Genomic DNA, 55287 nt, shown 5'->3' with positions numbered 1-55287 from the left:
ACTCAGGCCTCCTGGACTCAGGATGTACTGGTTCACACCTCACAGAGGAAGCTAATTGTGTGTGGGAGGCAAGTGAGGTACAAGATAGGGAGGTGGCTAAGACTGCAGCCCTGAAGATGAATCAGAGCCAACACCGGAGGCATCCTATGAGGTTGTTGAGAGCAAAGATCAGATGCAGACACCCCTGGCTGTGTGGTATCAGAAACAGTAAGAGACAGGGATTTGTGAAGCCTTCCTGGGAGAGGGGCAGGGGAAAAGCCATGATGAATGGGGAGATTGTGATATGTCTCTTTGCTGAGTGGATGAAGGAAAAAGGTGATCCCAGGACAGATTCTCACCCCATGGTAGGGACTTAGGTGTCCCCAGGTTCTGGGGGCTGAGGGGAGGCTCGACTTTCACTTTTCACTCCCAGTAGGCTGTGGAGTCAGGCAGCTACACCTCTGGCTCTGTGGCACCAGGCGAGTTGTTGAACCTCCCAGAACCTCGGTTTTCCTCATCTCTAAAATGGGTTGCTCTGAGGATTAAAGAGGGCAATGGGCATAAAAGTCCTCAACAGTGTGCCTATAGAATGCTGGATAGATGGGGCTTGTTGTAGATATTATTATTAGTTGTGCGGTAAACTCACTCTCAAACGCATTTGCTAATTTATATGCAATATTCAGTCATCAAATATTTATGGAACATTTTAAACATTAAGTGGCCTGGCAAAATGTCATGATGCACATAGGAAAGTCTAGAACCAAATCCCTGTCACCACGCTTTTGCGCTTGCTGTGCCCTCCACCTAGAGCATGGTGTCCCTTCTGCTCAGTTCCCCCTCATCTTCTGAGACTCAGGTGATGATGGGAACAGGGTAGGCTTCCCAGAGGAAAAGAGCCATAGAAACGCTCCTCTCCATCTCCCGCAGCCTTTTCCCATCTCTCCCACTCTGACCCCACTAGCATGAGGCCAGGAGTAAGGCTGGGTCCCCAGAGCCAGGAACAATGCCTGACATATAATGGGTGCTCAATGCTTGCTGAGTAAATATATGAATGAATTCACAAAGGAACAAGGTGGCACTTGCTGTTAGCAGCCTCAGAACTCTGCCAAGACTTAGCAAGTGGATTAAGGTGAGGGGGGGCAATGGGGCTCCACATAGATAAAGAAATGAGAGGTGGCAGAGGCAAGGTCTGTACAGAGTGGTCTCCCACGTGTTAGTGCAGCATATGCACACAAGAACTTGCATTTGTGTGTTCTTGAATGTGTATTTGCTCGTGTTACCAGTGCAGGCAAGTGAGTGTATATGGGTGTATGTGTGCATGTGTAGAGGGACATGTACTCATGTGCACCATCTGAGTGCAGGTGAGGGTCTGCACGTATGTGCTGGGGAGTGGGGTGTGACTGTATGTGGGACATGCTGGTTTGTGTGAGTTTAGGTACGTGCAGGTTTTTGAGTGATATGTTAGGTAGAAACACATGTTGGGGTGTGTGATATGCAGTTGTATAGCCTGTGTATTTTTGTTTACTTGCAAACATGTACACACTCATGTGTGCATCATTATTCACCTATTCAAAGTGACTGCTTTGAGTGTCCAGGCAAGTGTTATCACATGTGTACATATATGGCCTTGGCATTTGATCATGTGTATACATGTGTTTCTTGAGATTCAGGGCCCTAACAGGCATATATATATGTACATGCCTGAGGGGTAAGGCATGGGTAGATCTTTAGGCGACATGGCTATTATGAACATTAATCACACATATCCGTGTGTGTGCATGTGTGCAGACACACATGCCTGTATTGTGGGGACAATGTCTATGGCGCAGAGTGATGGTGTCCAGTATATATGTATGTGTGTGTGTTCAAATGGGCATGTGAACCTGTACATGTGTCCATGAATGTGCAGTCACAGACACGTGGTCTTCATAGAGACTTGGTGAATTCTGAGCATTTCTGTCCACCCAAGGCAAGTCCAGGTTTGAACGTACCAGTCCAAGTGTATGCAGATGTGGGCAATCATGGGTGGGCCCCTGGTTCGGGGGCAGGTATTTCCTCAACTCTAAGGATGAACTCAGATCCAAGAAAAGCCCTCTCAGCCTAGTTGCCTTGCTCCCTCTTCTTTCCCCCTCAGCCCTCAAGGCCTCCCACTCTGGGCATCTCCCCCACCCTTCTCAGCATTTCCCTCTCCGCACTTCTCCCAGTCTCCCGGCACCCAGCCTCTCCTAGCATCCACTGCTCCCTTTACACCTCAGGGCTCTACCTCCCACCTCATCCCAAGCCTTGCTCTTCCCAGCCACCCCCTCTACTCAGCTGGTGACTCCTTCTCTATAAGTTCCACAAAATCATCCAACACTCTTCTTCCCCTAGGCCTCCGATTTAGGAAGCCTCACCCCTCTTACTGCCTCCGCTTCACACCACCCCTGCAGCCAAGACTCCAGTGTGCATCAGAGTTAAGGGTGAGATTCTAGAGAAGCCCAGCTCCGAAGACGGGGGTGAGGGGCAGAGGAGAGCAAGCTTGGAGGAGTCAGCCAGCAACCCACATACCCCCTCCTCCAGTGCTATCCCCTCCCAAGAGTTAGGCAGCTCAGAGGATGGGGAGGGGCCAGGAGGGGGCGTTGGACGTTCACCTCCCCCTCCCCTTGGGCCTAGTCTGTGAGGGGTTCATGGGGGTCCACTCCACCTCCCGACTTCCCTAATTCCCTAGACTAGGGGCTGAATGAGTTGACTTTTGATCTTACTGGCCCTTCTCCCACCATCAGCCCCGACCGTTGGGAACGAGCTCAAGGAAAGGAGGCCCCTGTCCCTTTAAGAACACCCGCGTCCACGCCGGCCCAGCCCCGCGCGCGCAGCACACGGGAAGCCACCGCTGCGGGGAGCGGGCGGGCGGGGCTGGGTTTGTGAATGGAGAGGCATAGGAGGAGGGGGAGGGGGGAGGGGCAGTGGGGGAGGTTCCCGGCTCCTGGGCCTGCCCACCCGGGTCCAGGAGGAGGCTGGGGTTCATATCTCTCTCCCTCTATCTCTCTCTCGTTCATATCTCTCTCCCTCTATCTCTCTCTCTTTCTCTCTCTCTCTCTCTCCCAATTTTTCTCTCTCTCTTTCACACACACACACACACACACACACACACACACAGCACACTCCCGGCAGCCTAAGGTCTCCCTAAGCCTGCCATCTCAGGCTTGGCGGATACACCCCTTCTCCCACCCCAGGCCTTCTTGAAGGGAGTAGAGGCGAAAGGGGTGGACCCCAACCCTTAAAACCCAAGGTTGAGACCTCTATACGCCTTGAGCCCTGTTTCACCACCACCCCTACCGCCAAGGTTCCCTGCTGAGAACTCAGAATTACCCCAGACGCCTTGGTCCAGGTGGGCTGGCTTCTCCCCCACCCTGCCTCAGGGGTTGAGGGGGCAGTCATGCCCCTCCCGAGTCTCTTTCCCTCCACCCACCCCAACGCAGAAGGTGGGCCTGGGCGTGGGCCTCGATGCAGATGGCGTTCCGGCCCCAAAATAGCTCCACCCCACCTCTCCTTTCCTCCCTCCAGCTCAAAGTGGGTGAGGTGAGGATGGGTCGTGAGGGGTGCAGGGTGGTACTGCACTTCCAAAGGGTCGGCTCCCTGCGGAGAAGGCCGGATTTGCATGCGGAGGGGCCAGAGAGGGCGGGGAGGGGGAGGCCCTCGGGCGACTGCCCCAGCCTCCACTAGAGAAGGCAAAGAGTTAACCGGAAAAGTGCCCCCAGACCCCCAATCACAGCCCTCTCATAATGCTGGAAGAGGTCTCCCCCACCCCAGTCCTCTCCACTCCCAGGGTAAGGGATACCTAGAGCTCAGGGTAGTCCTAATGACCAAGCCCCTCTACCCAGATCTTACACGTTCAGGGCTTGGAGACCGCTCCCCCTGCACTCCTCTCCGAATTCCCAGCCCTGCCCGCAGCCCAGTTCACAGCCCAAGACTCCTTCCAAGCACCCTGCAGGATTCATTTGAACTACCCAGCCCGACTCCTTCCACACGAACCCGCTATTAACCTGTTCTACACAGACGACCCAGTCTAGACCGTTTCCAGATGGAGCCCCAGACCCCTGCCGGCGTCCACACGGGCCTCCGCGTTCAGCCGTGTCCACACGACCCCAGTAGCGGCAACCAGGACCCCCTGAGAGCCCAGCTGCATCTACACTGATCACCTTCTCAGGCGCCCTGACGCTTCTACAAGGGCTACCCCCTCAAAACCCAGCCGCGTGTACTCGGGTCACCCCCTCAGGAACCCAGCCGCATCCACACGGACCCCGAGCCCAGTCCTGGTCCACATCGGTTCCCCGCCCTGCAGCCTCGCCTCCTACCTCCAACGCATAGTAGAGACATGTCTCCAGAGTCGCCGGCGGGCCGGCTCTGTCAGGTCGGTCTTAGCTGCCGCTGGGTTGGGGCATGGCGGGGGCTGCAGCCCGCGCTCAGCTCACGCCGGGGCCCGGCCTCCGCCGCCTGCCATCTTGGTTCAGCACCGGGGGCGCGGACAGCTCCTGACGTAGTGCTGATGCGGGGCTGGCGGGCGGAGCCTGATGGGGCGCGGGTGCTGCAAGCTCAAGGGTGAGGGTGGGGTTTAAAGGGCCGGAGCCGGGTGGGAGCTGAGGGCAGCCATCAGGCAGGTTCCCTTCTGGTTCTGCGTGTTTTCGTCTCTCCTTTAGCTCTCAATCTTGAGTCGTTTGCTGTCTCTCTGCTCTCCCTGTGTATCTCTATTCCTCTGTCTCTATATCTCGTTCTCTTTGCCTCTGTTTCTCTGTCTCTCTCTCTGGGTCTCTCTATTCCCCTGACTCTTTGTCTCCTCGTCTCTCTCAGTCATGTGTCTCCCTGTGAACCTCTCTCTGTTCAATCTCTCTGTGTCTCTGCCACGTCTGTTTAGGTCTCTCTCTGTCCCTGTTTCTCTCAGCCTGTGGATCTTGGCACACACTCGGAATGGATTCCACCCTTCACTCCTCTGTGTAACTGGCAAACTCCTATTCATCCATCAATGCCCAGTTTGAATATACTCTTTTCCAGAAAGCCTTACCTAATTCCCCCAAACCAAGCACTTACTCCACATTTCTGGACTCCCCCAGACCCCAACCCTGACCCCAACACAGCTCTGCTCACCACCCCTCCCCACACATCTAACCAGGCAGTTCCGTGTGAGCCGGTGCCCTAACACACCTAATACAAAAACCTGTTCATTGTGTATCTCCAGTACCTAGAACAGTCCCAGAGGCTGAGGCCCACAGAGTCCCCAGCCCCCAGCACACATGACAGAGCTTCATAAACACAAGATGTATATGGAGTTAGTCACAAGGGAGGCATGTGTTCAAAACCCAACTCTGCCTCTAATCACTGGCATGACCTTGGGCAAGTCATGTGACCATTCTGCCTCAGTTTCCCTGCCTGTAAAACAGAGATAACAGGACCTACCTCACAGAGTTGCAGGAGTTATTATATAAGTTAACACCTGAAAGCACTTGGAATAGTAATGTATAATGTCAACCATTGTTGAGAATCTCATTGCTTTCAAAATTTTTATTACATATTGATTAACCATAGGTAAGGAGTAAGAAGCAGCAATGACAGGCTTGAATAAAGAACAATACCATCATAATGGTAGACCCCATGGGCCACTGTCCCTCCCCAATCGATTGTCCCTTCCCTCTGAAGGAAGAGCTACATCTAATTTTGTTTTTCATTCCCCTACTTTTCCTTAGAGTTTTACCACATATTTATCAGCAAACAGTACAGGGTTTAGTTTTGTGTGTTCTTGAACTGTCCATAACTAAAATAAAACATTCACATTGTTATAACTTGGTTTTTTTGCACAACATGATTTTACTGATATTCATCTGAGTTTCTTGTGGTTAGCTGTAATGCATGCATTTTTCACGCTGTATAGTGTTCCTTTGAATTAGTACATCTTTGATTATCTATTTTCCAGTTGGTGGACTTTTTAAAAAATAAATTTATTTTATTTATTTATTTTTGGCTGCATTGGGTCTTCATTGCCGCGCGCGGGCTTTCTCTAGTTGCAGCGAGTGGGGGCTTCTCTTCGTTGCAGTGCACGGGCTTCTCATTGTGGTGGCTTCTCTTGTTGTGGAGCATGGGCTCTAGGCCCGCGGGCTTCAGTAGTTGTGTCACGTGGGCTCAGTGGTTGTGGCACACGGGCTTAGTTGCTTCATGGCATGTGGGATCTTCCCTGACCAGGGCTCGAACCCATGTCCCCTGCATTGGCAGGTGGATTCTTAACCACTGCGCCACCAGGGAAGCCCCAGTTGGTGGACTTTAAGATTGTTTCCACTCTGGGATTATCACAAACAAAGCTTTTATAACCATTCTCAGAAATGTAGGCTGGTGCACAGGAGTAGTGATGGCTGGATCATAGGGCACCTATATGCTCAGCTTCATGAAATAACATTCAACTTGTTTTTGACGTGGCTTCAGCAATTTACATCACATCGGTACCATATAAGCATTCAGCTGCTCCACATCCTTGCCAACAGTTTGAATTGTCTGGGTTTTTGAATTGTTCCAAAATAAGAGGGTGAAGTGTGCCTCATTTTGGTTTTGATTAGCTTCCTGATTGCTCATGAGGTGGAACACTATGTGATTTTTTGGTTTCTTCTTAGGGTGAAATGCCTGTTGAAGTCTTTTATCTATTTTTTTTAATGTGACTGTCTTTTCCTATTGATTTATAGTTCTTTATCCATATTAGATATAAATCCTTTATTAGTTTCACGTGTTGTAAAAATCTCCAATTTTGTGGCTTGTTTTCATTCTATTCATGGTGTCATTTTCTGAACAGAAGCTCTTATTTTTTATCTTATTTTATTTTTTTAATTGGAGTATAGTTGTTTTACAATGTTATGTCAGTTTCTGCTGTACAGCAAAGGGAATCAGTTATACATAGCCACATATCCACTCTGTTTTAGATTTCCTTCCCATTTAGGTCACCGCAGAGCACTGAGTAGAGTTCCCTGTGCTATACAGTAGGTTCTCATTAGCTATCTATTTTATATATAGAAGTGTATATATTTCAATCCCAATCTCCCAATTCATCCCACCCCCCTTCCCTCCATGGTAACCATAAATTTGTTTTCTACATGTGTGACTCTATTTCTGCTTTGCAAAACTCTTAATTTTTAAAATAACTTTTTTATTTTGGAAAAATTTTAGATGTACCAAAAAAGCTGCAAAGGTACAGAGCTATAAAAGGCACAGAGCATTCCTGTATATCCTTCACCTGGTTTTCCCTAATGTTAACATCTTACATATGGTTATATGGTACATAGGTCAAAATAAGTGCCATTGGGCTTCCCTGGTGGCACAGTGGTTGAGAGTCCGCCTGCCGATGCAGGGGACATGGGTTCGTGCCCCGGTCCGGGAAGATCCCAAATGCCGTGGAGCGACTGGGCCCGTGAGCCATGGCCGCTGAGCCTGCGCATCCGGAGCCTGTGCTCCGCTAAGGGAGAGGCCACAACAGTGAGAGGCCCGCATACCGCAAAAAAAAAAAAAAAAAAAAAAAAAAAAGTGCCATTAACATTGGCACTTGTTATTAACTAAATTTCAGACTTTATATTTCACTTGTTCTTCCACTAATGTTCTCTATCTAGTCTAGGATCCAATCCAGGATCCTGCATTGCATTTAGTCATCTTATCTCCTTGGTCTCCTCCTCTCTGAGTTTCTTAGTCTTTCCTTATTTTTCATGACTTTGATACCTTTGAAGAGCGCTAGTCAGATATTTTGTAGAAAGTCCCTTGACTTGTGTTCATCTAACACAAGTTAGATGGAGTTTAAGGGGAAGATCACAGAGGTGGGGTTCCCTCCTTGTCACATCATACCAGAGGTCCCTGATGTCCACATGACATCACAGAGGATGTTAATTTTGATTACCTGGGTAAGGTGTTGTCTGCCAAGTTTATCCACTGTCAAGTTATCATTTTTCCCTTTCCCTGCTCTGTTGTTTGTAAGCAAAGCACTAAGCCCAGCCCATGCTCATAGGGAGGGAATTCACCTCCTGAGCGAAGTTTCTAGGAAGCTCTTAATTTTAAATTCCTTTTTCTTATTGCTGTAAAATACACATAACAGGAACTTCCCTGGCAGTCCAGTGGTTAAGACTTCATGCTCCCAGTGCAGGGGACACAGGTTCGATCCCTGGTTGGGGAACTAAGATCCCGTATGGCTCAGCCAAAAAAAAAAAAAATACACATAACAAAATTTACCATATATATATATATATATATATATATATATAAAATTTATTTATTTTTGGCTGCATTGGGTCTTCGTTGCTGCGCGCGGGCTTTCTCCAGTTGTGGCGAGAGGGGGCTTCTCTTCGTTGCGGTGCGCAGACTTCTCATTGCAGTGCCTTCTCTTGTGGCGGAGCACGGGCTCTGGATGCGTGGGCTTCAGTAGTTGTGGCACATGGGCTCAGTAGTTGTGGCTCGCGGGTTCTAGAGTGCAGGCTCAGTAATTGTGGCACATGGGCTTAGTTGCTCTGCGGCATGTGGGATCTTCCTGGACCAGAGTTCGAACCCGTGTCCCCTGCATCGGCAGGCAGATTCTTAACCACTGGGCCACCAGGAAAGTTCCACCATTTATATATTTTAAAGTGTACAATTCACCCCACGCCGCTTTCCCCCCTTGGTGTTCATACATTTGTTCTCTACATCTGTGTGTCAATTTCTTCCTTGCAAACCGGTTCATCACTACCATTTTTCTAGGTTCCACATATATGCGTTAATATACTATATTTGTTTTTCTCTTTCTGACTTACTTCACTATGTATGACAGTCTCTAGATCCATCCACTCTCTACAAATGACCCAGTTTCATTCCTTTTTATGGCTGAGTAATATTCCATTGTATATATATACCACATCTTCTTTATCCATTCATCTGTTGATGGGCATTTAGATTGCTTCCATGACCTGGCTATTGTATATAGTGCTGCAATGAACATTGGAGTGCATGTGTCCTTTGGAATTATGGTTTTCTTTGGGTATATGCCCAGTAGTGGGATTGCTGGGTCGTATGGTAGCTCTGTTTTTAGTTTTTTAAGGAACCTCCATACTGTTCTCCATAGTGGCTGTATCAATTTACATTCCCACCAACAGTGCAAGAGGGTTCCCTTTTCTCCACACCCTCTCCAGCATTTGTTGTTTGTAGATTTTCTGATGATGCCCATTCTAACCTGTGTGAGGTGACACCTCATTGTAGTTTTGATTTGCATTTCTCTAACAATTAGTGATGTTGAGCAGATTTTCATGTGCTTCTTGGCCATCTGTATGTCTTCTTTGGAGAAATGTCTATTTAGTTCTTCTGCCCATTTTTTAATTGGGTTGTTTGTTTTTTTAATACTGAGCTGCATAAGCTGTTTATATATTTGGGAGATTAATCCTCTGTCCTTTGTATTTGTTTGCAAATATTTTCCCCCATTCTAAGGGTTGTCTTTTCGTCTTGTTTATAGTTTCCTTTGCTGTGCAAAAGCTTTTAAGTTTCATTAGGTCCCATGTGTTTATTTTTGTTTTTATTTCCATTACTCTAGGAGGTGGGTTAAAAAATATCTTACTGTGATTTATGTCAAAGAGTGTTCTTCCTATGTTTTCCTCTAAGAGTTTTATAGTGTCTGGCCTTACATTTAGGTCTCTAATCCAGTTTGAGTTTATTTTTGTGTATGGAGTTAGGGACTTTTCTAATTTCATTCTTTTACATGTAGCTGTCCAGTTTGCCCAGCACCACTTATTGAAGAGACTGTCTTTTCTCCATTGTATATCCTTGCCTCCTTTGTCATAGATTAGTTGACTATAGGTGCATGGGTTTATCTCTGGGCTTTCTATCCTGTTCCATTGATCCATATTTCTGTTTTTGTGCCAGTACTATATTGTCTTGATGGCCGTAGCTTTGTAGTATAGTCTGAAGTCAAGGAGTGTGATTCCTCCAGCTCCGTTTTTTCCCCTCAAGGTTGTTTTGGCTATTTGGTATCTTTTGTATCTCCATACAAATTTTAAGACTTTTTGTTCTAGTTCTGTAAAAAATGCCATTGGTAATTTGATAGGGATTGCATTGAATCTGTAGAATGCTTTGTGTAGTATAGTCTTTTTTTTTTTTTCGGTATGCAGGCCTCTCACTGTTGCGGCCTCTCCCGTTGCGGAGCACAGGCTCCGGACGCGCAGGCTCAGCGGCCATAGCTCACGGGCCTAGCCGCTCCGCGGCATGTGGGATCTCCCCAGACCGGGGCACAAACCCATGTCCCCTGCTTCGGCAGGCGGACTCCCAGCCACTGCGCCACCAGGGAAGCCCTATAGTCATTTTCATAATGTTGATTCTTCCAATCCAAAAACATGGTATATCTCTCCATCTGTTTGTATCATCATTAATTTCTTTCATCAGTGTCTTGTAGTTTTCTGCATACAGGTCTTTTGTCTCCCTAGGTAGGTTTATTCCTAGGTATTTTATTCTCTTTGTTACAATGGTAAATGGGGGTGTTTCCTTAATTTCTTTTTCAGATTTTTTCATCATTAGTGTATAGGAATGCAAGAGATTTCTGTGCATTAATTTTGTATCCTGCAACTTTACCAAATTCATTGATTAGCTCTAGTAGTTTTCTGGTGGCATTTTTAGGATTATCTATGTATAGTATCATGTCGTCTGCAAACAGTGACAGTTTTACTTCTTCTTTTCCAATTTGTATTCCTTTTTCTTCTCTGATTGCCATGGCTAGGACTTCCAAAACTATGTTGAATAACAGTGGTGAGAGTGGACGTCCTTGTCTTCTTCCTGATCTTAGAGGAAATGCTTTCAGTTTTTCACCATTGAGAATGATGTTTGCTGTGGGTTTGTTGTATATGGCCTTTATTATGTTGAGGTAGGTTCCCTCTATGCCCACTTTCTGGAGAGTTTTTTATCATAAATGGCTGTTGAATTTTGTCAAAAGTTTTTTCTGCATCTATTGAGATGATCATATGGTTTTTATTCTTCAATTTGTTAATATGGTGTATCACATTGATTGATTTGTTTATATTGAAGAATCCTTGCATCCCTGGGATAAATCCCACTTGATCATGATGTATGATCCTTTTAATGTGTTGTTGGATTCTGTTTGCTAGTATTTTGTTGAGGATTTTTGCATCTATATTCATCAGTGATATTGGTCTGTGATTTTCTTTTTTTGTAGTATCTTTGTCTGGTTTTGGTATCAGGGTTATGGTGGCCTCATAGAATGAGTTTGGGAGTGTTCCTTCCTCTGCAATTTTTTGGAAGAGTTTGAGAAGGATGGGTGTTAGCTCTTCTCTAAATGTCTGTGAAGCCATCTGGTCCTCAACTTTTGTTTGTTGGAAGATTTTTAATCCCAGTTTCAATTTCATTACTTGTGATTAGTCTGTTCATATTTTCTATTTCTTCCTGGTTTAGTCTTGGAAGGTTTTACCTTTCTAAGAATTTGTCCATTTCTTCCAGGTTGTCCATTTTATTGGCATAGAGTTGCTTGTAGTAGTCTCTTAGGATGCTTTGTATTTCTGCAGTGTCTGTTGTAACTTCTCCTTTTTCATTTCTAACTTTATTGATTTGAGTCCTCTCCCTCTTTTTCTTGATGAGTCTGGCTAATGGTTTATCAATTTTGTTTATCTTCTCAAAGAACCAGCTTTTAGTTTTATTGATCTTTGCTTTTGTTTTCTTTGTTTCTTTTTCATTATTTCTGCTCTGATTTTTATGACTTCTTTCCTTCTACTAACTTTGGGTTTTGTTTGTTCTTCTCTCTCTGGCTTCTTTAGGTGTGAGGTTAGATTGTTTATTTGAGATTTTTCTTGTTTCTTGAGGTAGGCTTGTATTGCTATAAACTTCCCTCTTAGAACTGCTTTTGCTGCATCCCAAAGGTTTTGGATCATCATGATTTCATTGTCATTTGTCTCTAGGTATTTTTTGATTTCCTCTTTGATTTCTTCAGTGATCTCTTGGTTATTTAGTAATGTATTGTTTAGACTCCATGTGTTTGTGTTTTTTATGTTTTTTCCTCTGTAATTGATTTCTAATCTCATAGTGTTGTAGTCAGAAAAGATGCTTGATATGATTTCAATTTTCTTAAATTTACCGAGGCTTGATTTGTGGCCCAAGATGTGATCTATCCTGGAGAATGTTCCGTGTGCACTTGAGAAGAAAATTTAATCTGCTGTTTTTGGATGGAATGTCCTATAAATATCAATTAAATCTATCTGGTCTATTATGTCATTTAAAGCTTGTGTTTCCTTATTAATTTTCTGTTTGGATGATCTGTCCATTGGTGTAAGTGAGGTGTTAAAGTCCCCCACTATTATTGTGTTACTGTCAATTTCCTCTTTTATAGCTGTTAGCAGTTGCCTTATGTATTGAGGTGCTCCTATGTTGGGTGCATATATATTTATAGTTGTTATATCTTCTTCTTGGACTGATCCCTTGATCATTACGTAGTGTCCTTCCTTGTCTCTTGTAACATTCTTTATTTTAAAGTCTATTTTATCTGATATGAGTATTGCTAATCCAGCTTTCTTTTTTTTTTTTTTTTTTTTTTGCGGTACATGGGCCTCTCACTGTTGTGGCCTCTCCAGTTGTGGAGCACAGGCTCCGGACGCACAGGCTCAGTGGCCATGGCTCACGGGCCCAGCCGCTCCATAGCATGTGGGATCTTCCTGGACCGGGGCACGAACCCGTGTCCCCTGCAGCGGCAGGCAGACTCTCAACCACTGCGCCACCAGGGAAGCCCCCAACTTTCTTTTGATTTCCATTTGCATTGAATATCTTTTTCCATCCCCTCACTTTCAGTCTGTATGTGTCCCTAGGTCTGAAGTGGGTCTCTTGTAGACAGCATATATATGGGTCTTGTTTTGTATCCATTCAGCGAGCTTGTGTCTTTTGGTTGGAGCATTTAATCCATTCATGTTTAAGGTAATTATCGATATGTATGTTCCTATTATCATTTTCTTAATTGTTATGGGTTTGTTTTTGCAGGTCCTTTTCTTCTCTTGTTTCCCACTTAGAGAAGTTCCTTTAGCTTTTGTTGTAGAGCTGGTTTGGTGGTGCTGAATGCTTTTAGCTTTTGCTTGTCTGTAAAGCTTTTGACTTCTCCATCAAATCTGAACAAAAACCCTGCTGGGTAAAGTAATCTTGGTTGTAGGTTCTTCCCTTTCATCACTTTAAATATATCCTGCCACTCCTTTCTGGCTTGTAGAGTTTCTGCTGAGAAATCACCTGTTAACCTTATGGGAGTTCCCTTGTACGTTATTTGTTGTTTTTCCCTTGTTGCTTTCAATAATTCTTCTTTGTCTTTAATTTTTGTCAGTTTGATTACTATGTGTCTTGGCGTGTTTCTCCTTGGGTTTATCCTGTCTGGGACTCTCTGCACTTCCTGGACATGGGTGGCTATTTCCTTTCCCATGTTAGGGAAGTTTTCAACTATAATCTCTTCCAATATTCTCTCGGGTCCTTTCTCTCTCTCTTCACCTTCTGGACCCCTATAATGTGAATGTTGTTGCATTTAATGTTGTCCCAGAAGTCTCTTAGGCTGTCTTAATTTCTTTTCATTCTTTTTTCTTTATTTTGTTCCACAGCAGTGAATTCCACCATTCTGTCTTCCAGTCACTTATCCATTCTTCTGCCTCAGTTATTCTGCTATTGTTTCCTTCTAGTGTATTTTTCATTTCAATTATTGTATTGTTCATCTCTGTTTGTTTGTTCTTTAATTCTTCTAGGTCTTTGTTAAACATTTTTTGCATCTTCTCTATCTTTGACTCCATTCTTTTTCCGAGGTCTTGGATCTTCTTCACTATCATTATTCTGAATTCCTTTGCTGGAAGTTTTCTTATCTCCACTTCAGTTAGTGTTTTTCTGGGGTTTTATCTTGTTCCTTCATCTGGTACATAGCCCTCTGCCTTTTCATCTTGTCTATCTTTCTGTGAATGTGGTTTTTGTTCCACAGGCTGCAGGATTGTAGTTCTTCTTGCTTCTGCTGTCTGCCCTCTGGTGGATGAGGTTATCTCTTGTTCTCTCTCTCTTACCCACACCTCATCTCCCTCCTTCTGCCAAAGCCCCTGATAAACTGATCACTCATATCCAATTAATTTTTAAGTCCCAGTGTCCCATTTCACTCCCACCACCAACTCAGTTCAATCCAAAGTTACTTATTTGAGCTATCTCTTCCCTCCACTTAATTATGCCCAGCTGTTTTCTCTTGTCCTCTCTTCTCTGTTCTTCCCTCTTTCCTTAGTTCTCCTCACTGTGCATCTACATTCATGTCTTTTGCAAACTCAGACTGTCCATCCATATGTCTGTCTGTCTGTCTTTCCATCTCTCTTAGCTTCTGATGTCTCACTTTCTCTCCACCATCCCATGAAATCCACAGATAAAGATTATTGAAAGAGAGGTGATGGGAGATAGTGTACAGACTGGTGAAAAGTACAACACACACACACATACACACACACATGTGCGTGCAAAGAGACCCCCCTCCCACTCCATCAAATGCACACACACATCCCTCCCAGCCATCCAAGCTCCTGGCCATCCCCAGGGGCCCTGTTCTTATTAAAACTTGCCAATCCCCGGTGCCAAGAGAAGCTCTGGAGACATTTGGGCTTTGGATGAGAAAGTTCCTCCTCCACAGCATCTGCTGAGCTCAGCTCTTTACTGGGGAATGAGCGGATCTGCTTCCAGAGTCTCAACACAGGGCAACATTGCTTGGTCTTCAAATAAATTCCCAATCCTTGCTGAGTACATGCAAGGTTTATGGCACTGAGCAAAGCTCCATGGAGGAGACAGATATAAATCAGATGTCAGTCAATTTGTTCAGCAAATATTTGTCGGCACCATCTGGGTGCTGGGGACTACTCCTGTCAACAGGTTCCAACAAGTGACACGGTCCCTAGCACGAGAGTTGGAAACAAACAAATAAGCACGCACAGAGGAAATCAAGGAAAATTATGAGGAAAACAGGGAGGGTCCCACGATAGAGAGAAATGGTGGAGGAGAGGGTAACTGCCTCCTGGCAGAGGCAACACATGAGCTAAGACCCAAGGGAGGAGAAGGAGCCAGGCATGGGGAGAGTTGGGGGAGGGGGATTCAAGACAGAGGGCAGAGCAGATGTAAAGGCCCTGAGGTGGGACATGCTTGGTGTGTTGGAGGAATACCAAGGAGGCTGGTGTGGCTGGAGCAGAGTGAGAGATGGAGGAGATGGAGAGGCTGTGAGAAGCCTGGGGGATTTGGGGAGGGGTCTGAGATGCAGAGAGAGAAAGAGACTGAGAGAAGGAGACTAAGTGAGAGGGAGACAGGGGACTTCAGCCCTGTGGGGCAGAACATAGGCCCAGCAGGACCCTAGGCTCCATGGGCAACTTGTGGCCACTGAGGCCTCATCCTCACCCATGAACCCCTAACCCTAACCCTAAACTTAACCCCAGACCCCTCTCTGATGCCCCAACTGCACTGGCGGGTGGTGACTGTACTGTGTTGAGACCAGTCTCAGCACACAGTTGGCACTGCATAAAGATGAATGAATCAGTACTTGTCGGAGGGAGAGAGGAAGGGTTGGAGGGAGGGAGGAAGGGAGGAGGTAGTGAGCAGGAGTACAGTCCACGTGGGATCTCCTGGCCACAGGGAGGATTGTGGGTTTTCCTTGAAGGTCAATGGGTGGCCATGAGAGGGCTTTTAGCAGAGGAGGGACATGATCTGATTTATAATTTAAAAAATCTTTCTGAGGCTGCTCAGGGGAGAAGGGATGGTCAGGATGGGAAAGTAGGTGGCAGAAGGCCAGGACAGAATCCAGGCGGGAGATGGTGGGGCCCATGGGAGTGCAGGGAAGGTTTGGGTTCATTCTGGAGTCTGATCCTACACAACCAGCCAATGGACTGGACATGTGGGGTAAAGGAAAAGAAGTGACAAGGATGAGTCCAGGGTTTGGGACCTGGGCACATGTCTGATGGTGGAGCCATCATCTACCATGCTGATGGAGAAGCAGATCTCAGGGTGAGAAACTGGGACTGGTGCTTTGGACTTGCTGAATATGAGATACTTACAAGGCACCCAATGAGAATACCCAGTACTGTTGGATATTGGAGTCTGAAGCTCAGGGGAGCGGTTGAGCTGGTGATACAAATGGAAGAGGCATCAACCTGAGATAGAGTGTAGCCACTTGGGACCAGAGTGTAGACAGAGGGTAAAGGGCTTCCCGGCTTCTAGGACCAAAATCAAGACATCAAACCCAGGGGTCCACCCTCCACCTGTTTGTCTATCTCTGACTCCAGTCCCTGTTATCTGGGTAACAAGCAAAGGGATGTTTGGGAAACATGGAATTCAGAGCCCTTGGGACTGTCCTACGCTCTCATCTTCTTCCCCTGACAGTTCTGTTGTCATTGGCCTTGCCCTGGGGACTGCGGCAGGGTGGGGCGTGGGGGAGAACTGAAGTGGATGAAGCAGGACATGAGTTCCGAGTCCAAGGTTCTCATAATTGGAGAGGAGAAGAGTATTCATGCGGTTCCTGAAGGCCTACTGTGTGCTTGGCAATGTGCTGGGTGCCTGCCTGACATGTGTTATTTCCCTCAGTCCTCTGCAACCAGAGGTGGGTGCAATACGGTGCTCTTTTTATAGATAGGAAGACTGAGTTCCTGAGAGATTGGAGAGACAAGGCTGGGATATAAAGTGAGGCTGGACCAACTCTCAGAATAGGCTGTTTCTGCAGCACAGATATTCATGTAACCATTCATTCATTCATTCAACAAACGCAGCCTGGATCCATATACATGTCCATGCCACGTCCATGGTCGGGGTGGGGCTCTGGGTGAGGGTGCTGCCTAGAGCCTGGAAGGAGGATGTGGAGCAACAGAACCCAGTCTCTGAGGTCAGTGCTGGGACAAAGGAAGGAAGATGACTAAGGGGGATGGAGACTCTGATTGGGATGTTGGGAAAGGTGTCCTAGAAGAGAGGAAGCTGGAGAGTGGCAAGGTCTCACTAAGCACGGTGGAATTGGAGGAAGGCCATTCCTAGCAGAGAGCATGGAAAGTGCAAATGCTCTGAGGCTGGACCTTCTGATGGCCTTAGTTGTGGCTTTCAGGCCGGTGGTAACAAAGAGAAATCGATGAGGGCAATCTTCGTTTATCACCTATAAAATGGGAATAAAATAATTGGTTCCTAGAGGCCAATGGGACAAGGTCAGCGCTGATCCCTTGCAAATTCCCAGCCCTGAGCAGCGTCACTCTGGGGCGTGACTACCTCGAGGAAGTGAAGGGATTGGATTGGCCTGGAGAGTGCTGATAATAAAAGAGAGTGATTGGATTGATCAAGAGGATGAGGCCTCGAAGGGGGCAAAGAAATGGGACTGGTTCAGACAGGATGGCAGAAGGGGCCCTGGCCTCCAAGGCGGGGCTCAGCCCAAAGTCCCCAGAGTGGCCAGCAGGGGGCAGTATTGGGTCAATAGACGATCCCAAGGCTAGGGGTCACCTGGAGCCAGGGACCACCTCCAGGGGAGTTAACTTATTCAACAAGTGCCCTCAGTGTGCCAGGTGCTGCACAGAACTCTACAAATGTTCTCTCGTTTAATCCCCAAATTGATTTTACAGGCAGGGAAACTGAGAGCAAAATTGTTCAGTCTCATACCCAAGGTCACACAGCAGGGAAGTGACAGAGCTGGGGTGTGAACCCAGGGAATCCAGCTGGGACCCTTAACACCTACATTCTCAAATCCTCTAAAATGATAGTTTTGTTTTGTTTTGGGTTTTTTGGGGGGAGGGTGTTGGGGTTTTTTTGTTTTTTTTTTTTTGCAGTACACGGGCCTCTCACTGTTGTGGCCTCTCCCGTTGCGGAGCACAGGCTCCGGACGCGCAGGCTCAGTGGCCATGGCCCACGGGCGCAGCCGCTCCACGACATGTGGGATCTTCTCGGACTGGGGCACGAACCCGTGTCCCCTGCATCGGCAGGCGGACTCAACCACTGCGCCACCAGGGAAGCCCTGGTTTTGGTTTTGTTTGTTTGTTTTTTTGTTTGTTTTTTTTTTTTTTTTTTTTTTTGCATTACGCGGGCCTCTCACTGCTGTGGCCTCTCCCGCTGCGGAGCACAGGCTCCGGACGCGCAGGCCCAGCGGCCATGGCTCACGGGCCCAGCCGCTCCGCGGCATGTGGGATCCTCCCGGACAGGGGCACGAACCCGCGTCCCCTGCATCGGCAGGCGGACCCTCAACCACTGCGCCACCAGGGAAGCCCTGGTTTTGGTTTTGTTTGTTTGTTTTTTTAAAGTAAGGGCTCCCTCTCAACAATTATTGAGCTCTTCTTGTTTACCTTACCTATGTGCCATCTCTCCAGGTGTGTACAATCATTTCCATTTTCCAGGAAAACTGAGGCATAAAGGAGTGACTCTGGGAGTTGAGATGGATGTATGTCCAAAGTGAAAATCCCAAGAGCTTGTGAGGCTCATCTGCAGTTGGGCCTGGGTCCAGCTCAGGGTAGAAGCCAGCAGGAACCCCAAGCCTCTGCCCTCTCCAGCTTCCAGGCCCCTGCTGCCACCACTGCCCCAGCCAAGCTCCTCGACGTGCCCCAACTCAGAGCTGCACCCCCATTCATGCCACGCCTCCAAGTCCTGCTTCCCCACCCCAGACTGGCTGAGACCCAGTGGACTCCTGCCCAGCCTGGGGAGAGGGCTGAGGACACTCGACAAAGGGGCTTCAATGATGTCATCTTTGACAGGTGGGAAACTGATCAGAGATGCCAAAGCATTTGCCCAAGCTGCACAGATAGTATGAGGTACAGCTGGACCAGAAGCCATGCCTCTAGGATAAGGCTGTGTCAGTCCCCAGGTGCTCAGGGCTCCCAAGAATGCCAGAGTCCTTTGAAAAGGTTTGAGACCCAGAAGCATACACACTTGGGCTCTAGTGTGCAAAAGGGGAACTGCAAAGTCCAAATTAACTGATTTTTTTTTTTTTTTTTTTTTTGCAGTACGCAGGCCTCTCACTGTTGTGGCCTCTCCTGTTGTGGAGCGCAGGCGCCGGACGTGCAGGCTCAGCGGCCATGCTCACGGGCCCAGCCGCTCTACAGCATGTGGGATCTTCCCGGACCAGGGCACGAACCTGTGTCCCCTGCATCGGCAGGGGGACTCTCAACCACTGTGCCACCAGGGAAGCCCTTAACTGATGTTTAACCATGTTTAGGAACAGGATGTCAACTTTATTGGGGTTAAAATGGATGCATCTGGAAAGAGGCCTGGGTTTGGAATGCTCTCCCTGGGAAGACCCTAGGCAGATGGCCTCCAGCTGTCTAGAGAGCTACGTGTGGCCAGTCGATTTCCAAAGCAAAAAGATAACTTACAAGAATAACTAACTGGTGGACTTCCCTGGTGGTCCAGTGGTTAAGAATCCACCTTCCAACGCAGGGGACACGGGTTAGCTTCCTGGACAGGGAACTAAGATCCCACATGCCCGTGGGGCAACTAAGCCTGCGCAATCTGGAGCCCACGCTCCACAACTAGAGAGCCCGAGTGCTCTGGAGCCCGCGCGCTGCAACAAAGATCACGCATGCAGCAACTGGGATCCCATGCAGCCAAATAAATAAATTAATTAAAAAAAAAAAAAGAACTAACCGCATGAGCACTTAGCACATGCAGCATCTGGTTCTTGTTGGGTGTGTTTTAACTCCTTTAATCCCAACAGCGCCCCTACTGGGTGGGGCTGTTATGATACAGGTTCAGTTGATGGGGAAACTGAGGCACAGGGAGGTCAAAGAACTGGGGAGGGACACAGCTGGGATTTGAACCTCACCAGGCTTGGGGTCCGTACCCTTGATCCCTGTGCTGACTTCAAGCTTGTGTTTCACGGCGGCATTAATTTTAGGACAGGAGATGCAGATACAATGGTGACCGTTTGACTTGAATAGGGTCTGGATGTCAGGGCACTGCACCGCTTGGGGGTCCATATCTGGACGATGGTGGGAAACTGGGTCAGGACGCCTCTCAATCTCCTCCAGTCCCCGTCCTCCTCCCGGGATTGCAAGCCACCCAAGGCAGGTCGCCTCCGGCACTGGACTGGATGCCTGACAGGATGTAGCCCCGCCCCTGACCACGCCCCGTTTGCCGTCGCTGACTGGACCGGGACAGGTGTAACCACTAGGGCAGTCCTTCATACAACAGGTGGTAGCCAATGAGAGGACGTGCTTCGAAAGCTCTGCCCACAAGGCTCTTCTTGCCCAGTGATTGGCAACCGGTCTTCCTTTCTCTTGCATTCTCCTCCAGACTAGGCCTCCCTAAATGTCTTTAATTCCTCCAACAGGCCTCGCCTGCCTGCTTTTGCACGCGCTATTCCCACTGCCAGAAACACCACTTCCTTTCTCTTCTCCTGTATGGGCTACTTTCTCTCCCTCTCTCAACTGAAACGTCCCCTCCACCAGGAAACCTTCCTTGATGCCCAAGACTGGGTGGAGACCGCCCCTTGGGCCTTTGGCATCCTGGGTTCTCATACCAGTTTTCTTGTCTGTTTCCCAACCAGGCAGCAAGTTCTTTAGAAGCTAGAACGGGGTCTCAGAGAACACTGTCTCCCCATTGCCTAGCATATAGGAGGTGCTCAAGAAATATATATCGACTGGAATAATTAATGAATGAATCTGGTATCAAAGATTAGGGAGCTCTCAGCCCTCACGAAACAGAATGGACCCTGTGGGGCCTTCCCAGTGACAGACCCCTGTGTTCCCCACTTCTTGCTTGTAGAAAAAGGTTTAGTCTCTCAGGCCTTCCTCAAGAGCAGACTCAAGCAGTTAATGATCAGAGAAGTGGAAAAGCAGGGACAAAGGAGAAGCAGTCAAGCAGGAGAATAATAACAATAACTTAAATAATAGGTCAGCCATAAAAAGAGTCACAGAGCCCCTAGTTTCTCCTTGAGGGATATGGATAATCTTCTGACACACATTCTTAAGTTGTTTTTGCAGAAACCAGGACCCCACCAGATGGAAACTGCTGACCACAAACATATAGACCCTAAACTGGTTGGAGGCAGAAGATTGATGATTGAGATTCCTGAAACATCACCCTGTTACCTCACCACCAAACAATCAGAAAAATGTACATGAAGTGGTCACACACCCTTTGACCCTCACCCCTAATGTTGCCTGTAAAAACCTTTTTCTGGAAGCCATTGCAGAGATTGGGTCTTTTGAGTATTAGCTGCCTGTTCTCTTTGCTTGCTACCCTGAGAATAAATGCTGTACTTTCCTTCACCACAACCTGGTGTCAGTAGACTGGCTTTGCAGCGTGTTGGATGAGAGGACCCGAGTTCAGTTCAGTAACACTCTTGGGAGCACTGAGCTAGAAGCTCCTGATGAGGGCAGGACCAAGATTCACCCACTACTGGTCCGCCACTCAATACATGTGTGTGGAACAGAGGAGGGAAGGGGTGCATGTCATTTCTGAGGATGACATTGAATACAGTATGTGCTCAATGACTCATGGCTCCACTTCATGGTCCTCTGCAGCTCGCAGGGAGCCAAGCCACTCCAGCCAGTCACCGCCCTCCCTACTCACCCTCTATCTAGGGCCTGCCCTGAGGTGAGATTTAGAGTGGCCCAAGGGGGAGGAAGGGGGGGCATTCATGTCCTGAGCTGCTGTTAGGTGTCCAAAGTGCGCTGTCTTGTACAATCCCCTGTGGAGGTGGAGCTTGGCAGGACCCTGAGCTGGTAAGAGGAGAGGGGAGGTTATTGTCATTTGGGGGCCTCTTTGCACTAATTGGGGGATTTGGGAAGGGGCTGAGAGCCCCCCCCACCCAGAGAGGACTGGATTATAAACAAAATGGAGCCTCCCTCCCACCATCCCACCCTACCTCACATCCTGGTGATTTTATAGAATAAACTGATTGCAAGTGAGTGCCCACCCCTGTCAGGGGACTCCCAGACCCCTCTTTCCTTTTTGCCCCATAGTGTGGTGTCTAAGAGCCCAGCCCCTAAAACTAAGGGCATATGGATTCAAATCCTGGGTCTGTCATGTGATTGTGTGATCCTGGGCACATGACTTACTCTCTGCAATCCTCAGTTTCCCCACCTGTAAAATGGGATGGATAGTTACATGTTAATGGTGTAAAATGCCTGGAATCAGTTCATGGTCCTTTTTACAGTTCACTTTCCACGTCCCCTCTGCTCCCAAACCCTCCATGGCTCCCATGGCCCTCAGGGTAAAACCCACACCCTTTCCTGTGACCCTGCATGGCCCAACCCCCACCAACCTCCCTGGTTCCCCCTCCCTGCATCTCCCTGTCACACCAGCCAGCCACTCTGTGGTCCTCTTTAGTTTTTGAACACAGCCAGCTTGTTCTGGCCTCAGGGCCTTTGCACATGCTGTTCCCCTCCAGAGGAAATGCTCTTCCTTCTCCACATGCTTCTCCTCTGTTGTCCCATACTCATGCTGAGGTCCTGACTGACTCAAGCACTACTTCCCCTGGGAAGTCCTCCTAGATCCTTTCAGGTGTAGTTGAGACAACCCTGTTCCATTCACAGATCCCTGTTTATCTCAAATGCATGAACTTCCACCCACAGGCAACAATTTGAGGTCCTCCTCTATCACCAGCACGCCAGGCTCATGGGTAAGGGGCTGTATGTTTTTCCTTCCATATTCCTCACTCAGGGAAACTGAGGCTCCACTGCTGGGAGGTGCCTTGGAGCAAATGCAAGCATCTCTTTGAGGCAGAATCATGTCGTCTTGGCCTCATTTAACCCAAGCAATATATTCCAAAACAAAAACATTCAGCATCAGCTCTTTCTGCTCTTGGGGAGCAAATTGGAGCCACATCCTCTTCCCAGGAGACCCTTGCTGGTCCACTGAAGAACTTCTATGTTCCTCCACCTGGGACACCACCAGCCCCTCCCTCCCCTTCCAGCCCATCCGTGATCCTTTGGGGAGTCTGTGTCTGGCACCGTCTCCCCCAGCCTGGGGACTCCCTGGGACCAGGCTGAGGTGAGGTTGGCACAGAGGATTTGGCTGAGGGTGTTTGTCGAATTAATGAATCCATGATGAACTCATGTGCACTCTTCAAAAGCCCAGCCTCAATGTCCCTTGTCCCAGGATACCTTCCCTGTCTCCCCACACAGAGCCTTCACTGCCCTACTCCTGACTCGTCCAGCTCCAGGTGCACCCTCTAGCCCAATTCTGAATCCACAGCTGGGGAGCATCTGTGGCCTGCTCTTCTTCCTGCAGACTGGGGTTTCCTTGGGGACCAGGACTGAGACCTCTTGGAGGCACAGTAAAGTTGTCAGGAAGTGTTTATGGAATGGATGAATGAACAAATGAATAAACAATGAATGAATGAATGCCTCTTTCAGGGCCTGGAGTCACATACCCTGGGTTCACATCCCAGCTGGGGTACTAGACACTGGATCTGTCCCTTGACTCTCCAAATTCCTTTTTCCCATGTATTAAATGTGTTTTCTCAAAGCTTATGGCCCAAGTTGTTGCAAGAATGAAATGAACTGATATATCAGCATACAGCCCTCGGGCTCCCTCCTGTCCCAGATTGAGAGCGATTTGTACCCAGCGGCAGGGACTTTGTTCCTCTCCCAGCACTCAGAACTAGAGTGTTGTCAACACAAATGCTTAATGAATGTTGAAGAACAGGGTTGGTGAGAGGGATGGGGGAGGAAGGGAAGAAAGGCAAATATTAAAACGGCTGACATAAAAAAAGAATAAAATAATGCCATTTGCAACACCATGGATGGAACTAGAGATTATCATACCAAGTGAAGTAAGGCAGAAAGAGAAAGACAAATACCATATGATACCACTTTTATGTGGAATGTAAAATATGACACAAATGAACTTATCTATGAAACAGAAACAGACTCACAGACATAAAGAACAGACTTGTGGTTGCCAAGGGGGAAGGAGGTAGTGGAAGGATGGATTGGGAGCTTGGGATTAGCAGATGCAAACTGTTTTATATAGAAAGGATAAACAAGGTCCTACTGTCTAGCACAGGGAACTATATTCAATATCCTGGAATGGAAAAAAATCCATAATGGAAAAGAATACGAAAAAGAATGTATATACATGTATAACTGAATCACTTTGCTGAACACCAGAAACTAACACAACATTGTAAATCAACTATACTTCAATAAAATAAAATAAAATATTAAGACAAACAAAAAAAGGCTGGAACCTAAGTGTTGGCAGGACATGGGTGGCATTGCCTCCCTCACAGGCTACTTGAGAAAATAGCCTGGCCATGTCCTACCCCGTGACTCAGCAATTCCACCCCTGGGCATTTACTGGGGGAGAAAAGAGTATAGTTACCAAGAGACATGAACAAAAAGGCTCAAAACAGCTTTAACCATAATCGCCCCAAACTGGAAACAACCCAAATGTCCACAAACAGGTAAAATGGACAAATCATGAAAAATTGGCACCTGGTGGTTAAGATAGAAAGGAAAAAATCCAAGTGTTTGCAAGGAGGTTGAGATACTGGAACCCCTGTACACTGCCAGTGGGAATGTAAAATGTTACAGCTGCTGTGTAAAAACAGTGTGGCAGTTCTTCAAAAGCTAAATATAGACTTACCATATGACCCAGCAATTCCACTCCTAGGTATAGACCTAGAAGAACTGAAAGCGATGCTCAAGAAAAACTTGCATGTGAATATTTGCAGCAGCACTATTCACAATAGCGAAAAGGTAGCAGCAGCCCAAATGTCCATCAACAGATGAATGGACAAACAAAATGTGGTAGATCCACATGAAGGAATAAAGTGGTCATACATGATACAACGTGGATGCACCTTGAAAACATTATGCTGAGTAAAGAAAACCAGATAGAAATGGCCACATATGGTATGAACTGTCCAGATGAGGCAAATCCACAGGGACAGAAAGCAGAAGAGTTGTTGCCAGTGGCTGGGAGGGAGGGGGGATGGGAATGACTGTTAATGGGCATGGGGTCTTCTTTTAAGTATTCTGGAGCTAGATACTAGTGAGGGTCATGCTACATCATGAATGTCTTAAATATTCCTTAATTATACACTTTCAATGGTTAAAATGATAAGTAATATGTTATATTTATTTTACCACAATATAAAAAGAAAAAAATGGGGAATTCCCTGGAAGTCCAGTGGTTAAGACTCTGCTCTTCCAATGCAGGGGGCATGGGCTCCATCATTGGTCAGGGAACTAAGATCCCACATGCTGTGCGTCGTGGCCAAAAAGCCTTTTTTTTTTTTTTTCTGTATGCGGGCCTCTCACTGTTGTGGCCTCTCCTGTTGCGGAGCATAGGCTCCGGACGCGCAGGCTCAGCGGCCATGGCTCATGGGCCCAGCCGCTCCGCGGCATGTGGAATCTTCCTGGACCGGGGCACGAACCCGTGTCCCCTGCATCGGCAGGCGGACTCTCAACCACTGTGCCACCAGGGAAGCCCCATTTTTTAAAATAAATAAATAAAACAAAAGAAAGAAAGAAATGATACCCAGGAATACTATATAACCACAAAAAGGAACAATTGCCTGCTCTACAAACATGAGAAGCAAGAGAAGCCAGAGCCAAGAGTGGACACCCTACGATCCCATGTGTGAAATTCAAAATCAGGTAAAACTCACCAAAGCGATGGATGTCAGAGTAGTGGTCACCTTGAGGGAGGGGAGAATCAACTGGAGGGTCCAAGGAACCGGCAGAGCCTGGAAATGTCCTATATCCTGACCCAAGGGTCATCACCTCAATCAACCTCCAATCCTGACACTCATGAACTTGACTATGCCTGTGTTAAACCTCAACAAAAATGTTAAAAAGAGAAAAGAGGGGAATTTCCCGGCGGTCCAGTGGTTAAGACTCCGCACTTTCACTGCCAAGCGTATGGGTTCGATCCCAGGTCGGGGAACTAGGATCCCACAAGCCGTGTGGTGTGGCCAAAAAATTTTTAAAAAAAGAGGGAGAGAGAGAGAGAGAAAAGAAGTGCCAGGGGAAGGACACAAGAGCATCCAGCAGTCCTGAAGTTTGAGGGTTTTCCATTTTCACCACAAATAGCATCACCTTATCCCTCTGGGGACTGATGACTTGGAAACAGGCATGGAGCTGGGTGTGGACAAAAGCAGGAGGGCAGTGACTGGAGTCTGATGCCTGGGATTTCAGAGGTGGTTCCCAGACGCTTTTTCATCTCTTGGGAGATGCTCCCCACACTCCCCAGACGAGGGTTCCCAGACTGGGGGACACTCTGGGACAGGAAAACCTCAGGATATTGAGAACATCAGCTCCCAGATCTCCTGGTAGAGACACATCTTGGCACCTCAGGGCCCTTTAAGACCAACTAGAATGAACACTAGCAATCATAACTTACAGGCTTGGGCAGAAAGAAGAGCATAGTCTGCAGGCAGAAGGTCCTGGTTCCAGTCCTGACCCAATCAATAAATACACATGAATGAATGAATGGATGGATGAATGGTGGATGAACTAGCTTTTCACCCCCATTTCACAACCCTTTATCATGCACTTCCCAGATGCTCAGCCTTGTGCAAAAGGCCAGGACCCCAGAGAAACCTCAGCCTGATCTGGCCTCCAACAATCTCCTATCCTGCTGGGGGAGACAGAACCTGACACAGACACTTCCATTCCCATTATTGCTGAAAGCAATAATAGAAGAAATCACAGGCAGGCAGGAAACAGGGAAGGGAGCCAAGGGGGAGGGACCAGGATAGAGGAAAGATGCCAGGGCCAAAAAGAGAGAGAGGAAGTGGAGCACCCAAATGTTAGACATTAGATGGCACGTGGCCAGTGACGGTTACACACTGACCAGGGAGGAAGTTGTGCTGAACAGATAATGAAGGGCAGTGGGAGGCTGATCCTTCTTGGCAGATCTTTTCATTTGTCTTGATTGGTTTTGTATACCTCCAAAGATGAGGAGCTCACTCCCCAGGGAGACAGCCCAGGTCTTCCTGGACATGGGCAACTGTCAAAAAGTTTGCTGCAACACTTCCAGGTAGTGGCCACCATGGGTAAAAAGGCCAAATGCAATTGTCTGGGGAAGGAGGGCTACCCATGTGAGCCAGGCAGTCAGTCTCTGCCACAGACTAAATCTGGAATCAGACCTGCCTGGATTTCAATCTCTGCTCTACCTCTTATGGGCCTGGTGACTTCATCTCTCCAAGTCTATTTCCTCTCCATCCTTTTCTGAAATGACCGTAATAACAGTGCCGACTTCATAGGTTTATGCATGTATTCAGTGAACTAATGGAGTAAAATGCCTGGCATATAGCAGAATAAGTGTGCCCTGTTCCAGGCCCAGAGTGCTCTGGAATGTGTCCCAAATTCACATGTACTTTCCTATCTTTAAAACTTTGCACATGATCTAACTTATGCCTCACATGTCATTGTCCCATCATCCACACCTTGCAAACTCCTATGCATCCCTCAAAGCCCTCAAAGGTACCCCTCTTTTCTCTGCTTAAGCCCTGACCTGGGGAACTGGGACCATCTGGGACCTGGTTCTGACTGGGCCCACTGTGATGTGATGTGAGTTTCTAGAGGGCAGAGATTCCGACTGGCATGTAGTAGGCATGCAGTCAGAACTTGTTGAGTGAATGAATGAATGAGAGAATGAATGAGTGAATGAGTGAATTAGTGGTTATTTGGGAGGGGTGCCCAAAGTGGATACCCAAGGCTAGGCCAACCCTTAGCTGTCCATACTCCCATCTCCCACGACCTCAATGGGCGGGAAGGGGCAGATAACGGGCGAGGAGGGGCTTCCGGGCGGGGTCTTCAGCCCTTCCGGTCCGGCCCCTTTAAGGGGCGGGGACAGCAGGGCGGGCGCTCGGAGCGTCTTGCCGGCGCGAAGATGGCGGTTTCGGCGGCAGGGCCCGGGTCGGTGGAGGCGCCCAGTTCACTGCTGCTCGTGGTGGGCGGCGAGTGCGGGTGCCCCGGGCTGCTAGCCTATGTGCTGGAGGAGCTTGAACGAGGTCGGGCCGGCCCGGGAACTCGGTGTCGGGGAGGCGGGCGCGGCGGCGCATCTCGGCCTAAGGGCCGGGGGATGGGGCGGGGGGCGGCTGGATCCGGGGGCCCCGGTGCCCCGATCCCCGTACCGTTAGGCACAGGGCGCAGGCAGAGGCCGTGGGTGCCCGCAGAGGAAACAGCGTTCGGGTTTGGGCTGGGCTGCACCGCCTCGAGCGGGGTGCAGACCGGGGAGGGGATACGGGCCCAGGCTTTGGGACCCACGCGATTGGGCAGCATGGGCAAGGGCTCCGCTTCCCGCCCTCCGGGCCCTCCTCGAATCCTCGGGCCTTAGCAGCCTGGAAGTCCTGGAGGGAGGAGCAGGGATGGGGAGGCTGGGCCCGGAGCTCCAGGGCCTACTTTCCGCAGCTCCATGAGGAACTGCTAATTGGGGTGTGGGCGGGAGCTGCCTGCTCAGGGGATTTGGCACCTGGGGATGTGAGTCATAGGTGCACCTGCAAGGTTTACCTGCAGCCGCTTGGCATGGTGGGACCGGCAGGCGTGGTGCACCCCAAACTGTGATTGGAGGGCATTCATCCATCCCCCATCTCTCAGATCGGCAGGGCTTGCCGTCCGTGGCCAGTAAAATGGGACGGCAGCACACATCTCGGTTCACAGGATTAAGGAATGTCACCCCACAGCGCATCAGGGATAGCGTGGGGACCATGGGCAGGCTCAGTCCTGCCCTCACAGGACTAATGGGTCTGGTTGGGGGGCGGGTACCGAAGTGAGTGAGGAGATGGACCAAGTTTTAAGCTCAGATGGTTACAGGAGTGTTCACAGGATGCAAAGGGCTGAGAGGACCTGAAGGGTGGGGAGAAGGACCTCTGGGCAGTGGGAACAGCTCACGCGAAGGCTCAGAGATGGGAACTGTGCCTGGCAGGGCTGAGGAACAGTGAAAACAGTGGTGGGGGTGGGAGGATGACGGAGGGGACAAGATGACTGTTTAGGAGGCCGGGACTTTCTTTCTGATGTCCTGAGTCTTCTCTGTAAAATGCCTGAGTTACACTTTGGGTTCCTTGAGGGTGGAGGCAGTGGGCTCCAAAGGCACATTGGGTGGTTCTGAATTTCCAGGCCATCACGTGCAGGGGCAGGTTGAGGGGAGGGGCCTGTGGCAGCCCTCACCAGCCATCCGCTAGTTATTGAAATATTCTGGGAGCTGGGAAGTCCAGCTGATTTCCTACCTCCCTTCCCCCCTCTCCCCACCAGGCATCCGGTCATGGGACATTGACCCTGGTGTCTGCAGCCTCGATGAGCAGCTCAAGGTCTTCGTGTCACGGCACTCGGCCACCTTTTCCAGCATTGTGAAAGGTGAGGCTGGGGACCCTGCATGCCCCAGCTCTCCCCTTCTTCTCATTCAGTGGACAGGTGTTCTTTGAGTGCCAACTATATGCCAGGCATGGGGGTCAGGGAATGGCTGTAAGCAGCAACAGTAATAATACAACTGAGATCTACTGAGTGCAGAGTAGGGGCAGGCCCTGAGCCAGCACTCACTTCCTTTGGTCCTCAGCAACCCACAAGGCAAGAACTTGTGTTTTTGTCCCCAGTTGACAGGTAAGGTAGTGAGGTGTGGGGGACAGGGAGACCTCTGAGGAGGGTCTTTTTGGATGAGAAGCAGCTGGGGCTGGTGTGGAGGGTGGAGAGAAGGGCCCAGTCAAAGGGACAGGACATTGGGAAAGTGAAGGGCTGCTGAGCGGCACTGGAGGGTGGAGTGTAGGCCTGGTGTGGCAGGGACTATGTCTGGTTTATGCTTGTGATTCCTTCACAGGGCCAGGTACACAGTAGATGCTCAATAGATGGGGAGCTGAGAAAGCAGGATCGAGGAGGGAGTTGGGGTTTCTGGGCCAGCCCCACATGTCCCGTGGCTCCCTGGGGATTCTGGGGTGACCGGGGTGAACAGAGCAGCTGCTGGGCAGGGCCTGGGTGTTGCCTGCAGCTCTCCCCTGCCTCAGCCAGCCTGTTGAGTCACCTCCAGGCCGCTGCAGGAGGGGAAGGAAGTGTCCGTCGCCTCATTGTCCTAGTGGTTCTGGGTGGCTTCCTGACCCTCACCATTTGGGGGAGCTGGAAATCCCATCCGCTCTGTGTGGCCTTGGCAGCCACTTCCCCTCTCTGTGCCTTAATTTCCCCACCTGAATGGGGCAATATCCGCACATGATAAGAACCCCGTGATAAACTGATAAAGGGTAACCAGTAGTAGAGGGTCCTTGCCTCTCCAGACCCAGGGCCGGGTGCTCCATATTTGAAACACATCTGGTCTCTGGGGGACAGATGAGGGTTCGGATCCCAGAATCAACCCCACTCCCCTCTCCGTGGCCCATGAGGCCTCCCTGCCCTCGGCTCCCTCCTGCTACCCCTCACTGCAGCCCTACCTGCCCCTTTCTGATCCTCAGACACAGAGAGCTCAGTCCTGCCGCAGGGCCCTTGCCCATGTTGTGCCCTTTTCCGGGTGTACCCTCCTTGGCCCTCCCTGGGCTCAGGCTCCTTGATTATAAAATGAGGGTGACAGTGGCGTCCCCCGCAGGGCTGAGAGCTGTGAATTGGGCCCTGCCAGCAGTGGAGGCCTTGTTTTCCAGCGTGAGGCCTGCCAAGGCGGTTTCCTGTTCTTGCCTCATCCTGACCTGCAGCTTTACCACATGCCTGTTAATCCCTGGATGACCCTCTGGCTGGGGATCCTGGGAAGCGGAGTCCTGGAGGGGCTCATGGCCGCCTGGGGTTACACAGTGAGGCAGGGTTTGACCTTGTCACAGGCTGACGCCCACGTATGTGGCTCAGCCCTAAACTCACAGGGCCCGGTTCCCCCACAGGCCAGCGGAGCCTGCACCACCGTGGAGACACCCTGGAGACGCTGGTCCTCCTGAATCCATCAGACAAGTCCCTGTGTGACGAGGTAGGAAAGGGTAGGCTCCTGGGGGGAGCGGGCTGCTGGGACGAGCGCCATCCCCTGGCCTCACCTCATGTGTCCTTGCCTTCGTGCTGCCTGAAATCCTCTTCTTGACACCCAGCAGCAGCGAAGCCTCCCCCGATGACTCCAGCCTCGATTTATTCCCTCCTCAGAGCTGATGGTGGGAGCGGGTGGAATCAGAAAAGGCTGGAGTTTGGGAGGAAGGAATGAGATAGGGAAGGGCTGGAGGTGGGAGGGCAGAACCCAGCTGATGTTTGCGTCCTGTGCGTTCCCTTGGGCTGGGCCCCGCTAGTTGTCTGAACTGACTTAATACTTCTAGCTTGTGGACATCTGCACTCTTCTCTCAATTTCCCATGAGAAAGATGAACAAGATAGAGCTCCGGGACACCCCTCTAGATACTCTTGTACAGGTTGATTCCTCTGGTCAAAAGTGCTCCCTTTTGCTCCCTGAAGGGGCTGGAGGAGACAGAGCCAGACACAGGCCCCTCTTCCCCTTGGCACCGGGGCTGGGCCAGAGGGAGAGGTGGGCTTCGGGGAGCCCAGAAGGGGTGTGCAGGACTTCCAGGAGGAGGGGACACTGGAGCTGGGCTTTGTAGAATGAGCAGGAGTTGGGAGCAGGGATGGGGGTAGAGCCCAACTGGAGGCCTATAGGCTACAGTCCCGGCTTCTAGTTTAGTACTGGCCAGGCCGTCATGGGGACAGGAGTGGGGTGGTTATATATAGATTAGGGTCTGGGGACCACCCCAAAGAGGGGTGCTGACTGTCTCACTGCACAGAATAGGGCCTTGAACACTCTCCCTCTCTCTCAGCTCCGGAACCTTCTGCTGGACCCTGCCTCTCACAAGCTGCTGGTGCTGGCTGGGCCCTGCCTGGAGGAGACGGGGGAGCTGCTGCTCCAGACAGGGGGCTTCTCACCCCGCCACTTCCTCCAGGTCCTGGGGGACAAAGAGGTAAGCCGCCCCCTCACCATCCTGCCTCTGAAGCCTGGCTTGTCCCCACTGGGCTGAGTGGCTCCAGCGACCTGCTGTCCCCCTGAGCATCGTCCCTTCCTCCTCTGTGGAATAATGGTGGTGGCGTATCTTCCTCCTGGGCCCAGTCCCATGACCCACTACAGTGTGTGGGCCTGTAGATCAGTAGATGTCTCAGAGGCTTCAAATGGCACCTCAGATTCTAGGTCCCATCTGAATGGGGGTCCCTTCTGAATCCCTTAGTCTGGGTGGGGCAAAATGAGCAAAAAACTGGCAAACCACGTTTGGTTTGATAAGAACCAGTACACAGGGGTGGTGGGGGGGGGTGAGTGTAGAAGGTCTCTCTGGAGGATGCTGTGCTTTAGGAGTCGAGAACAGCAAGTGCAAAGGCCCTGGGGCAGGGAGAGTGAGAGAGGGTGGGGGAGGGTAGAGGTGGACCGGTGGTGATGGGCCCTTCTGGGATGTGGGAAAGGCTGGGTTTTTGTCCTGAGGGTGACAAGGGCAGGCAAAGGGCCTTAGTTTTCCCAAGGGGCTGGGTGTTGCCTGGCTCCAGGTGACCCCTTAACCATTCCGCCCTCTACAGATCCGGGATCTCCTGGCCTCCGCACCCCCGCCTGCAAACCCACCCAAGCTCACCATCACTTGCCCGACCTTTGGTGACTGGGCCCAGCTGGCACCCGAAGTGCCCGGCCTCCAGGGCGTGCTCCAGCTGCGGTTGAACCCTCCAGTGCAGCTGCCGGCTTCTGAGGGCCTGCGTGAGTTCCTGGAGTACGTGGCTGAGTCGCTGGAGCCGCCGTCCCCCTTTGAGCTGCTCGAGCCTCCGGCCTCCGTGGGCTTCCTCAGGCTCGCCCGGCCCTGCTGCTACATCTTCCCTGGTGGCCTTGGGGATGCTGCCTTCTTCGCCGTCAATGGCTTCACCGTGCTGGTCAATGGTGGCTCCAACCCCAAGTCAAGCTTCTGGAAGCTGGTGCGGCACCTGGACCGGGTGGACGCTGTGCTGGTGACCCACGCAGGCGCTGACAGCCTCCCGGGCCTCAACAGTCTGCTGCGGCGCAAGCTAGCGGAGCGTGATGAGGCAGCCGCTGGCGGGGGCTCTGGGGATGACCGGCTGCGCAGGCTGATCTCCCCCAACCTGGGCATCGTGTTCCTCAATGCCCGTGCAGCCGCCTCGCGGCTGGTACGCGGGGAGGATGAGGCAGAGCTGGCCCTGAGCCTCCTGGCCCGGCTGGGCATCACCCCCCTGCCTCTGAACCGTGGGCCGCTGCCGGCCGAGCCCACTGTGCTCTTCCAGAAGATGGGCGTGGGCCGCCTGGACATGTACGTGCTGCACCCGCCCTCGGCCGCCACTGACCACACGCTGGCCTCTGTGTGTGCCCTGCTGGTGTGGCACCCCGCAGGCCCCTCTGAGAAGGTGGTGCGCGTGCTGTTCCCTGGCTGCACGCCACCCGCCCGCCTCCTGGATGGCCTGGTCCGCCTGCAGCACTTGGGGTTCTTGCGGGAGCCTGTGGTGACCCCTCAGGACCTGGCGGGGCCTCGGCGAGCTGAGAGCAAGGAAAGCGTGGGCTCCCGGGACAGTTTGAGGAGAGAGGGCCGGACGACGGCACCCTCCAGGCCCACCCAGGAGCGCCCCGGGGTGGCCCAGAAGGAGCCACCACGGGCTGAGGCCCCTCGCAAGGCTGAGAAAGAAGCCAGGCCCTCCCGGGAGGTGAAGAAGGACCCCAAGCCGAGCGCCCCTCGGACCCAACCCCGGGAGGTGCGGCGGGCGGCCTCCGCTGTGGTCAGTGGCAAGAAAGCAGGCGCCCAGGTGGCTCCCAAGCCCCGCAGAGCACCCAACACACCCCGCCCGGGTGTCCCACCAGCAGAGAATGGGCCCCGCAGCCCACCTAGCTTCCGGTGCAGAGAGGCCAGCCCCGCCACGGAGGCCTGCGGCTCCCCGGCCCCCCGGCTGGTGGCCACGCCCAGCCAGGAGAGCAGCCTGGAATTGGGGCTGAGCCCAGCCGGGGAGGAGGGCGGCAGCTTGGAGGAGAAGACCCTGGAGCTGCTGTTGGTGACCAGCACCCCCGAGCCGTGCACACCCTCACCTGCCGGAGCCCACCAGGGCCCAACTGAGAGCAGCGGGCCACTGTCACTGAGCCCACTGCGGGGTGGGGAGCCTGGGCCGGATGCGTCCCCCACAGTGACCACCCCCTCGCTGCCCGCCGAGGTGGGCTCCCCGCACTCCACAGAGGTGGACGAGTCTCTGTCCGTGTCCTTTGAGCAGGTGCTACCGCCACCACCTGCTGCCGCAAGTGAAGCTGGGCTGAGCCTCCCACTCTGTGGCCCTCGGGTGCTCCGCTCGGCCTCCCCACACGACGTGGACCTGTGCCTGGTATCACCCTGTGAGTTTGAGCACCGCAAGGCTGTGCCCATGGCGCCGGCACCTGTTTCCCCCGGCAGCTCCAATGACAGTAGTGCCCGGTCCCAGGAGCGGGCGGGTGCTCCAGGGGTGGAGGAGACACCACCCACGTCTGTCAGCGAGTCCCTGCCTACCCTGTCTGACTCGGACCCCCTGCCTGCCGCCCCTGGCACCGCGGACTCGGATGAGGACACAGAGGGCTTTGGGGCCCCTCGCCGTGACCCACTGCCTGACCCGCTCAAGATACCCCCGCCACTGCCCACCCCACCTAGTATCTGCATGGTGGACCCTGAGATGCTGCCTCCTGAGCAGGCCCGGCTGAGAGAGGGCCTCGGCCATACCCGGAAGCCCCTTACCCGCCCCAACCGTGGCACCACTGCCCCCAAAGCCACTCCAGTGACCGCTGCCAAGACCAAGGGGCTGGCCAGTGGGGACCGGGCCAGTCGGCCACTCAGCGCCCGGAGCGAGCCTAGTGACAAAGGAAGTCGGGCACCCCTGGCCAGAAAGTCCTCAGTCCCCAAGACAACCACTCGAGGTCCATCCGGTAAGTACCTGGGGGGCTGGAGTCCTGCAGTGGGTTCCCTGCCCAAGTCCTCCTGTTCCCTGCTTGCTGTGTGGTTTCGGCCATACGCACCACCCTCTCTGGGCCTCAGTTTCTCCAATAAAATGGAAGCTCAGGTCTGACTCTTCAAGCACTTGCAATTCCAAGGTGCTCAAGCAGTACCGTCAACGGAAATGTAATGTGAGCAACATCCATCGTGGTGAATTTTCCAGTAGCCACTCTAAGCAAAAAGAAACAGGTGAAATTAATTTTAATATTATATTTTGTTAAACTCATTTGTGTGGAGGGTCCCAAGACCACCCCCAGGTTGGATGATTGCCTAGGAGGACTCGGTGTATGGTCATACTCATAAGTTTATTACAACAAAGAGATACAGAGCAGGATCAGCAAAAGCAAAAGACATGGGGGGAAGTCCCAGGGAAACCAGGCACAAGCTTCTGGAAGCCTCCTCCCAGTGGAGTCACATACCATGTACTTGATTCCCTGCGCTCCAAGCTGTGACGACATGTGTGAAGTGCCGTCGATCAGGGAAGCTCCTTAGAGACTGAGGGCCCAGAGTTTCTATTGGGGCTGGTCGTGCAGGCACCCTCTACCTCACACGTACACTGGAAAGGTTTCCAGGATCCAATTCTTGGACACCAACCGGGTGTCCCACAGTTGGCTGCAATTCTGACACTGTCTACCCAGAGGCAGAATCACATTCCACAAGTAAAGGGCCCGTCCCCCGAGCACCCTCCACTTCAGGTGCCAGTCACAAGCCCAGGCTGTTACCCGTGCTTCTGACTAACTGGTTGTAAATCGGAGGTTCCCATGCCCCCCTCCTTTGGTTTGATTAATTTGCCAGAGCTGCTGACAAAACTCGGGAAAACCCATTTACTCACTAGATTACCAATTTAGTATAAAAGGCTCTTAAAGGATACAAATTAACAACCAGATGAAGAGATACATACGGCAAGGTCCCAAACAAGGGATCTTATGTCCTCATGAAGCTTGGGGCCCTGCATGGTAGCACAAAGCGTTCTGGTTCCCTGGTGTGGAAGCTCTCTGAAAAAGGGCCAAAAAGCTGCCTTTTGAGGCTTTTATGGAGGCTTCATTACATAGTCATGATTGACTAAATCATTGGCCAAAGGCGATTGACTCAACCTGAGGCCCCTCTCCCCTGCCCAGAAGTCAGGCCGCAAGACTGAAAATTCTGACCCGCTAATCACAAGGTTGGTTCTCCTGGCAACCAGCCCCCACCCTGGGGTGGGATCCAAAGTCACCTTCATTAACATAAACCCAGTTGTGATGGAAAAGGGCTTCTTATTAATAACAAGACACCCATTTCACCTTTTGGGCCCTAAAGTGTTTTCTGGAACTGAGGACTAGAGACCAAATATAACAAAGATGCTCCCATTGTTCATATTGATCAGAAAATTCCAAGGGTTTTGGGAGCTGTGAGCCAGGAACTGTGGATGAAGGACCAAATATATCTGAGAATGACCAAGTATATGTATTTCTTACAGATCACAATACTGCAGTCCACCCCCTGGTGGAACAGATCCCTTACAGCAAAGCAATCATACCTATCACAGCACTTATATTTGGGGTCGCATTTATTAGATGTAGCAATAGTACCAACATAAATAGGCCAGACATTTGGAGAAGCTGGTGTCGGGTAGGGATGGATGGATTGATGGATTTTTGGCTGCATTGGGTCTTTGTTGCTGTGTGGAGGCTTTCTCTAGTTGTGGTGAGCGGGGGCTACTCTTCGTTGTGGTGCGTGGGCTTCTCATTGTGGTGGCTTCTCTTGTTGCAGAGCATGGGCTCTAGGCGCGCGGGCTTCAGTAGTTGTGGCATGTGGGCTCAGTAGTTGTGGCTCGCGGGCTCTAGAGCGTAGGCTCAGTAGTTGTGACGCACGGGCTTAGTTGCTCCTGCGGCATGTGGGATCTTCCCGGACCAGGGCTCGAAACCTGTGTCCCCTGCATTGGCAGGCGGATTCTTAACCACTGCGCCACCAGGGAAGTCCCGGGATCGATTTAGAGAAATGTCATTTGCTACTTGTACCTTACGATCAATTTGTGCAGAACTATTCAGCACAGAAATCAGCTGGTGATTAGCTATCCTGCTCCTCAGGCCAGTCATTTTCCACAGGTATTACCTCCCGAGGAGGCTTTAACTCAGGCTCTCAATACATTTGATCATCAGTATCAGTGTTACCGTAAGACTCATTTACATGAGGTAGTTGAATCTTACCAGCAGACAGGGTTACACCGTATCAAAATATGGTTACTGTACAATTCATTTTCATTACAGAACAAATCGGTAAGAGCTACAGACGTGTTCACTTTGCCTTCCCAACAGAATCTGCCTTTGCCCATATACCAGACGGTATTAAGGACAGAGGTCGTGACCACTGGCCACGATTCAGTTAGCTCCGGATTCCAAGGTAACTAGGGACAAGTTCACAAGCTTGTACTGAGTCTGATTTCCATCATGTGTTGTATCGCAGGGCCCACCTCCCTTCTATGGGGAGGACACGAGTTGTATTTAGAACATTCCTATCCCAACTAACTGTGCTGCAGGGTATATTTTATTTCTAGCTTTACTGGAGGTGCGAGCAGTCAGGGTGCATCTGTGTAAATTATAAATGTCCCCAGAGAACTTCCATAAGCTTGGAGGGCCGTAACATTCCCATAGGTGTGTGCGCCCCGGAGCCTCAGCAGCTAGGATTGAGGGCCACTGCCCCGTGGCCACTTCAGCCTGCATATGTATTTAAATAGTCAAGAGGCCTTGTTGGATCGGGGTGCACGGCCCTTCCCAATGCTAGTTCTAGCATATCCAGCATTATTGGCAGTCTTCCTGACCCACTTTGCTAAAACCTCATTCTCTTTCCAGGCTGGCTCCCATCCTTCGCCTTCCACCTGGAAGAGAACTCCCCCTAGTCTGCCTATTCTAATTAATTTTTTTCCTCTGAATGCCACTCCTCATTAAAAGCAAATTCCACTTGTCCTAGGATACCTACTAGCCCCTATTTACCCTAAGGCTGTTTCTGGCTTGTGGGCCAGAGTTGTTGAATCCACCAGAGACCTTGTTGCCATTGTGTACTAATGGCCTGTGTTCAGATAGGGTGTATGTTTTGCACCCCAGACTAGGCTTAGATGCGTGGTAAGCACACCTAGATGTAATTTAATTTAGTCTGAGTATGCCATGAGGCTTCCCATGGCCTGCCTTGTCTCTGGTAGGGCTGTACCCTAGGGGAACTTGAGCTATCATGTGATGCCCACTGCTTTAATCCCATCAGGGACCCACTGTTTTTCCCTATTTTGATGAATCGTTTTCCATCCACAAAAACAGGGTGACATGTGCTCGTGCACAGCACACTCTCCCATGTTGGGCATGCTGCCATTATATTTTGTCCATCATAACCAGGGACCTTTCTAAGCAATTGATTGTCAAGATCTATCATTACACAGTGATTACATAGATCAGTCTGCTGGGAGCTATACACCACACAGTTTGAAGTCCCAGTAGGAAGCAGTTCCCAAATGTTATCCTTTGTAGTAGATGTAGCCCGAAAAATAGGAGTCAGAAGATACAGGCGCATCACTAGAATTCCATTTAATCTTTTAACAGTTGGTCCTGTTCATAAATATATCTCAGGACCAGAATGTCTTTCCAGAGCAATGCCATTTAGGTGTGCAGGCTGCTGTTCAATCTTGTCAGGTCCCCAAATCAGGGCTGATCTCAGCAAACTAGCTTCAGCCTGCTGGGCATCTGGTATGCTTCTGCTAAGAGATTATATTATTCTCTTGCTCTGAGGCTCTCTTCAGGTGTTAATAAAATGTTGGATTTCCCTCATTGCACAACCCACTTATTCATCCCTTTACCCTCAGCTGTTATTTTTCCTCTCCATTTGTCATTTATCTTTACCCACACTTTTCCACTCTTGGAAGGGACGTTAGTTTGGCCACTGTGCTGGTCCAGATTGCTGCCAGGAAACTAGGCTGGCAGGTGTCTCCCCTGCCCCATCCACTGCCGCTCACATAGAGTAGGGTTACACAGGTACAGAACTAGTGGGCTCTTGCAACTGCTAGGCAGCAGGGCAGCATTCACTGTCCACACCAACTTTGCCAGAGGGGGTTGAAGGCACATTCCGGGCCCATCAGGCCCTTAGGAATTCTGACATAAAGGTTTAAAGGTATAGTTACAGTTTCTTGTTTAGGAATCATCCCTGCTTCTGGCCCCCACAGTTGCATCCCTCGTTCTGGGACCACTGCATCGAGTAGGAGAAGAAAAAAAGAAAGTTGCTGTGATGCGGGGAAGAGTTATACAGTCGCGTCAGCATCCTCCCCCGCCCCACCTAGCCCACACTCCCAGAAAAGTGGAGGAATCTATCCAGTGGGGACCCGCCCTCAGCCCCGCTCACGTTGAGTGTGAGCACATGCTCGTGACGGTGTGTAAGCCAGCCTCTCAAGCCTGTATCTCCCCTGGTTTTAGACAGCAAATGCTTCAGCCGCCCATTCCAATTTTCTATTAAACCATTACCCTGAGGATGACACGCAACACATCTCTTGCCACTGTTGGACAGTATGGGCTGTAAAGTGCACCCATTGGTCCGAAGAAATGTAACTCAGTGGCTCAAACTGTTACAGTATTTTCTGTTCCAATATTACAGTATTTTGAGCATGTGCATCTACCATCAGGTATGCAAACCCAGTGCAGGGTGTCTGTTCCTTTTAGGGCTCATTTATAGCCCCCCGCCCCAGGGCTACTGGCTTTGGTCCAATGTAATCCACTTGCCGGCTATGTGTGGGGCTCTGCGTTGCTGCAGCCCTCTCCCCATGCCGACTCATTCATGGACTGCCCTCCCAAAACGTTCACTTGGTGGTTCAGTGACCTTCCAAACCTGGAAGGGGTTCTTCTGGTGGGCATTGACATGTCCTACTTTAACACACCCCTTAAATCCCCAGAGTGATTTCCATAAGGCCGCGCCCCATGCAGGCATCCCTTTAATAGTCCAGGCTTCCATTGCCCATCTGCCCGACCACACAGCCACGCCACAGGCTGCGGCCCAGGAGTAAAAACCCAAACATAGGGGCTTTTACCATTGCTCAGTTCTTCCACCACTGCTAGGCAAACAGCGTGCAATTCAGCCCACTGAGCCAATTTCTTCTTGCTGCCTCCAATCAGGGTCTCGCCATCCCCTGGTCTTAATGCAGCCGCTTTCCAAGCAGGTTATTATCCATTCATCTTGAAACTGCCATCCATAAAACAAGCGCGCTTTGTGGTTCAGTTGAGAGCCATCCATAGGGCAAGGCCACGTGCCAGTCGGTTCCAGCAGCTCCTCAGGTGGCTCCAAAGTCGGCCCTAGAGGAACAGAGGCTACGTGCTCATGATCCAGTGGGTGCCTCCCTGCATTACCCTGGCAGCGTGCTCTCGGGTGAACCATTTCTCTTTGTATTATGGAACACTTCTGGGCACTGCGTTCATTGGAGTGTTCCTCCAACATCACCCAAGACATTATGGGCATCTCAGGTTTCATGATTATTTTATGTCCATCAGTAATCGAGGTGATCTCAATTAATGCCCAATCGCAGGCTACTAATGGTCTCTCAAATACTGTGTAGGGCGGCAGCATCTTGGAATTTTCTGGTCCAAAATCCCAGTGGTCACTGCTGGGAGGTGCTCGTGGGCTTTTGCCAGAAGCTCCAGTCTGCAGAGTATACAGAGTATGGCAGACACTTCGCAAATCATATCTGAGTGGGGGGTTGGCAGGGCCCAACGACCAAGTTGAGAGGGCTGCCACCGTTTGTAATTCAGACACAACCTGGTCTCGTTCGGGTCCCTAACTCAGAGCTTTCTTTCGGGTGGTCTTACAGATGGAAGCAACATTCCCAGATGTAAATCCAAATCAACCAACCAAACGCTGGGCTTCTGGTCTGGTCCTGGGGAGGACAGTGACAGCATTTTATTTTTCGTCTCTTGGGGAATTATCCCAGGTGGCCCCTGCCCAGGTTCTTCTAAGAATTTGACTGTTCGGGCAGGCCTGGGAACCAGTGCTGGATTTATTAACCCACCCCAGTTGGTCACGTGCGTCACTGTTGCACTCAGATCAGTCCTAGCCTGCTCTTTGGTTTCCGCTATCACCGTAACGCCGTCTGTATAGCGTATGATTACACTGGCGACCCGCATCAAGTCCACGTCCCTTCTGACCAAATCACAACAGTAAACCAGTGAGTTCAGATACCTCTGTTGAAGCACAAGAAAGGTAAATTGGGATCCTTCCCATGTGAAGGCCAACTGCTGCTGGCTGTTTTCTGAGATCGAGACAGGGAAGAAAGCATTAACGAGGTCACTCACTGAGTAGCAGCCTCCTTGCATTTTCTGTGTGTCCGGAACGGCAGAGCCAATGGGTGGTACAACTTGGTTTAAGCCTTGATAGTCTACAGTTAGACTCCATGAACCATCCATCTTTTCCCCAGGCCACACAAGGCTATGGTACAGTGAAGTCGTGGGTACCCACACTCCAGCTTCTAGCATATCATGAATTAAAGTGGTCGTCTCTTTTTGTCCACCAGGCGTTCTAGATCACTCTGTGTTAGCCGCCCGTGTGTGCTCGGGCAGTTCTTGCAGCTCCCATCTGGCGTCCCCAATTAAAACTGGCCGGAGGGTGGACTTACAAGCCTCTGCTTTACAATATCAAGTAGGGGAAGCAATCCCCAGTCAGCCATGATCTCCATCCCAGTAATACAGTCAGGTAAAGGAGATGTGACCACCTCACACAAAATCTGTCCACTCACCCCAGTTTTCATCCCAATGTTCACCTTAATCCCATCGACGTTTGCATCTCCAGTTCCTCCCAGTCTAACCTTAGCCCCCGCTAAGACTTCACCAACAGGTGTTGGAATCACAGTGCTTTGGGCTCCTGTATCTAGGAATCCTGGGAAGGTCTCCTTCCTCTCCTGGCTGTTTTCTCCACGCCTGTGCAGATGGCCTTGGGTCCCCACCCCCGGGGTGGAGCCAGAAGATCCTGGCCTCCGCTTCAGTCTTTATCTTGATTAATCTTCCTAATCCTCGCCCGCAGGGGATTCCTGGTCAGGTTTCTCATTGTAATCTTTGCCTCCTGGCTTTCGAAATCCCTCCAAACTAGAGTAGACAGTGGACTTGTTTGGGGCCCTTTAACAAAACGTTGGGGGCCGCACTGGTCCACCCAGTCTCTGGTAGTGCTGCATCTGTTGCCGAAAACCCGGCTTCTGTGAACCAGTGCCACATCGAATCTCACAGGGAGAGTTTTGGGTGAGGTAGAAAAGGATAGCTTTTAAAAAAAAAAGAACAACCTTATTGCTTTGCCAGGCAGAGTGGGGCACAGTGGGCTCATGCCCCTGAAAAACTGTGTCCCCCAACGGGGGGGGGAGCGGATTTGGTGAGGAGTTTTATAGCAGTGGTTCAAGGGCAGGGTTGTTGATAAGATTAAGGTGTGTGTGTTGGGGGGGGCCTGTACTCCTTTAATCCGGTCTCAGGTAATTTGATGAGTTTCTCTGGTTCCTTTCATCTGGCCTCAGATGCTGTTCGCTGGAATGAATAATGCTGACATCTTCCATTTGTTGGGGGTTTTAGTTCTGTAAAGAGCTCAGAGGTATTGTTAATGTGTATCCCTTGAGGGGGAACAAGGCCCCTGCCCCAAGGCTGCCCTATTGTTTCTTGGCTGCTCCTCCCTTGTCTCTGCATCCCCTCCCTTCCCTGATTAGCAACTGTTTGAATCTGCCCTTTGGGACTCAGGGAAAGTCATGGAGGCTGGAGTCTGTTCCCTGCAAACAAGGAACGGGGTACACAGAAAGGCTTCCATGTCCAGGAGCCCCACAGGGTCCTGCTCAGTTTCACCTGTTTCAACTCTATCAGTGTCTGCTTTATTCACTCTACATTTCAACAGCCATCTGAAGATTACCACTCCACTCGGTCGAGTCCCTTGACTCTCCCCTTTGTCTCTCCCTGTTTTCTTAATTACTCTAATGTTCTTGGTGTCATCAGAGAAGCTGAGATAGCAGATCTGATAAGGCTTCTTGAACTGTTGTTCAGTTTTGTAGCAGTAAAGTTCCATGGGGTGCCCATGCAACAAGGGTCCCGTTAATCACAGCATTTACCAAAACCTGGGTAACAGGCATATTCAGTGGGTGAATGTCCCAGTTATAAAGCTAATCCCACATGGCTTGCATAGGAAGGCATCTCAGCTGCTTCATCTGGGGTGTCCCACTTGGCATTTATGGGGTGAGTTGGGCAGTCCCCCCTTCTCAGGATAAACAGTCTTTTCCGTGGGGTTTATCCAGTCGACCAGGCTGGTTATTCCTTCGGGAATAGCCTCCTGTGTATCTGGAACAATCTGTGGTTGTTCATAGTGAGCTTCGGGTCCTGCATCAACCCAGATGTGCTCTTCTACTGTGCAGCCTTCAAAACCAAAGACACAGCCCCCAAACTGGTTACTCTCACGATCCATTTTGGTAAAGGTTCTTCAGGAACCTGATGATACCAGTCCACAAAGTGAGTCAGTTTCTTTACATTCTATCCCCTGGTTTTAGTTGTTTCTTGGTTTTGCCCTCCCCCTACATTAACAACTACCTTCTTGGTGACCAGAGACATTAGAGGTATTTCCTGTTGCCCCTGCATAATTTTTCCCTCTCTGGGCGGCTTTGAGGCTAATGACCAAACCTCAGATCTACCCAAATCTGAACTTGGTTCAACATCAAGACCCGAATGAGCACATTTTTTAACTTTCATTTTGGCTAATAGAGATACCAATAACCAGGAAACTGTGTATTCAGCATGCTGCTTATTATTTTGCATTTCCTTATATATCCAGTGAGCCAACTCCTTGGGTGTTGGGTCTACTACCGTTACTACATTCCACTGGTAACTGATTGCAGTGGAGCTGCAGTTTCACACTGTGGGTGACTAGGCAGCTATCTGGGGATCAGCGTTTGCTCATTCCCCACACTTCTATCCTTTCTTTTTAAAAAAACACATGTTTCTGTAAGCCAGGGTCATTCTAGCAAATCCCACTCCTGACACCAACCAAAAAGGGTTCCTGGACCCAGTTCCACTGTGTGTGTGTCTGTGTGTAGGTTTCCCCACACCAACAAGCAATTCTTGGATGCCAGCAGGGTGTCCAGGAATTCAAATCAATTCTGACACTCTCTACCCAGAGATAGAATCACATACCACAGGTAAAGGGCTCAGTCCCACAAGACCACCCTCCACTTCAGATGCCAGTCACAATCCCAGGTTTCTACCTGTGCTTCTGACCAACTGGCTGCAAACTGGGGGTTCTGATGACCTCCTGCAACTCAGGATGCCAATCGCAAGTCTAGTTTGTTACCTGTGCTTCTCACTGACTAGCTATAAATCAGAGGTTCCCATGACCCCCTCCTTGGGTTTGGTTAATTTGCTAGTGCAGCTTACAGAACTCAGGAAAAACCCATTTACTCCCTAGATTACTAATTTATTACATATAAAACGCTGTTAAAGGATACAAATCAACAATCAGTTGAAGAGATACATAGGACGAGGTCCCAAACAAGGGATCTGATGTCTTCAGGGAGCTTGGGGCCCCACACAGTGGCACGTAGAAGCAATCTGTTTCCCTGATGTGGAAGCTCTCTGAAAAAGGGCCAAAAAGCTGTCCTTTGGGGCTTTTATGGAGGCTTCATTACATAGTTGTGATTGACTAAATTATTGGCCAGTGGCCATTGATTCAACCTCAAGCCCTTCTCGCCTCCCCCAAAATCAAAGGGCAAGACTGAAAGTTTCAACCTCTTAATCATATGATTGGTTCTTCTGGCAACCAGCCCCCACCCTGGGGTGGGATCCAAAGTCACCTTCATTAGCAGAAACCTTGTGTTGGAAAGGGCTTGTTTTGAATAACAGACACTCATTTCACTTTTATGGCCCTGAAGTGGTTTCAGGAACTGAGGACAAGAAACCAAGTACTATAACAAAAGATGCTCCCATTGCTCTTACTGACCGGAAAATTCCAAGGGTTTTAGGAGGTGTGAGGCGGGAACTGTGGATAAAGACCAAATACATCTGAGAATGATCAGATTTTATATATATACTTGGAAGGGTTCCCACCATTTCCCAAATGATAAGAAGAGTGGCTCACCATGCCTACGCTACTTGTACAGCAATGTAGTTTATGCTGTACACTTGCTCACCCCTTCCTGGGGAGTCTGGAATTTTGGAAATGGTGGGAACCCTTCTGAAATCCAAGTTCCCAGAAGGCAGCCAAGGGCCAACCTGTCAGCTTTCTAAGGATAGCAGTCTTGGGCTTGCTGTGTGTTTTTTTTTTTTCAATTTTTAAAAATTGTGCTAAAATTAATGTAACATAAAATTGACTACCTTGGGCTTCCCTGGTGGCGCAGTGGTTGAGAGTCCGCCTGCCGATGCAGGGTACACAGGTTCGTGCCCTGGTCCGGGAAGATCCCACATGCCGTGGAGCGGCTGGGCCTGTGAGCCATGGTCGCTGAGCCTGCGCGTCCGGAGCCTGTGCTCCGCAATGGGAGAGGCCACAACAGTGAGAGGCCCGCATAACGCAAAAAAAAAAAAAAAATTGACTACCTTAAGCCATTTTTTTGGTTTGTTTTTTTGTTTTTTTTGTTGGCTGGCTCACGAGCCCAGCCACTCTGTGGCATGTGGGATCTTCCCGGACCAGGGCACGAACCCGTGTCCCCTGCATTGGCAGGCGGACTCTCAACCACCGCGCCACCAGGGAAGCCCTCTTTTATGGCTTTTTGATAGTAGCCATCCTAATGGGTGTGAGGTGGTATCTCACTGTGGTTTTGATTTGCATTTCACTAATGATTAGTGATGTTGAGCACCTTTTCATTTGCTTGTTGGGCATTTGTATATCTTTTTAGAAATGTCCTTTGCCCATTTTTGAGTCAGGTTGTTTGTCTTTTTGTGGTTAGGTTGTGATAGTTCTCTATATATTCTGGATATTAATCCCTTATCAGATAATGATTTGTGAATATTTTCTCCCATTCTGTGGCTTGCCTTGTTACTCTGTTGATAGTGTCCTTTGATGCACAAAATTTTTTGATTTTCATAAAGTTGAGTGTGTCTATTTTTTCTTTTGTTGCCTGTGCTTTTGGTGTCATTGCCAAATCCAGTGTCATGAAGCTTTTGCCTTATGTTTCCTTTTAAGAATTTTATAGTTATAACTCTTATATTTTGCATTTTGAGTTAATTGTTGGATATGGTGCTAAATAAGCATTGAACTTCATTCTTTTGCATGTTGATATCCAGTTTCCCAGGGCCATTTGCGGAAAAGACTGTCCTTTCCCCCTTGAATGTTCTTGGCACCCTTGTCACAAATCATTTGACCATATATGTGACAGTTTACTTCTGGGCTCTCTATTCTATTCCATTGATCTGTATGTCTGTCTTGATACTACTACCACATTGCCTTGATTACTGTAGCTTTGTAGTAATTTTAGAAATCAGGAAATGTGAGTCCTCCTACTTTGTTCTTCTTTTTCAAGGTTTCCTTGGCTACTCGGGATCCCAGTGAGCTTCCATATGAATTTCATAATGTATTTTTTTCTATGTATGCAAAAAAAAATCACTGGGATTTTGACAGGAATTGCATTGAATCTGTAGATCACTTTGGGTAGTGGTGGCATAACAATATTAAGTCTTCCAATCCATGAACATGGGATATCTTTCCATTAATTTATGTTCTCTTTAGTTTCTTTCAGTAGTGTTTTGCAGTTTTCGTGTACAAATATTTTACCTCATTTTTAAGTTGATTCCTAAGTATCTCATTCTTTTTATGCTATTGTAAATAGAATTGTTTTCTTAATTTCCTTGTTGAATTGTTCACTTGTTAGCATATAGAAATGCAGTTGTTTTTGTGTGTGTTAATATTGTATCCAGCTCTTTTCTGAACTCATCTATTAGTTCTAACAGGTTTCTTTTGTGTGTGTGTGGAATCTTTAGGATTTTCTACACATAACATTATATTATCTGTGAACAGAGATAACTTTACTTTTTCCTTTCTAATGATTCTTCTTTAAATGTTTGGTAGAAACCCAGTGAAGCCCTGGAGGTTTTGATTACTGATCCAATCTCCTTACTATTTATAAGTCTATTCAGATTTTCTGTTTCTTTGTGAGTCAGTCTTGGTAGGTTTTGTGTTTCTAGGAATTTGTACATCTCTTCTAAGTGATCCAGTTTGTTGGTGTATAATTGTTCATAGTACTCTCATAATGCTTTTTATTTCTGTAGATTGGTAGTAACATCTCCACTTTGATTTCTGATCTTACTAATTTGAGTCTTCTCTTTTTCTTTTTTGTTTTGTTTGTTTGTTTAAAATGGAAAGTTTATTTGCTCAGTACACCAAATAGAATGCAAGCACTGTCATGACAAATATACAGAAATATGCAGATCACCATAAAATAGTAATTTAGTTTAAATGAAGGGAAATCTCTTTAAATGTTATGACAACGTACTCCCAAGAATTTTTCAGTTAATTATACATTTCAATAAAATAAACGGTAATGAATTAAGTGGAAGTTAGCTTTATGAATTCTTCTTAAAAATAAAAATCCAACCCTATTAATCCATGCCAGTTAAACACTCTAACTAAAATCTCCAAGTAAGTGCAAAAGGAGATGGAGTTAGTTACCTTTTTTGCTTGAACAGTCCCAAGGAAAGTGGTTACTACAAACACAGCAGGCAAACTGTTAAGAACGACCGATCTAGAACATAGTGTTGAACTAATTTCAGTCTCAAGTTGTGCTAAATGCTCATCATTAGTATGGCACAGTTTGGTCCATTATATGGTTTAATGCCAAGACAGATCCCAATTTGTTACAGAAACACATAGATTACTGTTGCTTTTTTTTGTTTTGTTTTTAAATATATATATTTTTAAAAAGCCAGCTATACTTCCACGTACAACGGCAGGTTCTCCCAGGAGGAATTTACAGAAAGTAGTCTGGGGTGCACTGGGTCACATGAGGCTCTCCACGACGAGGTGCTGGGTCAAACTGAAGGAAGGAATACTTCAAAGTGTCATCTAATTCCATGATAGCAGCCTGGTTCCCACAACAATAACAGTAATTGGGTGCACTGAAAATGGTAACCACATTCCGATCGTGACACCAACTGTATCCCTCCGTTACAAGTTGGTGAACATGAGAAACCAGTGTGAGACCATTGGCATGGTTAAATGTTTCAGAAATATCTTGTCCAAATGTGTAGCCAGCACCATGTGGTGAAATACCCCACCCACCACGATCATCTGGATCTGACCATAACAGATCACACATTGGGCCCTCATGTGGAACTTCTTGTAAACGATCCAAGGCTCTTCTATGATCCAGTGTATCTATGGATGGGGAAAGGCCACCATGGAGGCAGAATATGTGTACATCTACTAAAGCTGTAAATGGCAGATAATCAAACAGATCTGTAAAGAATTTCCAAACATTGGCATTTCCATACTTTCACAGACATTCATTATAAAAGCCATATACTTGGGTAGTTTGTCAGCTTTCGTGGTTTCCTCTCAATATTGTAATATGTTCTGGATAACGCACCTTTAATGCCACAAGAAGAGTCAGAGTCTGCACAGAATAATAACCTCTGTCTACACAGTCACCCATGAATAGTTTGTATCTGGTGATTTCCCACCGATTCTAAAGAGTTCCATAAGATCATGGAATTGACCATGCACATCTCCACAGACGGTAACAGGACAACGGACCTCTTGCACATTTGATTCTTTTGTTAAAATTTCCTTAGCCTGGTTCTCGTTAAGTTGTTTACACTCGTTCAGCTGCTTGACCCCACTGGTCCAGCTCCTTGGTGAACACCTTGTCGTCCATGGTGGCCCGAGCCCCTCCCCCGCTGCCTCCGGCCCCCCTTCTCCGCCCCCTGCGCACCCCAGTGCCGGGCGCCGCTCCCCTCGCCCGGCGCCCTCGCCCGCAGCCAGCTCCCAGCGGGAATGGAAGGAGCCGGGGAGCGCGACCCCACACCCCTCCCAAGCCCCGCGGGCGGTTCTGGGCGCACGGCCTCCAGGAGACCCCCGCCCGCACTGGCCCATAGGGCCGCGCGCTCCTGGAGTAGGTGAAGGGCGCGGGGAGGTGCGGGGCTTCCGGCGCAGCTCCCGCCGGACAATGGGCACCTGCCACTGCCTCCCGCCTGCTGGCCACTCCCGGTTCCCTTGCCCCTTCTCTCTCGCTCTTTCTCTCTTTTTCTTTCTTAGTCAATCTAACTAAAGATTTGTCAATTTTGTTAATTTTTTCAAAGAACCAACTTTTGGGTTTGCTGATCTTCTGTGTCATTTTTCTACTCTCTGTTCTTAAAATCTTTGCTCTAATCTTTATTATTTCCTTCCTTCTGCTAGCTTTGGATTTACTTTTGTTCTTTTTTCAGTTCCTTAAGTTATAAAGTTAGGCTGTTGATCTGAGATATTAATAAAAGTGTTTATAGCTATAAACGTCCCCTTTATCACTTCTTTCCCACAAAAAGATTCTCTTTGTCTTTATCTTTGAACAATTTGATTATCATGTGTCTCAGTCTGGTTCTCTTTGAATTTATCCTATTTGGGGTTCATGGAGTTTCTTAGATGTTTATGTTCATGTCTTTCATTAAATATAAGAAGATTTTGGTCATTATTTCTTGAAATAATCTTTCTGCCCCTTTCTCTCTCTTTTTTTTTCTGAGACTCCCATAATGTGTATGTTGGTCCTCTTGATAGTATCCTATAGGTCCCTTAGGCTCTGTTCACTTTCTTCAATTATTTCTCTTTCTGTTCCTCAGACTCAATAATTTCCATTGCCCTGTCATCAAGACGGCTGATTCTTCTGCTTGTTCAAACCTTGAGTGGAATCTTCCTAGTGAATTTTTCATTTCAGTTACTGTATTTTACAGCTCCAGAATTTCTTTTCATTTACTCTTATGTTTTCTTTCTCCTTATTGATATTTGTATTTTTTCCATACATTATTTTCTTGGCTTTTTCCACATCTTCCTTTAGTTCTTTGAGTATCTTTAGGACAGTTTTTTAAGTCTTTGTCTGGTGAGTCCACCATTTGGTCTCTCTTAAGGATGGTTTCTGTTAAATTTTTTTCCTTTCACTGGGCCATACTTTCCTGTTTATGTACCTTGTGATTTTTTTTTATTGAAAACTGTACATTTGAATCTCATAATGTGATAACTTGAGATCCAAATTTTCCCCTTCCCCAGGGTTTGATGTGGCTCTTTCCTTTGTTTGATTACTGTGGGCTGTCTCTGTGCTGGGGATCAGTCTGGTGTAAACTTAGGGCGTTCTCACGTCTTTTCTGATCCTGTACCTTTTGCTGGCCATCTGTGGTTGCTTTCTAAATTCCCCTGTATGGTAGTTGCTTTTGAGCGTCCTAGTGCTTAAATATTTGGTTCCCGGAAGGGGAAAAAGAAAAAAAATGAAGGGAGAAGAAAAGAAGAAGAAAAAATTTACAGTCCTTTAAGTCCCGTGTAAGTTGCTTCAACCTTATGCTGAGGGGCTGCCAGCACAACTGTCTAGATAGGGAGCAGATCCTTGGAGCTTCCTACTGTACCATGGTCCCAGAATCCTGCTGTGTTAATTCTTTCCTGCATACTACTATATCAAACTGATATTTCAGCATGTAATCAATATAAAATATTACTAGATAGTTCCCTTTTCTCTTTCCACACTACATCTTGGGAGCCTGGTGCGTGTTTTGCACTCCCAGCATGTCTTGGCTCACACCACGTTCCAGTGCTTGGTGGCCACTGCATCAGTCAGAGCTGGTCTAGAATTACCAAGAGAGGGCTGGTGAGAAAGCAGTGACAATGATGACAGTCATAATAAGTCCAAGTCATGTTCACTGAGCGCTTGCTCTGGACTGAGCCCTATTCTAGTTGCCTGGGGTGGTCCTGCCCTCCGGGAGCCGACAGGCATCTCCAGCTTCTCTCCCCATGTGGCTTGTCCTCAGCTCCTGGCCACCCTGGTCTCTTGATTGTCTTCTAGCCTCAGTGCCCCCCTGAGCCACCACTTCTTGTCTTTCCTGGGCAGATTCCAAGAGAGGCATCTGATGGGCCCTTGTGACCTTTGGCAGGTCAGGGGCTCCCAGCACAGTGGCAGGGAGAGGGAGAGGGTGGCCCCTAGGGCCCATGGGCAAGGCTGGCACCCGGAGGCTGGGGATCATCTGAGACCTTCTCTTCCTGGGCATTTGGCCTCTTTCCAAAGGCCACAGTCTTGGCCACTCAGGGTCTCCTGCTACCACTGCTTCTGATAAACCAGCCATCGACATTAGTGTCAGCAAAGCCTGTCTTAAAGGGCCAAAGGGTAAACATTTTAAGCTTTGTAGGACAGATGATCTCTCTCTCAGCTACTCAGCTAGCTACTCACTCAACTAGGTGTTGTAGCACAAAAACAGTTCAGTAAGTACTCCGTGGGTGTTCTAGTAAAACTGTATTTCCAGAAGCAGGCAGTTGCCGTATTTGGCCCACAGGCCACAGCTTGCCAGTCCCTGCTCTACCCGTCCTCCTGCCCCATGGCTTCTGCCCACATTCCCTTTGTCTTCGCTTTGCTGTTCTGCCTCTGGTGCTCCTGTCCCCCTCTCGCCTTCCACAGCCACAGTGGCTTTCCCTTCCTGGGGCACCACTCAGGGTCCTCGACACCACTGTCCCCAGTTAGGAGTGAGGGGCGCTACTTGCCCAAAGCTGGGCATTTCATTCATTCTGCAAATGCCCCAGCAGCCTTCTGGGCCCACACCCTGGACTGGGCAACGTTTATGATCTTAAGACACCAAACACCTGGCAGGCTTCCTGTGGCCAAGACCTGGCTACGTCCTCAATCAGTTGATGAGTTCACTGGCCCAGGAATGGTGGCCTTGTCCCCCTTGCACAGGCTTTGGGTTCAGGGCATGGACAACGCCCTGAGAGCAGCTGCTCCAGCTCCATCCAGGCTGCCCAGCCTGCATCACCCTCTCTCAGCTCTCCTTCCTACACCCACTCTGGCTCCCTGTCAACCTTGAGGGCAGGGATTTTTGTTTGTTTGGGTCACTGCTGTGTCCCCAGGGTGCGGTGCCCAGGAGAGTTTGATAAATGCCCGATTGGCTCCCCTTGAGTAAATAAACAGGTGGATGCTGCTGAGAATTCCAGGTACTGCTGCTTTAGGAACTCAAGCTCTAAAACCCCCTCTTCCAGGGAGCCCTCCCTGGCTGCCCCCTCCCTCAGGCCCTGGGGATGTCTGTGTCCAGGGACTGGCCAGGGAGTATCCAGGCACTGAGAGGTTGGCTGGGGTGTTTGCAGGACAAGCCAGGGAGAGCTTGTCAACCATAAAACGGAGATCAGGCTTCCTGCCAGGGAGGGAGCCACTCAGAGAGGTTCAGGGAGCTGGGAGCCTTGTCCCGGGCCCTGGGTCTCAGCCCCTCCCTGTCCCCAGAGCTCACGACTGACCCCATCCCTCTTACCCACAGGGTCAGCTGGCAGTCGGCCAGGAGGGTCACTGGCCCAGCCGAGCTCCCCCGTCTACCTCGACCTGGCCTACTTGCCCAGCGGGGGCAGTGCCCGCCTGGTAGACAAGGAGTTCTTCCGGAGGGTGCGTGCGCTCTGCTACGTCATCAGTGGCCAGGACCAGCACAAGGAAGAGGGCATGCGGGCTGTCTTGGATGCACTTCTGGCTGGCAAGCAGCAGTGGGACCGTGACCTCCAGGTACGTGACGACCCGGGTGTGAGACAGTCCCGATGACAGCAAATGTCACTGGGACATTGCCCGAGCTCTTGGCACTGGGCAGGGTCAGCACTTCCCGGTGTCTTCCTGCTGAGCCCACACTGTCCTGTGAGGTTGGTGTGATCTTCACCTGCATCCAAGGAGGGAGTGGGGCTCAGAGAGACTAAGCCATGTCCCCAAGGCCATGCGGCAATGAGGTCAAATGCAGGAGTGCCCCCCAGCTCTCGGGACTCTGTTCCTGTTACATCCACTTCCTTGTCTGCAGCAAAGCTGGGTGAGGTCGCAGGGTGGGGCTGGTTTGATCACCTCGCCTGACCCCTGGCACTGAACCTCCGTAATGTTATGAGAACCAGCCAGGAGGAATAGGTGAGATGTGTGGTGTCTACACAGCCAAGAACGTTGAGAATTGACCCTGAGGGCTGGGGTTGTCCCCATGGGAAGCCTTGAAATAGAACCTTGAAGGGTGAGGCGAATTTGGATAGAAGGAGCCTCCAGGTACCTGGCCGCCCACTCAGCCTGTGAGTGTGCTGACACCCAGCCTTGCACGCAGCTTATGGAGCAGCTGAGAGGGAGCGTCCCGGGCAGACGGCACAGCGTGGGCGGAGGCCAGCGGCAGGAGCAGGCTTAGTGTATTCAGGGAGCTGGAGGGAGACCTGGGCAAGAGAAGAGGGGGAGATGGCAGCGGTGGGGGTGGGCGGGAAGCATGGAGAAGAATTCGCAGAAGAGTGGTCCGGTCTCCTGGGTTGTGAAAGGGTCCTTTGGGTGCCATGGGAAGGAGAAGGGACTTCGGGGACAGGCTGGCCGCCGGCTGCAGACATCCAGGCAAGAGGTAATGGAGGCGGAGACAAACGCGGTCAGAGAAGTGGGGCCTCAGATGCCTTGGGGCTGGGCCGGGAGGGCAGAGGGCGCTCCCCCTCACCGTTGGTCCATCTGTCCCACCCACAGGTGACCCTGATCCCCACCTTCGATTCGGTGGCGATGCACGAGTGGTATGAGGAGACACACGCCCGGCACCAGGCGCTGGGCATCACGGTGCTGGGCAGCAACAGCACTGTGTCCATGCAGGACGAGGCCTTCCCCGCCTGCAAGGTGGAGTTCTAGCCCTGCCCCCAGCACCACCCCCCGCCCCAAGTCCGCCGCTGTCCTGAGGTGCACCTGTGTCAGAAATAAACCAGGTACTCCGCGTGGCTGTGGCCTCAGTTCCTTCTGCCGACAGGAGACTTGGCAGCACCCCGGGCGGTCATTGCTGCCATGTGGGTCCCCAGTTTTGGGGGGAGACAGCTTCTGTGGAATCCCCAGTAGCCTCCAGGTCAGGCATGCTCTGGCTTCCGTGTCACAGATGGGAAAACCCAGGCCCAAGGGAGACAGTGCCTCTCAGGTGATGACCCCTGGCCAGTGGAGCTTGCTGCTGACCATGGCCCTCCAGCCCATCCCAGCGGCCGTGAGGGCCCCGTTTTATAGACGGGAAAGGCAGCTGCCAGACCCCGGCCACACAAACCATTTAGTGGCCTAGCAGAGATTTGAACCCCAGTCTCTGTGCTCCAAAGCCATTAAATAAAAGTTGCCCTCTGTTCCTAGGGATAATTGGCACTCATGGCAGGAAAGTCTCACTCTGTAGCAAGGTCTTAAAAAGTAATCTGAGGGAATTCTCTGGTGGTCCGGTGGTTAGGACTCAGTGCTCTCACCGATGTGGCCTGCGTTCAATCCCTAGTCAGGAAACTAAGATCCCACAAGCCACTTGGCTTGGCCAAAAAAAAAAAAAAAAGCAATCTGAAACTTAAAAGCTACAAAACATCAATCTCCTGATGAAGCCCCTCCCTGATCTCTCTATTCTGCATGTACAGAAACACCTAGATAGTGTTTTCAATAAGATGCCATCTGCACTGGGTAGAATGGTGACCTTAAAAAACTTATGACCAAGTCCTAACCCCTCAATACTTACCTCCCTTTTCCCACGAGGAGAGACTTCTTAGTCCAGGGTCTCAAGATAGGTTACTGTTTATACATGAAGTCGTATCACCCTGATTTTTCATCTTGGCCAAACTGTTGAGTACATACAGGTGCTGCCTCTTTGTTCTCATTTCATTTCTTTCCAGGGAGATTTTCTTATATTTATTTTTAATTAGCTGGTTCACTTTTTTTTATTAGACATTTGTTTTTTTCTCATTCATATATCATAATTCCTTTTTTTTTAAATAGGGACAACAAACTTGTTAAAAATTTTAATTGTAAACAAAAACACGTAACACAGGGATTTCCCTGGTGGTCCAGTGGTAAAGAATCTGCCTTACAATGCAGGGGACGCAGGTTCAATCCCTTTTCAAGGAACTAAGATCCCACATGCTGTGGAGCAACTAAGCCTGTGCGCCACAACTACTGAGCTCACACGCCTCAACTAGAGAGCCTGGTACCACAAACTACAGAGCCCATGCGCTCTGGAGCCCGCGCACCACAACTAGAGAAGAGAAAACCTGCTGCCACAACTGGAGAGAAGCCCGTGCACCGCAACAAAAGATCCCGCGTGCCACAACTAAGACCTGATGCAGCCAAAAATAAATTAAATAAATAAATAATAAATCTTTTTTAAAAATCCTCAAGAAAATATTTTAAAAAACACACACATAACATAAAATTTACCATCTTAACAATTAATAAACTTTTGCGTTGTACAGTTTTTTCCAAATTTACCTTTCAGTTTTGTTTATGAATAGTTTTGCTGTAAACATTTTATTTTTATGATTTTCAAACCACAGTTCTTTAAATGTCTCTCTTTTGTGCTTTTAGAGGCCCTTCCACAGTTGGCACAAATTCTCCCAGGGTTTT

General features: G+C 49.5%; 1 protein-coding gene and 1 pseudogene across 2 annotated transcripts; one reads left to right on the top strand and one right to left on the bottom strand.

Annotated features, from left to right (window-relative positions):
- Positions 1–27730: 27730 nt before the first annotated feature.
- Positions 27731–55073, top strand: MAP1S (microtubule associated protein 1S). The gene is made up of 7 exons (XM_082621129.1): positions 27731–27892; positions 29133–29234; positions 30728–30810; positions 31635–31775; positions 32377–34732; positions 52211–52446; positions 53410–55073. The coding sequence occupies exons 1-7, from the start codon at positions 27772–27774 to the stop codon at positions 53563–53565; spliced, it is 3195 nt and encodes a 1064-aa protein (XP_082477255.1). The 5' UTR covers positions 27731–27771; the 3' UTR covers positions 53566–55073.
- On the bottom strand, positions 46813–48612 carry LOC309804073 (serine/threonine-protein phosphatase 2A catalytic subunit beta isoform-like; annotated as a pseudogene). Its single transcript has one exon. The product of its transcript is annotated as a serine/threonine-protein phosphatase 2A catalytic subunit beta isoform-like (transcript).
- Positions 55074–55287: the final 214 nt, after the last annotated feature.

Source organism: Mesoplodon mirus (assembly GCF_964341445.2).
Source record: "Mesoplodon mirus genome assembly, chromosome: 5".
Classification (NCBI taxonomy): Eukaryota; Metazoa; Chordata; class Mammalia; order Artiodactyla; family Ziphiidae; genus Mesoplodon; species Mesoplodon mirus.
The sequence above is the reverse complement of the archived record's forward strand: the minus strand, read 5'-3'. Positions and strand labels throughout refer to the sequence as shown.

Excerpts from the sequence above, each read along its gene's own strand:
- MAP1S (XM_082621129.1), top strand. The coding sequence starts at position 27,772 with ATGGCGGTTTCGGCGGCAGGGCCCGGGTCGGTGGAGGCGCCCAGTTCA. Across the intron at positions 30,811-31,634 it reads ACAAGTCCCTGTGTGACGAG|CTCCGGAACCTTCTGCTGGA; the intron begins GTAGGAAAGGGT and ends CCTCTCTCTCAG. Across the intron at positions 52,447-53,409 it reads AGTGGGACCGTGACCTCCAG|GTGACCCTGATCCCCACCTT; the intron begins GTACGTGACGAC and ends TCCCACCCACAG.